General features: G+C 33.9%; 2 protein-coding genes across 2 annotated transcripts; one reads left to right on the forward strand and one right to left on the reverse strand.

The window, feature by feature from the left end:
• The first annotated feature begins 22,759 nt into the window (after positions 1 to 22,759).
• On the forward strand, positions 22,760 to 32,405 carry LOC132048875 (kinesin-like protein KIN-12B). Its single transcript, XM_059439577.1, has 16 exons — positions 22,760 to 23,113; positions 24,737 to 24,874; positions 25,065 to 25,148; positions 25,254 to 25,379; positions 25,469 to 25,528; positions 25,613 to 25,666; positions 25,758 to 25,850; positions 26,490 to 26,585; positions 26,865 to 27,010; positions 27,841 to 27,990; positions 28,112 to 28,241; positions 28,347 to 29,618; positions 29,693 to 29,791; positions 29,876 to 30,028; positions 30,110 to 30,910; positions 31,852 to 32,405. Exons 1-16 carry the CDS (start codon positions 22,841 to 22,843, stop codon positions 32,161 to 32,163), a joined length of 3,987 nt encoding a protein of 1,328 aa, XP_059295560.1. The 5' UTR covers positions 22,760 to 22,840; the 3' UTR covers positions 32,164 to 32,405.
• A 7,574-nt stretch (positions 32,406 to 39,979) lies between these two features.
• On the reverse strand, positions 39,980 to 43,611 carry LOC132048934 (transcription factor bHLH62-like). The gene is made up of 8 exons (XM_059439639.1): positions 42,614 to 43,611; positions 42,319 to 42,501; positions 41,812 to 41,877; positions 41,654 to 41,722; positions 41,473 to 41,544; positions 41,022 to 41,234; positions 40,738 to 40,816; positions 39,980 to 40,426 (listed from the first exon to the last, which is right to left on the reverse strand). Exons 1-8 carry the CDS (start codon positions 43,325 to 43,327, stop codon positions 40,389 to 40,391), a joined length of 1,434 nt encoding a protein of 477 aa, XP_059295622.1. The 5' UTR covers positions 43,328 to 43,611; the 3' UTR covers positions 39,980 to 40,388.
• Between the last annotated feature and the right edge of the window lie 17,337 nt (positions 43,612 to 60,948).

The following is a 60,948-nucleotide window of genomic DNA, read 5'->3' on the forward strand; positions in this document are numbered from 1 at the left end:
AACAAATACTACTAGTGTATATAAATAGTTATTCAAAACATGACCATCACACATGGGTAAGGTTATAAAAGGGTGAATAAAATGGATCTTCAAGAGTACGTTCCATCATCAAAGGGTTATTAGCAGCATCAAAAGCGTTATCGTGAATGGAGAAATCATACTGATGATCGATAGCGTAGTGGTTTTGAATATTCACTGTTTTTAAAACGTAACATATTATGATTCACCACAAAGAATAAAAAAAAAAAAAATTGTACCTTGCATTCTTTCTTTAATTGGATTCATAAGGAAGGATCCTATAGGCATATATGCTTAAAAATTGGTTCTATATGAACGAATGTTTACATTATAAGTGGATTCAAAAGCCTAACTTGAGTGAAATTTCACAAGGATCTTGAAGATCAAAAGAAGTTTTGGGATCAGTTGGCATGAGAAACGAGGCTTTTGTGAAAGTGACGGCTCCTTTTACAAAGTTGTCGGCCACACGGATTTCCTCGAAGAGGTAAAAGCTTTTTGAAAAATTAGACGTTTTTTTTCAAAAAGTTTGTAAACCATAATAAAGTATTTCAAATTAGCAATTATTAAAAAAAAAAAATCCGGAATTTCTAAAGTAGAAATTGGGGTTTATCCATGAAAAGTGGGTTTGTGGATTCCGTTGAGTTAAAGTATGATTTAATTAATGGGTTACGTTAGTACTTGGTAGTGATTTAAGGTACTATGGTCGCAAGAGGTTATAGGGTGATCGGATGGTGTCCTACGAACTTGGCTCTGCGGAGTATTCAGTGGTATGCTTCCTGCATTGTGATTTGGAGGTGTAAGTAAGACTTAGAATTAGCAAGGTCGATTATGAGTGGATCGGTTGTTGGGATCGCTTAAGGTTGCTCCGCTAAAGCAAGGAGTCCTTCCTGGCAAGAGTATGTTGTGGTTTCGGGTTGGTCTTCATGTATTTCTAAGAAGTCGTGGTACGAAGAAAATTTAAGAATGGTGAAAGAAGGGTTAGTGAAATCAGAATACTTTACCGGTTCGAGTGGGCAAGGTTTGTGTCTTAGTCTAAGGTTGGTGTGGTTCTAAGGAAAATTGTGGGGCCTATCGATAACGTTCATAGGTTTGGTTATATAGGATTAAACATTTTGACAAAAGCAGTGCTTATATTCGGAAACCGAGGATGGGGGAAAATTTGAATTTGGAAATATGAAAATTAGGTCTTTTATCTAAGTTAGAGGGAGTTCCGGCTAGTAAGGAGAGAGAGCAGTGTTTATGGCGCATTCCGTAGAGGTTTCCCGCATTGTCCTATTAAAGATTCTTTAGTTACCGTCAGCGTTCATTCTCTCTTGTCGCTCGAGGACGAGCGATTGTTTAATTGGTATCTGATGTAACGACCCATTTGGTCGTTTAGCACTTTTAGGCCTAATATCCCTAAAACACCATTTTCATGGTCTAATTTTTTGGTGTCTATAGCTTGCGATAACGGGTGATTCGATTATTTAATTGACGAGTAAATTTTAGAATATATATGTATTTAATGTGTGTGAATAGTTTATTCATAGAAATAATATTTGCACACATATAAGATATAAATGGGTAAATATGGTATTTGATGACGGTGGTTTGAATAATATTTGATATATGTATAAATAGGCTATGGTTTAGATTATTTTGGACAATGATTTATGTTGGAGAGTAATATGAAATGACCAATAATTAATTAGATGAGATAGGGATTAAATATTGGACAATTAGTTAGTGGATAATTATTAATGTGGGAATAATTAGTGGAAATGAGAAAAAAAAAAAAAAAGAGTTTTGGAATGACAGAGATAGATAATTCATTCACAAATTGACATAAAGGTTTTGACAAGCAATTGAGGTGGCATTTTTGGTTCATTATGTTTTGAGTAGGGATTAAATAATGGTTTGTTAGTGGGAAACATGTAGTAATTAATAGTGTTAGTGGAATGTTAGTGGAAAACAATTAGTTAATTGCAAAAGGTAGTGGAATAAGGGTTTTATTATGGACATATATATATTGGTGATAATTATGATCAAGTCTTTTGCTAATTAAATAAGGATTAGGTGGGCCTTACAACACACTATGTAATGGCAATCCATGGGATTTCATTTATGAGTAAAATGTCTTCTTCACAAAGTAGGAACAATATATTATGGATAAATACCACATCCACGTTTATTTGGGAAACACGGTGGGATACAATTTTCATGGAATTTTGGTTCTTTTAAATGGAAAAGGGTGGCAATATTCAAAACTTTCATGTGGAAACTAAATAAGTAATGAAGTGTACAACAAATGATTACTACTTTGGAATTTTATATTCCTCAAAATTTAAGTGTACAATATAAATTCGTTGTTAGAGCAACAACTAAGCAATTCACAATTGGACATGGATATACATGGAGGGTTCCTCTTAAAACATTTATAAGTCATAATAATATATATTATACCGGAAGAAAGAGGGTCATGCACGTTCTATATATGTATAGGATACTATATACATATTTCACCACATCCTAAATCAAGGAGAATTTCATTACAAAGCCGAGGGCGACAACGTTATTTGTATGTTGAAAGAAAACTTGTTCCATTATTTCTTCATAGAAACGTAAGGCTATAGGTAAGGAATACACGCATATTTCCGTTCTCAACTTGTTAACAATAGCACTAACGTGTGGAAGATAAAATCTTCTCAAGGAAGCAAGAATATTTTACATTGGTTATACCCACGTTTTTATCCGAATGATAGCAAATTGGAGACTTCTTTGTAGTAAAATAAGGAGGAAGATAAGGAGCTCTTGGCAAATAAGACTTTGTCCGTTCGGAAGCACTTCGAAGGAAAAAGCTTTGGCGTGAAAGTTCGTGACACCTGTTCGGCATTGAGGTAGGTTACGGTTTACTTTATGTCTAGACTCCGGTTAGCGAAACGTATGTAAATAGTAGTGATTGACGGGGAAAGCATGATAGGCCTTCGGGCATGGTGTGGAGGTAAATTCCATCTAGGTTGGTATTATTTATATGGGCTTGTCGCCATTATTGTGATATCATGTTATGTGGGCTCGTCGCCATTATTACGATATTGTTATGTGAGCCGTCATTGTTTTGTGATTTCATGTATTTGATATAATTCTCTCTCTCTTGTTATCCCTTTGGTCATATGGAAGAGGAAGGTTATTACCGAGAATTGAATATTGAATTGCAATTCCTAGTATGAATCTATGGAACCTATGATTGCGGTGATTATTGAGGTTGATTCCATGCGAGGCATGCATCCCATATTCTATGTGCTATGTGATGTAATTATCACCTAGTTGTATCTTTATCACATACTAGCTCCCTCACCTTATGAAAGGGAAGGGTAATATTGATGATTGAGCCGTGGGCAATAATATGACTTGTACTTGTTTATTGCATATTGGTGATATAGTTGAGACCGATATCATGCATGACATGCTTTCATATTACTCTTATGTTGTTATAATGGTGAGGAGAGTGATTGAGAGACTCGAGGTTTTTGCCGGAGATTGAGAGTGACGGAGAGAGACTCCGAGGTTTTCGCCGGAGATTGAGAGTGACGAGAGAGACTCGAGGTTTCGCCGGGAGATTGAGAGTGACGAGAGACTCGAGACTCCGAGGTGAGAGTGATTGATAGCCTCCGAGGTTTCGCCGGAGAGCACGAGTGGTACATGGACTTCGCGGGTCCCCCATGGGTCATGACTATGAGGCATTGCCATAGCATGTGTGTACGGGAGTGGAGTGTGAGAGGTGACTACCGCATTGCATAACATTTACATAGCACGACATTGCATTGCATAGCACTCCATTTGAATGGTCATTCATGTCATTGCATGGCACATTCTCCGATTGATTCTTGATTTGTGAATTACCGAGTTGTTGTTTGTGAGTATTTATTTTAAAGGCCGGATGGAATCGAGGTTTATAGAATTCTCCCTAGGCTTATAATCCGAGATATTGAGATCCCTTGTGACTATCGTTAATGCAAGACTTTCTCATGTGCTAGATGTGACCGTGTTTGATTACTTATCCGCTTACTTGTTAGTTGCTTCTTGTTTATATGCGTGAACTAACCATTGTCGGCCTATGATACCTACGAGCCTTGTGTTGTGCTCATACTACTCTTTGCTACGCTTCCGGAGTGTAGAGTTATTTTCGTGTGATGTTCGGAGTCTCACGACCGTTTCGAGGCATTCGTCAAAGACGTTTGGGTGAGCTATTGCAACCCGAGTCTCTCCTTAGATTTCGTTGTTCTCTATCCTTAAACGAAGTCGTATCCGGTTTGAGTCCGTTATCTATTCAAATTGTAAACTTCTTAGAAGCTCTTGTATGAGTCTAGACCAGATTTTGGAAATTTCTTATAATAAAAGTATTTATTCCGCATGTTATATCAAATTAAGGTAGTTATCTGAAGGGTTCGCCCACCAGGGAGGGTTAGTGTGGGTGCCCGCATGATCCATGATTTGGGTCGTGACATTCTAATAATATAAATTATTCTTTTGTCCATGATTTTATAATTTTGTGGTTTAGTTAATTTTGGACTATCCCGAGTTTTTTTTCCCTTTTCAATGAATTATCTAAAATAAAATTTTAATTGATTTTAAAATCTTTAATATTAGGACTTCTAGTCATTAATAACTTGACTATTTTTAGATAATAGTAGATAGAAACAATACTTGTAAGGAGTCCTATTAAAATAAAAAATATAGGCCTCCCTGCCATCCACACCAATTTGATAATAGTAGATAGAAACAATACTTGTAAGAAGTCCTATTAAAATAAAAAATATAGGCCTCCCTGCCATCTACACCAATTTTCTAAGAAACGAAGTCATATGCACGTAGGTTAAGGACTTGTCACGACCCAAATCATGGATCATGCGGGCACCCACACTAACCCTCCCTGGTGGGCGAACCCCCGAATAACTACCTTAATTTGATACAACATGCGGAATAAATACTTTTAGTATAAGAAATTCCCAAAATCTGGTCTAGACTCATACAAGAGCTTCTAAGAAGTTTACAATTTGAATAGTAACGGACTCAAATCGGATACGACTTCGTTTAAGGATAGAGAACAACGAAATATAAGGAGAGACTCGGGTTTGCAATAGCTCACCCAAACGTCTTTGACGAATGCCTCGAAACGGTCGTGAGACTCCGAACATCACCCGAAAATAACTCTACACTCCGGAAGGAGTGTAGCAAAAGAGTAGTATGAGCACAACACAAGGCTCGTAGGTATCATAGGCCGACAATGGTTAGTTCACGCATATAAACAAGAAGCAACTAACAAGTAAGCAAGATAAGTAATCAAACACAACCACACATCTAGCACATGAGAAAGTCTTGCATTAACGATAGTCACAAGGGATCTCAATATCTCGGATTATAAGCCTAGGGAGAATTCTATAAACCTCGATTCCATCCAAACCTTTAAAATAAATACTCACAAACAACAACTCGTAATTCACAAATCAAGAATCAATCGAGAGAATGTGCCATGCAATGACATGAATGACCATTCAAATGGAGTGCTATGCAATGCAATGTCGTGCTATGTAAATGTTATGCAATGCAAAGTAGTCACCTCTCACACTCCACTCCCGTACACACATGCTATGGCAATGCCTCATAGTCATGACCCATGGGGGACCCGCGAAGTCCATGTACCACTCGTGCTCTCCGGCAGAAACCTCGGAGGCTATCAATCACTCTCAATCTCCGGCAGAAACCTCGGAGTCTCTCTGTCACTCTCAATCTCCGGCAGAAACCTCGGAGTCTCTCTGTCACTCTCAATCTCCGGCAGAAACCTCGGAGTCTCTCTGTCACTCTCAATCTCCGGCAAAAACCTCGGAGTCTCTCAATCACTCTCCTCACCATTATAACAACATAAGAGTAATATGAAAGCATGTCATGCATGATATCAGTCTCAACTATATCACCAATATGCAATAAACAAGTACAAGTCATATTATTGCCCACGGCTCAATCATCAATATTACCCTTCCCTTTCATAAGGCGAGGAGCTAGTATGTGATAAAGATACAACTAGGTGATAATTACATCACATAGCACATAGAATATGGGATGCATGCCTCGCATGGAATCAACCTCAATAATCACCGCAATCATAGGTTCCATAGATTCATACTAGGAATTGCAATTCAATATTCAATTCTCAGTAATAACCTTCCTCTTCCATATGACCAGTGGGATAACAAGAGAGAGAGAATTATATCAAATACATGAAATCACAATACAATGACAAGCTCACATAACAATATCGCAATAATGGTGACGAGCCCACATAACAATATCACAATAATGGCGACAAGCCCACGTAACACAATAATGGCGACAAGCCCACGTAAACTCGACAATACCAACCTAGATGGAATTTACCTCCACACCATGCCCGAAGGCCTATCATGCTTTCCCCGTCAATCACTACTATTTACATACGTTTCGCTAACCGGAGTCTAGACATAAAGTAAACCGTAACCTACCTCAATGCCGAGCGGGTGCCACGAACAATCAAACTAATGCCTTCCCTTTGCGTAGAGCCTCTGAACGATCAAAATCTATAAAATATGCGATCTGTTACGTTAGAATACGAATCTAAGGACACCCATACTGCTATATTTATATTCGAAGCCCAAAAGCGCACCCCAAAAGTGGCCTTGGGCCCACAAGGGCAAGATTGGAATTTTATTTGAAAACTAATTTCGCCCATTATCTAAGGATCATATAATTCGGGCGGCATTTCCTCTAAATAATTCACCCCATGCGAACTCCAAATTAATTCCAAATCCCAACAACAACATCAACAACCTTATGTACATCTAATACTACAATACCACCTATAACACTGCAATCAATAGTCTGTTATATGCGTCTAATACTACAATACCAATTGCCTTATTTTTATTTTCATCGCCACCATGTGTTTGTGTATATTTCTATTTATAACTCGTGTGTTATATAACTCAACTATAATATTAACATAATTTTATCCTCCACTACTATTATGCTGCATTCAGATTCTTATTGTAGTCTATCATACTTCCATTTATCCCAATGTCTATTTCTTTTGTATGTATCTCTTTTTGTCATCATTGTTAGTAATATCATTTTAATGTTATATCATGTACAGCATATTGTAATTTGTCTCCCTAACATTTACTACTTAACCTTTCTTCTTTCATATTTTCGTCAATTCCCACAATTTAGCAATGACCTAGATGAATTTGAATATATTTAGGAGAGGAGGATTCTTACCTTATGTGCCAAGAAATATTCTTCTTCCACCTTACGTCACTTCGAAGAAAGCCCGAACTCAACAACATGACAAAACAAACGACGAGATCGAAGCGGTGTGCGAAACCCGTCACACAATTATATAAATTTGCTGCTTACTTAATCTTTTAAGTACTGAGCCTAATGTTTATAGAGTAGTACGTTGCTGCTCACTTCTTTTTCATTTGCTGCTCAAGAGAAAGAAAATTGAAATAAAGTCACTGCCTATTTTCTTGTGTGGCCGAGGTTGGAATGTTTGGAAAAGGAAGTTGCAGCATATTTCCTTCTCAAATCTTTGTTTCAGCCAAAGTGAGATATATGTGTGTATTTTCTATTAATGGGTAGTGGGGACCGTACATGTGAAACATAATTAGTTTCCCCCAAGGTTCCACACAAGACTAATAATGATCCTAGTCAAAAGTTGTCTCATTTTTATTTAAATGGTGCTACTCTTTTGTTGTGGACAGCCCTTTGTGCTCTCTCACGTGTCCACTATGGAATGGCACTAAGTCATAAAAATAAAAACTAATTTTGTGTCATGGTGCTCCCCAAATGTTCCCCACTTATTTAATGGTGTTGGTGCCATTAACTCTTATACTTCCTCACTTCTCAATTTTAATTTTCTACTTTACATAGCATGTGCATTAGATGAACTAATATTTAAGTGTGTGTAATGAGTTTCCACATGTAATAGCATGCATTTCTTATAATACTTTTGCCAATATTAAAAAATTAGACCACTAGCATGCTTTGCCAATATTAAAATATAATCATAGTCATCTTTTACTTTGTGAAGTTATACTTACTAAATGTTCATGGACTAACATAGTGTGTTGTAAGGCCCACCATACACATTTATAATTATAAAATGGGGAAATGATATGATATAATATAACTCTACCTTTTTTATTTCTTTAAATGTGGGCTCCAAGTAATACTCTCCCAATCACTAATCTCCTTTCTAGGATGCCAATCCTTTAGATCTACAAACCCTTAGTCATTGTTTTGCACCACTTCATCGTGGCAATGCAACAAAAATCCACAATTGATTAATTAAATGATTAATCTCCCATAAAAGTATATTCCAAAGTTCAACAAAATTAGTGGGTGGATGATGTCCACTATGACATTTATCCGTAATCCACTAATTATTTTTTTTTTTTTTTTTTTTTTAGTCTCCCACTAAAATTCAATATTTAACCCCTACTCACATAATTTAATTATGGGCTTGTCCTATTACTCCCCAACTAAAATCATTGTCCAAAATAATCTTTTTAATCCACCATTTTGTTTTATTTAAAAATTATCCACTCCGTCAAATACCATATTTACCCACTTACACCTTATATGTGTGCAAATAATATTTCTATGAATAAACTATTCACACACATTAAATACATATATTCTAAAATTTACTCGTCAATTAAATAACCGAATCACCCGTTATCGCAAGCTATAGACACCAAAGATTAGACCACGAAAAGGGTGTTTTAGGGATATTAGGCCATACACTAAATGACTATTAATATTATAAAAAAAAATTAATAATAACTTGATGAAAATGGTAAATGAAAATTTTACTCTTTGTAACTTAAATCTATAGAATTTTTATTTGTTCATTCAACGTTCATCAAAATTATAGGTAAGCTAAGTGATGAGTTTATGGACAGCGTTTCATAGACGGCAAAAGACTTTGTGACAAATTGTTTGCTTTATAATGATTCTGGTAGATTGACTGTGGATGAACTAATTAATCATCCGTTTATTCAGAATGTAACTTGACCCTAAATTAAAGGAGATTATGCCAAAAATAAAGCATTGAATATGGAAACATATTTCGAACCAAATATTGAGATCTGCTCTCCCAGTTGGTATCTTCTTCCTCGAACTTTAAACAAGGAAAACAATATTATTCAAATCTAATTTGAAGTCCGAGTTTTTAGTCAAATACGAAAAGATTTAATAACTAAATTTTAGTTGATTTTAAAGTTCTAAATATTATTAAATGAAAATTTTGTTTATCGTAGAGTCTTTAAAGGCAAAAAGTTCAATCAACATTCTAAGAACCTTCATGCTTTTAAAATAATTTGGATCATCTCTCAAAAATATTTCATTGCTGTACCACTTTTTTTATTTTGAAATCAATTACTATAATATACTCAAGCTTAAAAAGTATCCAACAAGAGCTAAAGCTGGGATTTCAACACTACAGCATTCAAAGCATAAAGAAGAGTCCGGAGCCAAAATGGCTTCTTTTTACAGCCATTACACCAAAATGGCATGCCTTTTTTTTTTTAAACCCAAATGGGTATTTCGTGCAATGTTGCACGAAATGCAACAAATTTTGTTTTTTTTTTTTTGGGGAAGGAAAATATTAAAGGAAAATGGTTATTTTAAGTTATTTTAAGTTTTTAACCGTTAAAAACTTAAAATAACCATTTTCCTTTAATATTTTCCTTCCCCAACGTCTCTCTCTCTATTCTCTTCCTATTTATACACCACAACCCCTTCTCCTCCACCATATATTAGAAATTTCAAGAATTCCTCCATTAAATTTCTTCTCTTTGCCATCAATTTTCTTCCTTTCCATTAATCTTTGAACCAATGATTTATAATACTAGACTTGTTTGAAATCTTTAAATTTTGCCCTTCGGCTAACACCCATAGGTTCCGGTTCGAACCCACGTGCAAATCAAAATTTTAAAAAAAAATTCGCAAGGCGTAGTTTAAATTTCGTTATGCCGGACCAAAGATACTTTTGTTAAGGAATTACCAAAGTTATGCCTGACCGCATACTTATGCCTTGTGGGCGTACTTGGCATAAGTATCGGTCCGCATAACTTTGATAATTCCTTCACAAAGTTATGCCGGTCCAAGATACAAGTTTGCCCATTAAAAGTATGCCCCCATCGCATAAATTTGTTAACGAATTATCAAACTTATGCCGACGGGGGCATACTTATGCCTTATGGCGTACTTTGCCTTGAAGCATATATATGTATTTGTCATTCCAAACTAATTATGGGTTGCATTGTATAGCAAAGATGTTAATTGTTAAACACCACAGAGGCACGACCAACTGCTCCACCAACTGCTCCACTAACTGCCAATAGGAAATACACAAAGCCACCAGTCCCTCCAAGGCCTAAAGCAACTACAAAGGTAACTGTAATATGCATTACTTTGGTTACCATTAATTAGTCAAATATTAACTTATTATCTGTTAGGTTAATGCTTCCCAGCAGTCATCAACTGGAAGTACAAGAAAAAGTAGTGTTCATGACACTCAAGATGCATCTACAAGCATGGGAGGGGGCAGGACTAAGTACAAGAGGCCAAGGGTTGTTGGACAGGGTGTATTTGTGTCTGAGTCTGGATACAAATGTGTTAATGTAAGTGTTTCTCAATCATCTAAGTCATTGTTATTATTTTTAGCCACTTTATGACACTAACCAATTTAAATTGCAAGCAAGGAATGCCTAGCAGTTGGTGTCCACATCTAAGGCAATGAATTCAAACTCTTGGTCACAGTGATATTGGATACAAACCCAAGCAAAGGATTGAAGTGGAAAGGAACAAAAGCAGTTACACAAAGACAACTCCAAGTGCAAAGTGCTAATCATAGAATCCAAACAAGATCAAAGGCTCTTGGAGTTCAAACAAGATCAAGAAAAGGAAAAGGAAAATCTCCAATGAAGTAGTCTGCGTTATTTCTATGTTTAAGCTAGCTATTTTGGTGAAACTTGGATATGTAAGCAAACAATGTAGCTTGGTAGTTTTTGTTGACAATTAGTGCTACATCGTCCAGCTTATTTTGCATATGGTACCGGTTATCGGTTTATTGTCCATATTTTGCATGAAGTTGTGTGTTTTGTTCGTGTTTGCATTGAATGTTAGTTGGTGTTTTGTTCAGGTTTGCATTGAATAGTTGGTGTTTTGTTCAGGTTTGCATTGAATAGTTGGTGTTTTGTTCAGGTTTGCATTCAAATGGTCAATGCTTATTGTCTAGATTTGCATTGAAATGGTAGTTGCTATTTTCTCATTCCGCATTTTCCATTGAATGTTTGTTAGTGTTAACATGTTGAATAGGCTAACCATTACTAACTGTGATGGTATAACGTATTGCTTCACAAAGTCATCATAATCATATTCAATATGCTAACCAAAATTAGATTACATTGTGAATCATCTAAATAGAACTTCACTTCAACCTAATTAGTACTACAACCATTGTTAATCATCTAAGTACAACTTCACTTCAACCTAATTAGTACTACTACCGTAACCAAGAAAAAAACATAAAATTACATAGGACACTAATACATAGACAAATCTTCAATGTTTTTGACCACTCCAACTCTTTGGGATATAACTTAATTACCACAAACTCATCGTCATGGACGCAAAGTTTTATGCCGGATCCGTAGACTTTTAGTTGTGTTTAACTAAAAGTCCGCCGGAGTGCGTACTTTTAGTTATGTTTAGTTATGCCGGGTCCGGCATAACTTTGATAATTCCTTCACAAAGTTATGCCGGTCCAAGATACAAGTTTGCCCATTAAAAGTATGCCCATCGGCATAAATTTGTTAACGAATTATCAAACTTATGCCGATGGGGGCATACTTATGCCTTATGGGCGACTTTGCCTTGAAGCATATATATGTATTTGTCATTCCAAACTAATTATGGGTTGCATTGTATAGCAAGATGTTAATTGTTAAACACCACAGAGGCACGAACCCATTGTCATTAACGTGAGATACTAACTACTATTCGCTTAATTCGAACAATTTATTGTTAGGTTTTGAAGTATATATACGAGGATCCACACGAATCTATAATATTGATTTGTTAATTTCTTTGGGATATAACTTAATTACCACAAACTCACCGTCATGGACGCAAAGTTTTATGGTTACTTTAAATTTAATAGCTCGCATTCGAAAAATCTAGTACTCTATATTCCGTTAAGTTGGACATATCGCTGGGTTGCTTGTCTCAAGTCGAATTCATACTTATGTTAATTGTTGTTAATTTGTAAACCGAGATTAAGCATGTGAGTTGGAACAATATCTCGCATAAGAAGATTAAAATGCAAGCTCGATCCGAGGCATACTTTCTTAGAAATGCAAGTCGAATATGCCGGAGGGGGCAGACTTTTAGTTATATTTAGTTATGCCGGATCCGGCAGACTTTTAGTTGTGTTTAACTAAAAGTCTGCCGGAGGGGGCAGACTTTTAGTTATGTTTAGTTATGCCGGGTCCGGCATAACTTTGAAATGAAACGTGCTTTCACCACAAGGATAGTTGTATTTCTGTTCTTTCAGCTGTTTATGGCATTGCTAAAGAAGACAGTTAATGTTGCACGAAATGCGTTTTTAATATAAAAACGAAATTAAAAAAAAAAAAAAGAAATTTGTTGCATTTTTTTTTTTTTTTTAATTTCGTTTTTTATATTAAAAACGAAATTAAAAAAAAAAAACAAAATTTGTTGCATTTCGTGCAACATTGCACGAAATACCCATTTGGGTTTAAAAAAAAAAAGGCATGCCATTTTGGTGTAATGGCTGCAAAAAGAAGCCATTTTGGCTCCGGACTCGCATAAAGAAGAAGAAAAGAAAATTAAAGGTGTGAAGTGGTCTGGACAAACCTGAACCTAAGTAGGTTCTTTTATAGATGTCTTCTTCTAACCTAAGTAGGTTTTTAATTGGAGTTAAAAAAATAATTTTTAATTAATTTTAAAATTCCACATATTAGGAAATTAGTAAATGACTATTTTGTCTATTGCAGAGAATTTTAATAAAGGGCAAAAAGTTCAATCAATATTTTTAAGGCCCTTCACAGTTTTAATATATATATATATATATATACATGTAATTTTAGAAAAGGAGCTCAGAATCGTTGTGATTAGCACTGCATGTCGTCCACATTAGTATCCGTTATTGCTATTACAGACAATATGTAATATCCTTACTAAAATAAGATGGCCTTAGCCCTTAGTCAGATAGATTATTATAATAAATAAGGGGCAATCCAATGATCTTTGTAGTCCTTAGTTGCATCTCAACTATTTAGTTGAGCATCTTGCTAATCAAAAGAAGAGCTCTTCCAAATTTGCCCTTGTACTTGCTATTTATTGCATGATATACCAATGCATGTTTCTAATAATTCATGATCTTTTTGGTAATTACATGGCTCCTTAGTTCAACTTTTTTCAAGTGAAGTATGTACCATGACTTTTTTTGTGTCATATATTTATCCGTATTTTGTTCTTTTATTACTTAGGTTGTCACTTTCAATTTGATAAATATAAAAAAAATTAAGACTCTTTAAAATGGTTAAAAAGTTTTGAATGATGATGATGTCATATAAAAGAAATAACTATCCATAAAGACAAAAAAATATATAATACTAATAACTTTGAAGACCTCATTTGGTATTGAGACAGAAGTCTTTAAATGATATATACTTTATAAATTCTAAGATTATAATTAAAATTCTCTTGATCTTATCTTTTATTTTGAAAATATAAATTTAGGTATGATATTTTAACATAATTTTCCATTGTAGGAAAAGAAATCAATACCTTTACAAAAATAAAAGCGAGAACAAATAATTTTTTTAGGTACGTTGTTGTATTGAGATATGATTTAATTATTTAAATTTAGTTGATCCTAACTTTCTTGAGACTGATAGTGGATTTATAATATTATTATTGACGTAAATTTTACAAATTAATATTTCACTTAGAGTGCAAGAAAAAAAGAAGAAGGGGAAAATGTTATTTTCTCACATGCATTTTTTGAAAGAAAAAAGAAAGTTTAAATTAATAAAAGTAACTACTTTTCATATTTTAGATATATATGATTTAATTAGAATTAGAATATACTAACATCAGCATAAGTGTCAATTTCTTAAATTTTAAATTTTGTCTTATTTATAAGTTAGTTAAATAATTCCTCAACAAAAGAATAAATGTAGAATGTATAGTTTGATATTTTTTTCTGGAACCAAATAGTTCATAAAACATGATATATTATGGTAATGTAAACCACAAGTCCTTCTAGCAATTTTTTTTTTTAGATTTTGCACGGAAGTATATTACGGTATCAAAATATTTCAAGAATTATTATATTAAGATCTCTGAAAATAAAAGAAAAAAAGTTTACATTTTATTAATTTGCTTAAAATTTTTTACCTAAATAAAGTCAATCCATAAGCGGAATGTTTTATATGTACATTAGGGGCCTACCTAATAACAATATCGACATGTCCGTAAAGAAGAACCCTAAATTTGGACATTAGTTTACTCCAATTAAGTCCCCAATCCTTTTTTTCAGGTAATCAACACTTTATTATTGAACCTCAGGAAAAAAGCCAATAAGAAAACCGGTACGGACTCAGCGTCATTCTTAAATTTCGCCATTTTAACTCTCTTCTTCTTTCTTTGCTCTTTCTTCTTTCTTTCTTTGCTCTCTCCTTCTTTCTTTAGCAATGTCTCCAGTTGAAAGACAATTATGGTTTTATTTTTCTGTGATTTTTCTTGTGGCGACTATGTCCTTCTTACTTGTAGAGACCTTTCTCCATCGGAACATCTTTGCCGTCATTGCTATGTTAGTTGCTGGAAATGCATTCGGTTGTTTGAATGATTACCTTATGCGTCCTAGGGTTCGGGGTGAAAATATGCCAGCTTCGATCACCCCAGAGAGAGTAACCTCCTGTTTGGATAGTCGTTTCCCGTGGTTCATTAATGTATGGTTTTCTATGAAACCATGTTTGTTTTCATTATTCTTAAAATTATGTGGTATGGTGTTGTAAACCCGTGGTTCATCCCATGGTTATATAACCATGAAAAGTTCTAATTTTTGTAACCACAAATTTAGTAATTTTTCCGTGGTTACGTATTTCATTTCTCCATTATACCCCATCCTCCACCATCCACCCCACCCCCATCCCCACTCCCACCTTACCACTCGCCTTCACCCTACCCCTGCCCCACCCTTCACCCAACCCTACCCCGCCACTCACTCCCACCCCCGCCCTACCACCCTACTCCTTTGCTACACACCCTCACCATCCCAACCACCACCCACTACCCCTCACCCCCGCCCAACCCCACCCCACAACAACTCACCCCCACCTTAGCACTCACTAACCCCACCCTCATCCCATAACCACCCACCTCACACCACCTACCCCTCCACCACCCCCACTCACTACCCCTCACCACCACCCAACCCCACCCACTACCCCTCACCACCACCCACCCCCACCCTCATAACCACTCACCCCCACCCTACCACCCACTACCCCCCACCCTCATCCCACAACCAACCACCTCACATCACTCACCCCTCCACAACCTCTACGCATTATGTACTTATTTTTAAAGTTCCTATTTTATTCTTTACCTGAGTTTTATTAATATGTATAAACTAATTTCTAATTAAAAGTTAAGGGTATTTTAGTAAACTTAAAAGTTATTATACAGTACCATACAGTCAAACCAAACAATACAAATGTTATTAAACCACAACAAATGATACAGTCTATCCAAACACTGTGTTCGTTAATACAGTACAATACAATACAACACCATACTGTATCATACCATACTGTACATTAATGAACCACGAAAAACAACCATCCAAATAGAGGGTAAGTTGGTACCAGCCTATTGGGCTATTGACGATTTGGTTTGTGATTTTTCTGATGCACTTCCGCGTATCGGTTGGTTACCCTCTTTATTTTGTGTTTTTATTTGAATCTCCCAATGTCTTTTGTATCACGATGCTTCTTAGGCCTCTGCCTACTGATTTAGGCTTATTATATGCTTTATGTGGACTTTCCGTGGGCGTGTCCGTGAGATAGTACGATTTTGGCTTCCCCACATGGGCGTCTCTCGCAGTATGTGTTTCACTCGTCATATGGAGGGCCTGTCTATAGTCGAAGTCTGATGTTGCTGTCGCTATTGCGAGGGAGTAGGCGATTGCTTTTGCTAGGAGCAGGCGATCCACGAGGCTGTCGAGGATGCTGTCGCTAGGGCTGGGAAGGAGATGGCTCTAGGTTTAGCTATTGCTGGTAAGAGGGAGGTGACTCATCCTAGTGATGATGCTGTTGCCAGAGAGGATCCCGATGCTACTCATTCAGGTAAACTTGAAATTACGTGTTTTGGGCTTGTGTAAATTTTGGATTAACTGCTAAAGAAATTATGTCGTCATTACGTCGTACGTAAACTAACATAAGCCCTAAGAGGCTATGTAAGCCCTATAAGGTTAAAGAAGATTTTAAACAAGTGTTAAGCACGTACCTCATGTTTCGGGGTTGAACAAGTTAAAGAGAATACATTTTGTCGAAAACCGAAAAAATCGGGCAAAAGTACGGACCGTTTTCTTAGAGTATACCACTGTACCTCTTATCCAGAAAGGTGATTTTGGCCATGGCTTGATATGATCCAAATGTACAGACCACACATGTGATGTATGGACCGTACATGTTATCTTTTAAATGTGATTAAAAGGGTCAATATATTATCTTCTTGCTTGTGCTTAAGGTTATTTTGGTGTTGGTTGATGTAAATGGTTGAAGAAAACATAAACTAGCTTGTAGAGATGCTGTTTGGGATTGTTGAGTTTCATGGGCTGTTTTTTTTGTTATTTTTGTATGATATAAGGTTGGAAAACTTGATGAATGTACTTGTTATCTTGTTATAGATGTTGTTGAGTTAAAGTAAGAAATTCATGATATGGGTTATATGGGATTCCAATCCGAGCTTGCCGGTCGTCGTGAGATATTGATGATTTGTTATTTATATATGGGACCTTGTTGATGTTGTACTTGTGGTGTTGCTATGTTGTTGTTGATGTATGGAATTGGAGATAGTCCAAGTTATGGGGGAGATCTTTGCCCAAATTTATATGGATAAGTTACTAACGTAGAGATTCGATCAAGTCTCTTCACGACATTAACCGTAAACCTTGTTGTATAATGTAGATTAAGTTGTATTGTGGGCTGCTTCAAAAGGATTGTGGAAACAATGAGATCGATGTATGTTAAGGCTAATCCTCCTTCTTTTGGCATGATCTAAAGTGAAACGAAATGTAAACGAAACGCTATTCCATAATGAATCTACTCTTAGTAGCTAGGGATGTCTATGTTGTTCACTTCCTTATACTATTGTTCAAGCTTGTCTAAATGTATGATCCTTAAGTCCTGTTGAGGCACATAATGATGGTAACGATGCCTATAATATTAATCGGAGGTGTAACGGCCTTACGTCACTCCGATAGGCTCTGAATGATCTTTATCATACTTATGCATTTATATATACATGATACTATAAAGATAATGCCTACAGAGGCCTGATAGTGTTATATATATATATAGTACGACGGCGTTATATACGCCACTGATCAGTTGGACATGATGATGATGCCCACAGATGGCCGTTGGCGTTATATACTCATATATATGTATGATGGCGTTATATATGCATATATACTGTACTTATGCATATCATCGCCCTCAGAGGCATTTCAGATGTTCAGGTTGATCTTCTTATCCCATGTTATCTTCATGTCTTATTTATGTTGTTTTCTGCCTTACATACTCGGTACTTTATTCGTACTGACATCCTTTTGCCTGAGGCCTCTTGTTTCATGCCCGCAGGTTCCGATGGACAGGGTGACGGTCCAGATCAGTAGGTTGCCCCACTCAGCGTTGGTATTGGAGCGCTCTACTTGTCCTGGAGTTGCTAGTTTCTTTTGGTATGATTTTTGTGGACATATAGGTATGGCGGGGCCCTGTCCCCACCTTATGATGATCATGTACGTACTTAGAGGCTTGTTGAAATTTGTCATATATACATATGTTGTATCGTCTCGCCGGCCTATGTTTTGTCGTACATAAGTTCATGACGGCCTTGTTGTCCCGTACTATCATGTCCAGTTATATACATGTGTATATCCTTTTGGCTTGACCGATTTCAGTCTATCTTTCATGATTTCGTGAGTTATTGTATGACGGTCCTATCGGCACCTATAGCTATTGTTATGGTTCATGTTGGTGCTCAGCAAGTAAGGTCTGCTTGCTGTTTTCAATTGGTCTATCTCTTGATTTTCACTCTTCCCTTCATTAGGTATCAATATTTATGCTTTTTATTTTCAATCATAAGCTCTTTTTATTGATTTTGTTTGGTCCTAATTTATGGGATTCTTTGTATTGTTGAAAATAACAAGTGTCTAATTCATATGCCTTTTATTTGATTCTATTCTATTGGTCTTTAAAATATCTCATCTTTAGTTTTTGCTGATTCTATTGAATCCTTAATTCTTGGGTTATAGTTTAATATTCTTTTTGATTCTTATGAGTCTTCAATTACTGGCTTGTACTTCACTTCTGAAAAAGATTGATTTTTCAGTTAATTATGAGTTCCATTTGTTGCATTTACTTGCCATGTTTCTGTTGATTCATTTCAAATATAATATACATATGTTGATTAGACTCTGTGCTTTTTATATTTATTTTTATAGCCTAAAGATTTTGTTTCAACCCTTTGTTTGTTGGCAGTCATTGAAGCTTGTCTAGGATTTCCCCTCCCCCCCCTTGTCCAGAACTTGCCACTACTCATACTTGACATAAAGACGATAAGTTTCATATTTGTAGAAGACTAGAACTTGGATATACTTTATCTAAACTAACCCAGTTGGTCTAATCCAGAAGAAGAACTTCATTGTTGAAAGAAGGCAAATGGCCAAAGATTTTAATTTGTCATGTTATGTGGGTGCTCGACGACAAGGAGTCATGGGTTATCACCATGTAGCAACACATAAAATTCAAGTATCATAATATGGTGTACGGTGCTCAGAGGCGGAGCCAGGATTTGAGGTCTGGGAGGTTCGGAATTTTAAGACAGGACAACGACCTCAAGCTAACGTATAACAGCCAAGGGCATCTCAATAAAATTAATGTCTAAAGCTAAATTTTAATCCGAGACCTTAAATATATACTACATAAAAAAAATAAAAAAAATAAAAAAAATAAAAAAAAATCTAGTCTTGCATTTTTTATTTTTATTTTTATTTTATAATTGTTGCATTTACTTCACATAGTAACATTATCATTAATGTTTATAATAGTGAGGATTAATTCAAGTTAATAAGATGTTAGTCATATGTTTTAAATACATTATCTTAGATGTTGTTGTAAAAACTTTATTTAATAATATGAAGATTTTGAGTAATTTAGTTCAAAGTTCTAAAATATTTCTCTTAAAAAGTAGATAGTTTGTTCCCTTCTTTTATTATATAAATTTTTTACTTCTTTTTACAATCTTCAATATTGTCTAAGAAAAAATAAAATCATAAAATTCAACCATAAAAATTTTGGGGCCACAAAAGTTTGGGGGGCTAAAGCAAAGGTTTTACTAGCTTCACCCTTGAGTCACCCCTGATAACAACCATCAAACTAACGAACAAGTTTCAGTATTTAATATATTTTAAAAATCTAATTTTGGGTTTGGCTTTGTGAAAGAAAACGATGAAAAAGAATGGTAGCAACAAGTATCAGGAGAATTCGATTTGCTTTTTGCTTATTGATTTGTCAATTTTATAATTTATTTTTAAAATATAAAGTGTTAAAAGAAATTTTGTATAATATTCTGTATGATAGCAAAAAGGGAAAAAGTTACCCCCAAAGGAAAAGAACTGCACAAGTTCAATTTATACGTTCTTCTAGTTTTAAAAAGTGAATTAAAAGAGAATCTTGCTTATTATAACAAAAAAAAAAAAAAAACCTGCATTGGTGGGGTTTCTAACCCACAGTTTCTAACCCACGATCTCTGGAAAGAGAGAGCTTCTCTAACCTCTGCATTACCACTGAACCATCCGCTTATTTGTGTGTGTGGGTTCGTAAGTAAACAATAGCTACCTTTACTGTTTTTATATAGTAAAAATACAGGGTCTGCGCAAAAGCTCTTTGGGTTCGCCCGAACCCCCCTTTAATATTGTAGCTCCGCCCCTGACGGTGCCTTTGGCTCCGGCCAAAATGAAAGAGAAAAACTTTTGAACTTTTTCTAGACTTGGTCATGGCAAAACAGCTGGTGCCTTTAATGTGTTCATCGTGAAATCAATAAGAGGTTTGGTACCTCAAGTAGGATGCTACAATAAGAAGCACATTTCTTTTACCTCTACTTGAAACCACCATTTGTTCATACTACTGTTGGCTACCAAATTGAAATGACAAACAATCTTCAAAAATTCAGAGCAACAAAATACTTCAATATTCGCAACCTTCTTTCAACAGAACTAGTATAACAACAACAATTAAAGAGTTAGGATTATGCCAATCATTCATTACATGCAGCGAAGATACAAGTATATAGGCAGTCTTTAACTAGATGATAGATCAAAAGAATAGCAAGGCAGGTGACCATCAGCCTGAATGTTACTGTTTCGTCTGAATGTTATTTGTTTCTCATTGTGATTTAAGCTTCCCATCAGCTCCTCCCATGTCTCTTCTATAATACTCCCTCCGTTCCATTTTAAGTGTCTTGCTTTCCTTTTTGGTTTGTCTCAAAAAGAGTGTCTCTTTCTATATTTAGTAAGTTTTCCAATTCCAAGGCAAGTTTAAGATCACAAGATTTAAATGACCCCAGACATCTTTAATTTAAGACCACAAGATTCAAAAGTCTCCCCTTATTTCTTAGCCTCCGTGCCGAGTCAAATTAAGACACTTAAATTGGGATGGAGGGAGTAACTAGATAAGAATTGCTGGTGCAAAGCACGGGCCCAACATGAAGGACATTTATATATTGGCATCATGATTGAATATCAATTAGTTAGTGTTAATAGAGTCAAATGTATTTGCCCGAGCTTGAGTACTTATAATACCAAATAGATCATAAAAGTTGATGCGAAGTTCAGCATGGTTCATTTCAATTATCTGAAATCCGAAATCACCAATCATTCATAGCCTAAAAAAGTGGGAAAAAGGAAGCAGAAATATTCATAATAGCTAAAGCAAAAAGGAGAACACTATATTTTGGTTGAAATATAGGATAAGTGCGCTGATAGGCCTGTAGCATTTCGCGCCCCCACCTTTTCGAACCCCCGTGCGTAAGCGGGAGAGCTTATGTGCACCGGATCGCTTCTTCTATATTTTGGCTGAAACACAAAATCGCTATATAATGCAGATTTCAAGTTTTATTATATGCACTTGTTCCTCTCAATAATTCAAAAGAGAACCACAATATTACCTTATATATACGTCTAAAACACTTCCTATTTCATGTTTGTGTTTAATTTTCTATCCCGACAAAATCAAAGTTAGAACTCCTAATCGCTATTAAACTTGTGAACGTATATCATAAAACTATTGCCCCTCTTCACGCTCACAAAACAAAGAACTATTGATCACATGCAACGGCCTCACGTGAGTTAGTAAAATTGGGTAATTAAGCCCCACAGGAGACATGTCCTTCCACAAAAAGTTAATATACAGTTCTCAAGTCCACAGAACTTGGGAATGAGTATTATAGTCATTATAATGATAAAATATCACTTAAGAAAAGTTCAATCATTTGGGTCTCGACACAAGTTTCAGTTTTATCAAAAAAAAAAAAAAAAAAAAAAAAAAAAAAAAAAAAAAAACATGAAATTTTCAAAATTCGCCAATAACTGAGCTATGCACAAATGGTAGACACCAAGTAGTTGTGTTCCTGCAAATTTTATTGCTTAGAGTCCAGATTCCTTAAGCTTCTTGGCTGGATCAACTTGCATTTCTTTCTTCAGAAAGCTAGTGGATCAATCTTTCTCTCACAATATAACCACGCTGCATAAAAATTACTGTACAAACTAATTCCAAAGTGAATCTGGAACCTTCTCATAGCAAAACTAATTTCCAGGGTCAATTACACTTTGCCACTCTTCTCATTTTGTGTGCATGGCTTCAGTGGATGCTGATCCAGCGCTTACAAGAGAGAATTCAGTTGAGGAGATAGCAACAATAATATATCACTGCAGGATTGAAAGTTGATTATAGGCCAACCAAACAATCCCAATCATATCAAATGATTTAGGCCCAGCCTCCCCATAACCATTTCTTTTGATCCTTCTACACCTCGCTCTCTCCCTGAGAATGACAGAGTGAGAAATTTATAGCTGAAAATGCAGAATTAAGTGTGAAAATCAAGGAAATAGAACCAAATGTTAAGATTGTATTGTTACTCCATTTTATTTTTTAAATCGTAATATAGTTCTAAAAGTAGTTCAAATGCGACATACTTCTTCCATAAAGGGACTAAAAACACACATTCCTATTAGTTGAAGGTTAAATGTATTGAGTCATACATCACAAGTGCCAAAATCAGAAATTACTAATAATTAAGGGACCAAATTGCTTTTATCCCCTTTTGACCCCTATTTCAATTCAAATCTCATCATTTCCCCCAACGGCTATTTTCTCTTCTTCCTCAACACTAACCCTAAATCCCCCCCTTTTCTTTTTTGTCTGTACAAACAATGAAGCACAACGTACAACAACAAAGAAGCACAACAATCTTAAGAGAGAATAATCAAAACGAAGCAATGTGGAGTCCAAACCCTAGCTCTACGAAGCAAAAATGGGTAACTCCACCGCCTTCTTACCGGAAGAACAAATCGTCGTCTAAAGAGAATAATGCTCCTCCGTTACCGCCACGTCATCCGAATTCAAATCCTTTGAAAAGGAAGCTCAGTGTTGAATCTGTAGGTTCCGAGAATGCTGCGGTTGTTGCTGCTGACTCTGGAGTTAAAGTAATTTATCTGATTTTGAATTTTTTGAAATAGTGATATCTGTATAATTGATGTGATATGTCAGTTGAAATATGAAATGTAGTCGGATTTATAGAATTTGTTGAAGTTCTGTAAAGTTTATCTGATTTTTCAGTTGAATTTGAATTTGTTGAAGAAATTACTACTTTTTGGAATTTGAATTTGTTTAAATAGTGATTGATCTGATTATCAGTTGAAATTTCTACTTTTTTTTTAATGTGAAATTGTTGAAGAAAAATCTAATTCGGTTGAATATCGGTAAAATTGATCTGATTTTCAGTTGAAAGATGAATTGCAGTTGAAATTTCTACTTTTTTTTTTAATGTGAAATTGTTGAAGAAAAATCTAATTCGGTTGAATTTCGGTAAAATTGATCTGATTTTCAGTTGAAAGATGAATTGCAGTTGGATTAATTCCGGTCATCTAGTTTACAAAATTATGTACACAGTGTATAGGTAGTGAATTATACTAAATATACATATACTATACATACCTATACACTATCTATACAGTCGAAGTGTATAGGTAGTGTATACTTTGGCCATGTTTGGTAAACTTGTAATTTCCGTGAAATTGATCTGATTTTCAGTTGAAAGATGAATTGCAGTTGGATTTATCCTTGAAATTTCTACTTTTTTGTGTTTGAACTGGGAAAATTACAGCAAAGTGCCATTTGGTAATCTAGTTTACAAAATATGTACACAGTGTATAGGTAATATATATATATATATATATATATATATATATATATATATATATATATATATATATATAATGCACATAACTATACACTACCTATACACTATACACTATCTATACAGCCAAAGTGTATAGGTAGTGTATACTTCAGCCATGTTTGGTAAACTAGATGGCCGAAGTGTATATTTAGTAAGTTTCCCATTTGTATTTGTTGAAGAAAAATCTAAATCTACTGAACAGTAATTTCCGTGAAATTGATCTGACTTTCAGTTGAAAGATGAATTGCAGTTGGATTTATCATTGAAATTTCTACTTTTTGAATTTGAATTTGTTGAAGAAAAATGTAACTTTACTGAACTGTTTTAATTTTGGTACAAGTGATCTGATTTTCAGTTGAAATATGAACTGCAGTTGGATTTATCCCTGAAAATTCTGGTGGCGGGGGGTGGGGTGGGGGTAGGGAGGAGCGTGGGGGTAGGTGGGGTAGGTGTGGTGTAAGGGTGGGGTAGGCAGGTAGGGGGCGGGTTGTGCAGGGTTGGGGATGCGTTTGTGCGTTTTTATTGCTCTGGAAAATGTTTTCTTTCAAATTTTTAAGGAAAACATTTTCCAAGATATTTAATGCAACCAAACAAAGGAAAATAGGAAAATCTTTTCCGGAAAACACGTTCCATCATACCAGGCATACCCTAAATCTGGTTTTCCAAATGACGGCGGAAGCCTAAGTCATTTGACCTGTAAGATCAGTTTACTGGTAGTTGTTTTCATTGATAGAAACACACGTCTTCCAGTATCATGTTTTTGCTTGTCGCTCACTACAATTCATGTTCTTCAGTATCTGGTTTCTAATGTTTTCTGTTTGTGTGAAGTAGTATAATTTGTGAGCTTATGATCCTGCAATGATTTTAGGTTATAGTGAGGATGAGGCCACCTACCAAGGATGAGGTAGAGGGCGAAATTGTTGCCCAGAAGGTTTCTAATGATTCTTTGTCAATATCCGGACACAGTTTTACATTTGACTCTATCGCTGATGTTCAATCTACACAGGTAAAAGGAATGTTTTACTTGTAAGAGAGATCGATATAATTAAGTACTGCATAAAAATTGAAAAGAAATGTGCTTGATTCTTCCTTGTTTTTTTAGATGTTTGCAATTGATATATTTGAATGCGATAGGTGTGCCTAGAAGCAAGATATCAATTAATGTTGATTGATTCTGCTTTGTTTTGCTCTTTCAGCTAGATATATTTCAGCTTGTGGGAGCTCCTCTTGTTGAAAATTGCCTCGCTGGTTTTAACAGCTCAGTATTTGCTTATGGGCAGGTAAATTAAGCCTTATGTTTTGCAGTATGCTAAATAGAAACTGCATTGTAAATTATTTTGCTGACATGATGTCCCCTTAATGTTCACATGACTTGGAATAATCAGACTGGTAGCGGAAAGACATATACACTATGGGGACCAGCCAACGCCTTGTTGGAAGAAAACTTGAGAAGTGATCAACAAGGCTTAACACCACGCGTTTTTCAACGACTTTTTGAAAGAATTGGGGAGGTGATATTCTGTTGTCTCTCTTATTATATGATGTTTTTTCTCCACTTGTATAAAAATTGACGGTTGTAGTCAATTCATTTTCTTTTCAGGAACAAATCAAGCATTCTGACAAACAACTCGTGTATCAGTGTCGATGCTCCTTTCTTGAGGTTAGGCAACTTGATTGATTACTTTGCATTGTGAAAAAGGTCTTACGTAACTCTGCTACGTTGTTTAATACTCATAATTTGCAGATATACAACGAACAAATCACTGATTTGCTGGATCCTAGTCAACGAAACCTCCAGGTAGAAGGAAACTAACATATAGCCGTATTGCGTTCATTGTCTACTTTATGAGAAATCTATATTAATAATTTTAAATTGGCTCACTTTTCAGATCAGGGAGGATGTGAGAACTGGTGTCTATGTTGAAAATTTGACCGAGGAATGTGTTTCTACCATGAAGGATGTGACAAAGCTTTTGGTGAAGGTTCAGACTGCAGTCTTTTTTTTACATTGTGTTCAACAGAAGAATAATGTGTTCTCACCTCTTTAACTTGAGATAATATGTGGTACTTGATCAAATGAGACTGCATTTTTTATTCTCTGTCCTCACGTCCTTGTCATTTTGAAATGTCCATGTATTTGAAAGAAACTTGATCTTATCTTCTGTTTGAACTTTAGGGCAAAGACTAGGACTTTTCTTTCTTCACTCTTTCTCACTATTGTGATTTCCTGAACGAGGAAGGGCAAAAGCCTTAGTTTCCCAGACTAATGTCCCTGCCTTTGTGTTGATCCTTGCTGCAGTTGTTGTTGCCTTTTTCTTTTTCCTGTTTCTTTTTCAATGTTGTGCTTCACATGAAGAAGGAGAGGATCACATATTTTAATTTTTCGTCTTCTCTCTTATTTGAAGATCCTGTCCAGTACCAATAGTGAAGAAAACCACTAGATTTCAACCTGTGTATTTGTTAAGTAGAGTCAGTGGTTCAGCAAGTGATATCTGTGATCAGTGTCAAATTCTGTCATCTGTATTTTTCTTCTATTCTTTTAATTTATTTTGGAATTGCTTATGAAAATGGCCTGACTTACTTAGAAAAGCTGATAGAACTTGCTCAATGAATATTTACAGGGCTTGTCAAACAGGAGAATTGGCGCCACTAGTATAAATGCTGAGAGTTCACGTTCTCACAGTGTATTTACTTGTGTTGTTGAATCACATTGCAAGGTAATAACTTCTCATGTCCTTATGACTATCATCTGATCTATAACTATTCTATAGACCTTTTACAATCCTTTGTTACAACAATCTGATCTCTATTTGAAATACTAATTAACAAGTCATGCATGGTTTGTTCTTTGTCATTTTTTTGTTTTATAAAGCAGTTTTACATATTCCGGTGGCTATAAGGGTGCATGGAAAGACTTGCTTACCTTCCCAGTTGTTTGATGTATTTGAGATTTGAAAATGTTTGCTGTTGATCTTATATAAAATTTTAATATTCAGAGGATGGCCGATGGCTTAAGTTGCCTAAAGACGAGTAGGATAAATCTCGTAGATCTTGCTGGATCAGAAAGGCAAAAGCTAACTGGTGCAGCTGGAGAACGCCTGAAGGAAGCTGGGAACATCAATCGCTCCCTGTCACAGCTGGGGTATGTTCTTAAGTTGGAAAAATTCTCTGTGGTTTAGCTATCAAAAAGCTAACTACTTCATCTACTCATAAACATGCATTTCATATTTCTCATTAGCTAATTGGATGAAGAAGAGGGGAACTTTGTCCATTTTAAGATGAACTTCATTCAGTAATCTTGGCCTTGGCACCATCGGAAAATTTCCTAAGTTTTTGGTTAAAAAAGTCCCAACACTATCTAATTTATCCATCTAGGGATCCTTTTGGCTTTCTGGAAATTTTTTTGCCTTCCTGGTACGATTATGAACATTTTCGTGACCTGCTATATAGTACCGACTACCAATTGAATGTGTCTGATCTACCTTAATGTATCAATGAATGTGGGTGGGATCCTCTAGAGAGAGTGCATGACAAATTCATTTCCTTGACATTAATGTCAGAGGGTTGCCAGTAAATGTCATAAATCTTCTATAACTATGTGTTAAATCTCAAATTGTGTGTGTGCCTGTCTGGTTATTACTGTTTTTTCCTCCTATAACTAGAAGTCATTTATAAAGACTGACATTAGGGTTGATCATTTTGTGTACTAAAGGAACATATCTGCTCCTTTCTATCTCCTGCAAAGTTATACTGCATAGCATGAGACCACCGTTTCTTTTTCTCTGAAGAAATAGAAATATAGTTGAAGCTCAGGCTTCCTTTTTCTGTAAGGGTTTTGCAGAATTACCGTTCTTGCCATCCGTAGGGTGTCAAATTTGTAACTTCTCAGCTTTTTCTCTTTTCTTTTTGTTTCAAATTATATTTTTCACCTCTGCTTCTGATTACACTATTTTTCTTTTTTGAGATTTGCAGGAACTTGATAAACATTCTAGCAGAAGTTTCCCAAACAGGAAAGCATCGGCACATTCCCTATAGAGATTCCAAGTTGACATTTTTGTTACAGGAATCTCTTGGTGGGAATGCAAAACTTGCAATGATATGTGCCATTTCTCCAGCACAGAGGTTGAGTCAGAACCATACTTCCCTCAATTGTATTTCTTTCTCGTAAAGTTTGCATTTCAATTTCTTTTGCTTTATGTAATTGTTGATAATTTAGAGTCGTTTACTCTTCTTGATACTGCAGTTGTAAGAGCGAGACTCTTAGTACCCTGAGATTTGCCCAGCGCGCAAAGGCAATCAAGAATAAGGCAGTAGTCAATGAGGAAATGCAAGATGATGTAAATGTCTTAAGGGAAGTTATACGACAGTTAAAGGTAAGCACTAAAATCCTTTTCTTGTTAATATCTGTCTTAACGATTGGCATATTCCTTTGTTTATGAGTCTTGTTGGGAATGAATGCCTTCTTTTCCTTTTTACAGGATGAGCTGATAAGAGTGAAGGCCAATGGCTCTCAAGCAGATCAAAATGGAAATTATTCATCAGGGTGGAATGCGCGTAGAAGCTTAAACCTTTTGAAATTCAGCCTAAACCGTCCAATGACATTACCTCCTCTAGACGAGGATGGTGACACAGAAATGGAAATTGTTGAGGAGGCTGAACTATTAGGTCTCCTGCCAGAAGGAAGTAAAGAGGTTGGAATCTTGCGAAAAACTCTTTCCAAGAGTTCCTTGGTTGGTCCTTCTGAAGGACGTAACGAGGAAAAGCACAACACATGCAACGGAGAGGAAGGTTCTGAGGATGTGGACGTTAACATGGAGGAAGAGGTACCTGAACAAGTCGTCCAACCTGAAAACAAAATTATTCATGGTGCTGGGCTGCAGAATTTCGAAAATTGTTCAATGGCTGAAGAATCAAATCATCAAAGTTGTGAAGAAGAAAATGTTGAGGCTGGTTTGAGGAAATCCATGTTGAAGAAGCTTGATAGTGATTCTTCTCGAGAGCCCATTGAAATTGAGTGTCTTCCATCGTTGGCCATTAATTTGTTCAATCAAGGAGTAAAAGCGAAACTGGTAGAAGAAACAGCCTCAGAGCAATGTGAAGGCTACAATGAAAGAACTCCTGAAAACTCTTCTAAGTGTTTGGAAGGCGATGCAGCCTGTACAGACATTAGTGTAGTTACAAATGATATATCTCCTATTTTGAAATCTCCCACTCCAAGTGTTTCACCAAGAGTTAATAGCAGTAGAAAAAGTCTTAAGACATCATCAATGCTGAGTGCTTCTCAGAAGGATCTTAGAGAGAGTAAGCTGGATGCACCACATTTGTCCTTTGCTAAGCCTTCGAACAGTATTTGCTTGGACTCTCAACCTAAGCAGAGAAGTAAAAGTTGTTTCACATCGACTGAACATTTAGCTGCTAGTCTACATAGGGGACTAGAAATTATAAGTAACCACCAGAGTACGTCTTTCAGGCGATCATCATTCAGATTTTCTTGCAAACCTGCTGACATTAGAGCAATTATTCCAGTTGTTAAAGTAGATGTAGGGGTCCAAACTATTATTACAGATGATCAGTCATTTGAAGGAGGGTCGACCTTTTTGTGTAGTAAATGTAAGACAAGGAATTCCCAGCCAGAGCTTAAAGACGGCAATGATGGCTCAAACATGCAATTGGTTCTTGTCGATGAATCACAGTTGGTACCTGCTGAAGGATCACAGTCCTGCGAAAAGCTCAAGATTCAAGTACCCAAAGTAAGTTTGTAGATTTTATGAATGGTTTGCTTTTTTCTCTGTCGTGTACTTATTTCTGTGCAATATTTTTACAGGCAGTAGAAAAGGTATTGGCAGGAGCAATACGGAGGGAGATGGCACTGGAAGAAATATGTGCCAAGCAAACTTCTGAGATCATGCAACTCAACCGCTTGGTAGGTTTTGGTTGGTCAGTTGAGCCACTTACGACGTTCATTTATTTCCTTCATCTCTTTGACATGTATTGCAACCAATGGCAGATTCAACAATACAAACATGAGCGAGAATGCAATGCCATTATTGGCCAAACACGCGAGGATAAGATTGTTCGTCTTGAGAGCTTAATGGATGGAATCCTACCAACAGAGGAGTTCATGGAGGATGAATTGTTATCACTCACTCATGAGCATAAGGTATGTGCCTGACTTGAACTTTGTCTATTGATATGTACAATTTCTCCTTCTTGCTATACATGTCTAATTCATGCTTTCCAGGTTCTGAAGGAGAAATATGAGAATCATCCAGAAATCTTAAGTGCGAAAATTGAATTAAGAAGAACTCAAGATGAGCTGGAACGGTATAGAAACTTCTTTGACTTAGGTGAGAGGGATGTTTTGCTGGAGGAGATTCAGGATTTGAGAAGCCAACTCCAGTTCTATGTAGATTCTTCACCGAAGTCATCCAAGAAAGGAAGTTCTCCTCTGCAATTAGCTTATCCATGTGAGTCAAGTGAGCGTTCGCCTTTATCCACTATTCCAGAGTCAACTGAGGAGAGTGCTGAACAGAGACTTGAAAAGGAGAGGAGTCAATGGGCTGAAACAGAGAGTAAATGGATTTCTCTTGTAGAAGAATTGAGGTTAGACTTAGAAGCTAGCCGCGGCATGGCTCAAAAGCATAAACAAGAACTAGATTTGAAGAAGAAGTGCTCGGAAGAGCTGAAAGAAGCAATGCAGATGGCAATGCAGGGACATGCACGCATGCTTGAACAGTATGCTGAACTTGAAGAAAAGCATATGCAATTGCTGATACGGCATAGGAAGATCCAAGATGGTATGGAGGATGTCAAAAACGCAGCTGCAAAGGCAGGAGTGAGAGGTGCTGAATCTAAATTTATCAATGCTCTTGCTGCAGAAATTTCAGCCCTAAAAGTAGAAAGGGAAAAGGAGAGGCGCTATTTTAGGGATGAAAATAAGGGGCTTCAGGCCCAACTGAGGGATACTGCTGAAGCTGTACAAGCTGCTGGTGAATTGCTTGTGCGGCTTAAAGATGCAGAAGAAGCTATCGCAGCCGCTGAGGTGAGTTTTTGCAATCAATTGTTTCCTAGTTACGCTTTATTCTATCAGTATGTATTTTCTCGTCACTGCAGCATTAGAACTGGCTTTCCCGGTTGTTTGTAGTCAACTACTCATTATGATGCTACTCCTTTCATCATTATATAGTTCCTATACATCTCTATCTCCACCTATGGTCCCATCTTTTTCTTTTACTTCTAATTCTAATTCTACATATAGGGTCTCGCATTTTGAATGCTTTTGTGTAATATCCCAGTAATTTCAAGTCTTGTCGTGTGGGTTAACACATCTTTTATAACAATATTTACTAAGTACTGTGAGAAGGACGAGTATTTGAACTAACCTCATTGAAACGAGGGTTAGATACAGAGATGTCCCTGCTTTTGTCTCACAACAAGGAAACTGTTTTTATTGTCTTCCGCTTTCTTCTCGAAACAAGGAAACATTTCTTATTATCTTACCAGAACAGATGACACTCTTCCTCTTTCTTTAGGAGTGTGACATTCTGCTAGTGCTGGCTCACCTCAAACAAGTATTTTCAATATAGATATTATTTTCTATTTTTTTGATCTCCATACGAGCTCTGTTTTACCGTGTTTTATTATCTTTCGTGCTTTTCTTGAAATTATTATGGCTATGTCGGATAAGCATTTGGATCTGTTTTATGTTTGATTACTTGCTCCTCCAGAAGAAAGTCTCTGCTAATTGACTGTGTGAATTATGCAGTGCACTGGATGTGGAAATTGGCTATGTTAGCTTGAGCTATTAGTGTTAAACAGTTGATCGTGTTGTGGATGTGTACACTAGATCAAAAATATTTTGAACCTTTTCATGATATATAATGAGAAATTATAGCAGATTTGGTTGCCCTGAAGCACGTTTTTCTTCTTTCGGATATGTAATTTTTTTACCAAAGTTCTCTAATAAGTTCTAATGTTATGCAGAAACGAGCGATTGGGGCAGAGCAAGAAGCTAACATGGCTTACAAACAGATTGATAAACTGAAGAAAAAACATGAAAAGGAGATAAACAATTTGAATCAGTTACTCAAAGAATCCCGCCTGCCTAATCAAAGATCAGAAGTCATTTATGATCATTCCGAGACAACAGCATATGATGCAGGGGAGATGAATAATGGAGGTGATCAGCAGTGCAGAGAAGAAATCGAGTCATTTTACAATAGAGAAGAGGAGGACTTGTCAAAGTTAGTAGAGCCCTCTTCTTGGTTCTTTGGCCATGATCGATGCAATATATAGACTAGGATATTTGTGATGTAAAGGTGGTGGTGTTTGTTGTATGTACCAATAATAGTTTGTTACATAGTTTTGGAAAGATGTAGCTTTTCTCTTCAAATTTCAATGATAGGAATTGTCTCACCAATTGTGAAAGGAACAACTTATTATTCTATCAAGCTCTTTGTATCCAATTCCTATAATTGATCGATAGCATGACAAGAATGATTGGTTTTATCCTTACTCTCTATTCAACTTCTCGTGTTTACCCTCTCTTGGTCTTCCCTTTTAATCTCAGATTCAGGATTTTGGTCCAGTGTTTGTCAATGAAGCAGTATGTGCAGATATTTTAGGAACTACTTTTGAAAGACAAGTTTCCGCTTGTTATAGTAACTTAGTGGCAGACTCTACCGAACAAACACGAAGTGTAATTACTCCAACTAGCATGTATACTTTTTTATCTTATCTAGTTAGCATACTAGTGATTCAATTCATTCTCTATCAAGGATTATGCTATTTTATCAAGCATTTACCTTCATTTTATCCTAGGGAAGGCCATATTTCTACACAAACATTGAAAATCATATGCTGATGTAGGGGTGTGGAAGGTATCAACTATTTTCTTTTTTCAAAAATTTGGGATGTGCATTATTTGGATAGGGTGGGACCTAGAAATGGAGACAATAGGAACTGTAGAAAGATCCCAAGAATGAACATGGATGTTCACTAGTAGCTTAGATCATTTATTTGCTTGGTTTTGGTGTCAATAGGATAGGGGGCAATCTTCAAGTGGCTCAGACTAGTATGCCATTGCATTTTCTTGTATAATATTTGAAAGCCAAGAACAGACAGTCCATTAGTACTTTGGAAAAAATTGGCAGCTTTGTTGATATTGTAGTCTATCATATCAAGGAGACCATTAAACAAATAGCTTGTGGGATTGTCTTCTCTGACATGTAACTCTTGCTACTTGTGGACCATTTTTCTCTCTTCTTTGCACTGACACTTCTTTTTCACTCAAATACAAAAGATAGGAAAGATACCATGTAGGCTCATTCCCTAGCCATATATTAGCCATGGAATTGTTGTGGATCCCATATTTGATTTCATAAAAAGGATGTTAAGACTAGCTCGTGTACATCTCGAATATATCAGTGAGTATATGCTATGTTTCGCATGCATTGCAATCGAGAAACTTCACCCAACAAGGCAGATAGGATGAAATTACCTAACAAAACCGCTTCTCAAAGTATCCTCCAAAATCTAAAATTTTCAAATGCCAACATGCCTCAGCTTTTGTACTTAAATACAGTAATCGTATGTCTACACAAGTGTGGCCAATTAACGTATATTGATTTAATTGTCGATATATTTCTTTTACCCTATTTGTGTGATTAAGAAACACCACTTATCTTATCTGAGGGTATATGCATGTTATCCTAAACCATAATGAGATTATAGACTAAAACAATCTAAGATTATGATATGTGCGTGTTGTGTGTGTGTGAATATATATGTATGTATATAACCAATTTTTCTCCTTTATTATAGGAAGGGACAGACACCAACTTCAAAGAAAATCAATGGGGCAAATGGTGATGAAAATGACATGTAGATGAAACCTAGCTACCATTTTAATCAGGAAAGGGAAATGGAACAGTAACATGGAGCAAGTTTTGGTTCTCTTTGTGGTCCATTATAGATATCCTGTTTGTTAACTACGATATCTCAATTGGCCCATGGAGAGAACCAACTCTTTGCAAAAAGAAAATATAAATTATACAAAAGAAAGTGACTCTTTTTCTGTGGCTACAATAGTTTTCTTATTTCCAGTTTACCAAAATGGAAAAATAAATACTGTCTACTTTTTGCATCATGTATCCGAATGAAGTCAAATTAGATGTAGATATAAATGGTTAGAGTGTAGTGCGTGATGTATGAATCAAGCCTACATCATGGGTTCGAGCCTTGTCATAGACAAAAGCGGGTAAATTTACAAATAGCCACTTTTCGGCCTTTGTAATTGAAAAATAATCATTGTAGATAGTAGCTATCTTTCAATTACATGGCCGAAAGGTGGCGTTATTTCTATGACAAAATTTGTATTTAAGTATATACTACATTTTTTTTGCCTGGATTGCCCTTCTTTTGGGGTGATCTTTAATTTTTGTCCCTCAAATTGCTGGTCTCTAATTTTTTTCCTTTGCTTAAAAAAGGTGGCCGAAAATACCTGAGGTTCTGGGTTCAAAGCCCCGCTCAGTCCAAAAAAAAAAAAAAAAATCACAAGGCAAGGCTTTTGCCAAAAGTCTACCTTATGCGGCAGACTTTGCCTTCATGCATAACTAAAAGTTTACCTTACAAGGCAAAGTCTGCCGTCTTCAGCATAGGTTATATGTAACTTCACCCGAATAGGCATAAGTTCATAGAAACCTATGCCTTGCGAAATTATTATTATTTTTTACTCTGCAGGGTTTCGAACCGTAACCTCAGGATATTTTCGGCCACCTTTTTAAGCGAAGAGCAAAAATTAAACACCAGCGAATTGAGGGGCAAAAATTAAAGACCAGTCCGTATGAAGGGCAAGCGTGCAAATTGCCCTAGTGGATAAGGGTAAAGGGGCTGGTCCATTATCCACCTAGTTTCGAACTGTGTCAATGGCCCTCGAGGTATCTCAATTATACAAAAAGGAAAAAAGATGTAGGTATGAGAATATATATTCAGATTCCCCTATCTTATTTGATCATTGATTATAACATTATTTACGAATCGAATCCAATAATGATACTGTTAAAGTAGTGCTAATGTCTTGTTAGAGTAAAATGTGCTTTAAAAAATAGTACAATGTGCTTTAATAAAATAATCTTAAGCAACATTACTTTGACAATAAGCAAATCACTTTGCTATAATCCAAATCTATGAACTTGATATAGACATTAAGTAGAAATCTTGAGATATTCTTGAAAGATCACAATAGATTTGATGAAATGAGGATGTGAAAGATATAGTTGGTGAAAGCAAAATGATGAAGTTGGTTACTCAATCTTCACAATCACAGCCTGCTTTTTTATTTTTATTTTTAATTTATCATATACCAAAAAGATATCAGAGAAAATTTGCTGCTTAAGTTGAAAGAAAGAGACATAAAGTGAATGGAAGGTATGATATATACAGCATGATAGGGAAGATTCTATTGACAGCCTGGTAATTGGACCCCTCTTCCAACCACACAACAAGGACTTGATAATCCAAACCACATAACAAGGACTTGATAATCAAAAGTATAGTACATATATTTTATTTTTTCCACCTGATGTTCTGTATCTGTATTGGGAGTGGCATCAGTGGAGGACAAGATGCGGGAAGCGCGGCTGAGATGGTTTGGGCATGTGAGGAGGAGAGACACATATGCCCCAGTGCGAAGGTGTGAAAGGTTGGCTATGGACAGTTTCAGAAGAGGTAGAGGTAGGCAGAAGAAGTATTGGGGAGAGGTGCTTAGACAGGACATGGCGCAGTTCCATTTTTAGGGACATGACCTTAGATAGGAGGCTACGGAGGACTCAGATTAGGGTAGAAGGCTAGTATCCCGTCGTACTAGTAGTCGCGGTTTTGATCTTCATTTTCTTGTCCTTTGATTCGCGCAACTATATGTTAGTCCGTGTACCACGATTATCGTATTTATCTGGGTAGCCACTGTTTCTATTTTCTCATACTGCTTTATCATGGCTTTTTCGCTTTCGTTAGTTTCATTTTCGTATTCTTTCGAACCTGTTCCTCGCTTATCCGACCTTTTCTCATCATGTTTTCTCTTGAGTCGAGGTCTTCCGAAATGTACCTCTCTATCTTTCGAAATGGAGGTAAGGTCTGCGACATTTTACCCTCCCGTACCCCACATACCGTGGGATTTCTTTAGTATGTTGTTGTTGTTCTGTATCTGTATTGGGCCCGTTTACATCCAGATTTACGCCGCGAAATTTCATATGAAGTGTAAAACACTCCCTAATAAAGACAGACTCCATACTCTGAGCTCGAACCCGAGTCATCTGGTTAAAGATAAAGGGATATATATATATATATATATATATGCCACTCCATCACAATCCTTGTTGATGTAGTGCATACATTTCAAGTTATTTAATAGGCGAACTAGTTATGCAGGAATTAAAATACGTAAATTATTATGAGATAAATAATAATAAAATAAAAATTATTATACGGTGAATAATATAACAAAACTTGTTACTACTTTGACGGTACTTTCGTTCTTCACTTGCTCTTATCCAGATATTATTAATATAGTCATTGTCATTTTACATTTCATCCTACATAAAATGATTCATAGATTCTTTCATGAGTTATGCCGATTATTGTGATTTCAATAAAGCAGGTTTTGTGTTGAAAACCAAACTTTTTATTAGTGTGACGAAATTGGATATCAAATGTTGTATAAGTTAAATGCAAAGTTTGCATTAATAATACATACCCAGTGACATTTCACAAAATGATTAAAACAAAAAATCCGACAAGATTAAAACTGGCTAGGCATCTATATCGCCAACAGTTATTAGATTCAAAGTTATAATACTATGGTTAGAATTGTGACCTCTTGATTGTTGAAATACTTCTGTGAGGGGAAAACTATTATTATATATATATATTAGTTTCAAAACAAAAATTATTTGCTTCCATCGACCTAATTATCACTTGATTTTGTCACTCTTCAATTTTATGTCGAAGTCTATTCATTTCGAAATCAAACTTGAATATCACATAGCTTTCTAATTAGATCTGATCACGACTGAGAGAGATTTAATTAGGTAATGTCATATAGTCTCGTTTTCTCGCAATAGATGAAATTTTTCATAATTCTTACTTTGGTTTTGGTATTTTTATTTGCATACCGTTTTGAATTGTTAGTCCTTATCTAACGCATTTTTTTTTTTATTTCATTTGCATCTTTTGTTTTGAATTACTAGTCCTTATCTAACCCTTTTTTTTTTTTCTACGCTTTTCGGCCTTTAGTCTTTTCGGAAGAACCTCCTTACCTTAGTAAGGCCCAGACACTTTAACCTCTCCAAACGTCACATAGTGGAATTTCACTAGGTACGTTGTTGTTGTTGTAACTTGCCCGATTAACGTACAAATATTATAGCATAATGTACGACATTTGTAGCATGAGACTAGTATGCAAATGTCTCATCTTAATTTCCCCACAAACCCTACCACCCTTATCTCGGAAAACAATTGGTTGATCAATAATCTCCAATTATAACTAAGAACATATTTAATCAATCTCCCTCAAAACTATCCACTTCATTGTGGACCCTAATTTTTCGTTATGTCCGGAGTTAATTATGGAAATGCTATGATTAAAAATCTATTCATGCAGTCAAAATCCATCATTCTTTTTCATTTTCTTAGATTTTTTTTTCTTGTTCATGATTTTAACAGGTTTGGTATGTTCAATGTGATTTAACAAATAACTGAAATCTTTTTTTCACCAACCAAGTTGACTTTATTGTGGACTAGTAATAAAGGAAGATTCATGTATCTTCTTTTCCGGAAGTATCTTTTGAGTTTTTTAAAAATAGGAAGGAAATAAAAGAAGAAAAGAAATGAAGACAAAATAATAATAGCAGGAAAATGAAGAAAGTAAATTGCAAAGGGTTCTTTTTCCATGTTGTGCAAACAAAATTAAATATATATGGGAAATCATTTTTTTTTTCTTTTAACTAGATTTATGTACAAATAGGTTCTTATTTTTAAAATGTCAAATATTTTGGAACAGATGCATGATGCTAAAACGACTAAATTTATGAAAAATATTAAAGATTGTATATAAACAAAATAATATTTAAAAACAGCCTCCAAAAACAAGTTATGGCTGAAGATTTTTTTTTTTTTTTTTTGTTGGTGTTTATAAAATGTAAGTGAATTTGCTGACAGCTTCTCTTGGAGAAAAAAGTATACCTTTGTTAAAGCATCTCTAAACATCTGAATTCCACTACTTCTTTTCCATCTTTTTTACTTTTTCTACTTGTCCATTTCTCCCTGTCTTTTTTGTTTCCCGGTATGACATCCATATTATGGTCCCGATTAATTCAATTTGAGGTGTATAAAGTTCGGAGGTGGCGGTAGAAGTTCAGATATGAATTCGACCATATTCAATATTTTTTGTTCAAACACTATATTTGTGTAACGAAATTCATTAAATGTGTATGTACAAATATTAAATTTAGAATTTAGTTATTAGCACTTAAAGTCGTCAAATTCAGAACTCATAAAGCTGAAATGCACCTTTGGTAAGACCCGAGGGAAGCATTCCTATAAGAACTTTTTCTATACTTAAGGCTCGAGAACATTGACGGATCTAGAGAATATGTATTAAAAGAATATATGAAATATACTGTATGAACTCATAAATTTTAAATCCCGAATTTGCCTATGAACTTAAACCCGAAATCTTTAATTAAAGATGAAAAGATCATATACATCTGACTACAACCCTCTGTATCTCTTTATTTTCTTTAATTAATTGTCTTATTTTTTCCATTGTTTGTTTCTTTAAAGCAGACGGGATTTTCAGGAAAAGTCATCTGATTCCTTAGCCAAGTCAGAACTTCACCACTGCCAACCTAGTTTTACAATGCTTTTCTTCTTTTTTTGAAAAACTAATGTTTTTGTTTTCATTTAACTAAATCAAGAATAGAAGTGATAACTTTTGAAGAAGGGGAATAAAGATGGCATAAAATTGGAGGGAGTGATTTGCCATTATTAAGTGATTAAGTACTCAAATTTTTTTTTACAATTATTATCCATTACCCTCTTTAAAATATTTAGTAGTAGTGGTAGTAGTAAAAATCATACTAGTGTTAATGTCAACTTATTAGTACAAGAAAAAGAGTAAAATTTAAGGACATTAATAAGTAGAGGCTTTGGAATCCAGCTCAATTGCACTAACAAGACATCATTCTTAATCAAAACAACTGGACTTAAACAGACACTATTTGTCCTTGTCCCCACTAACAGCTGTTTTCTAATAAGAATCCAATTTTTCCACAACTTCCGCTATTTAAGGTTTTTAATCATTTTTAAATTTATTTTTAACCCCAATTTTCCCTCCCCAAAAATATCTCCCCTTTTTGATTATGACACCTCTTTTATAATAACCAAAAAGGATAACAAGTTAGTAGCACAACTACTTCTGAGTTTACAATTTTAGCCCTTAAGATATAAAGCCTCCCATCAATAATATGCACAAAAAATAATAGAGATAATATAAGGAAAAAATATAAACATATCGATTGATTTTTCTAATTTAACTTTTCATGTGTACGTTTTTTTTAGAATTAGTTGCTCTAATATTGGGTTGAACTATGGTGTCAAATCAAAAAGCAATCTATACACATACATACGTACGTTTAGAGACATAAAAATGCATCTAGACGTTTAAGTTCATGTATGGAATTGAATAAAATACTTATTTGCACCTATTATTTACACTAACCCGAGTTATGTTATTCACAGTTCATAGTTAGGTGAATTATCATGTATTAATTTATTGACTAAGTGTAAACATTGACTGCATGTAAGAATTTACCTGAGGAAATAATTATTATTTGCAAATTACACTATATGATCGTTGCAGTTGGTTAAATTTTTTATACATAAAGTTAAACAGAAAATTTTATGAAAAACAAAGAATAGAGACGTGCAAGTTGCTTTTTTGGTTAAGTAGAGACACTTTCCGCAATTGGTGCAGAATTTAGGCGTAAAAGACAATTTTCAAGAACTGCCAAATAATATAAAGAGGAAATTAAATAAAATATAACAAATTTGTCTCCAATGAATTAGTGATAAAAATTAGAATGGTAAGAAAGTGTGTGAAAAAAAGTACATATCCATCTATCATCACCTTCCCAACACACTTTCTTACCAAATGCTACTACAAAATATTTTACAAAGTGCAAATCTTGGTAGAGTTTGCTAATTGCCTCTCCAATTTTTGTAAAATTCCATAAAGGAAAGACAAAAGATAGTAATAATAATAACAATAATCAGAATCAGCCAAATCAATAACTAAATAGATCAAGAATTTGGAAGAGAAAAAGACATCTTTCTTTTTCTTCTACTTCTTGAATCGAAATTTGCTCTGAATAGGTCTGAATCACGAATTTTCTCTCTATGTACAGAAGCCTCTCTCATTTGGGGGCCTCAAATGAATACATCAATTTTTTAGTGGGCTTTTTTGGTCATAGTTCAACTTTCATTTGAGAATTAGGAATGTTACCTGCATTAAACAAGGAAAAATTAGCATTTTGTCTCTCTAAAACTCTTTGTATAGACATTTCATAAGTATGCTTTTTTAAGCGAGTTTAACTTTTATATACTGAAAGTATAAAATAACATTTATATAATCAAGTCACCTAAAGAGATAACCAGAGGTAACCATCCACAAATAGGAAGATTAGTAACTTGCAATATAAGACAGGTTACATGCTAAAATAGGTAAAAATACATTGTTTTTATACTGTCATGATGTATATAATTTAAATCCTTTCCCAAATAACCAACTTTATGCAAAGGGACAAGTTTACTAACCAGGAAAACTCTGGTGTTGATTCTGGCCAAATCCCATTTGAACAACACTGTTGAGATCATCCTCAAAAAATGGTGGAACCTAAAAAACAAACCACATTTGTTAAGCAAATTATTAGAGAATGTAAAGCTTCATTTAGAATCTTACAATTCTTAATTACTTTATATTCTCCTTGGATCCTCTAAAAACGTCGCTACAGTCGTGTCGGATCCTCCGAAAATACATAACATTTGGAGGGTCTGACAACATTTTTGGAGGATCCGAGCGACACAAATAAATTTATTACCTGAGGGGTAGGTTCAACGAAACCATCCAGAGGAGGCAATTGCACGCTTGAATTTCTGACCAAATTATGATTCAATGAGTTAATTGGGAAAGGAATCTCTGTTCCTTTATGAAAGTTTTGGCCTGGCTGAGATTGAAATCCATAAGGAAATGCTTGTGTTGAAGTTTCTGTTGGATACATGTTATGTGCCAATGATCCCCTAGATTGAAACATCTGAAAAAATTGGCAAAAAAAAAAAAAAAAGTTCATAAATTAAAAATTCTCTCTTTTTTCTTATTTACTAATAAAGTAGTACTTAAGAGGTAGGTTTACTCGGACTCTTCAAAAATGTTGTCGGGTGCGTGTTAGATTCTCCAAAAGAAATAACATCTTTTTAGAGGATTCGACACGGGTGCGATAACATTTTTGGAGAATCCGAGCAACATAATGGTTGAGAGTTTAGTTGACTTACATCCTTGGAAAGAAGAGCTTCCATGTTAAAGTCCATTCTTGGATTCACAGTAGCTAATTTCATTGAAAGGAACTACAAATGACATTAAACAAGTATAGGAATTAAGTAAAATCTTGCTTAAATTTTACTATTCTAATTTGAATTTTCATAAGACTAGTGAAAAAAAACAAAGAAATATTACCTCAACTTGGCGTTGAAGTGATTGTACATAGTTAATAATCTCATCAAGCATCACAGCTTTTCCAGTCACCTATAGTACAAATTTATATTTCCCATATCAAAATTCTGAATTTGCTAGCAGATCAAGAAAAAAAAATCCAAAAATAAAAATAAAAATACCTTATTGCAGCCTGGTACAAGATCTTGTAAAAGCTTCATTCTTTCACTGATTTTCTCCCTTCTCACCTGTCAAATTGAAAATAAGGATTTGTTAGTGAAAAAAAGAAAATCATGAAATTGGAGGAATTTGAATATATGTTGCTTGATTCTTCCAAAAATGTTATCGCGCCCGTATCGAACCCTCAAAAACCGTGTAATTTTTTAAGGATCTGACACGGAAACGCAACATTTTTTGAGGAATTTGAATATATGTTGCCTGATTCCTCGAAAAATGTTGCCATGCCCTTACCAAATCCTCAAAAAACGCGTAACTTTTTAAGGATCCAACACGCAAAAGGCGACATTTTTGGAGGAATTTGAATATATGCTGCTCGATTCTTAGAAAAATGTTGTCAAGCCCTATCAAATCCTCAAAAAACGCGTAATTTTTGGAGGATCCGACATACAAAATGCGACATTTTTATAGGATCCGAGCAACACAGAAGTGGAATTGGAATTGTTACATACTCTTTCAGCTAGACTATGTGCATCTGTGGCCTGTCCCCTTCTAGCTCTCACATGAATATAGTCCTTTGGTGGCTCTGCAAGCTTTTGGTTATCTTTATTTTCTTCTGTAGCAGCTTTTTCCTCTTCTTTTGCTATATTATCATCTTCCTCAGACTTGCTTCTTTTGGCAGTGGATTCTTTCTCCTGCAAAAAGTACATAAAATGAAGGGGAAAAAAATTAGTACTACAAATTTCCCAATTATGGTTTAGTTAGTTAGAATTCCAAGAAACAGAACAAAAAAAAAATGTACATTACATTAGCATTCTTAGCTGATTTTCCCTTGGAAATTGATTTCCTTTTTCTTGAATTTGTATCATTTTGACCAATTAAGCCAATTTCTCCACCTGGGATTTGCTCAGAAACTGATGAATTTTCCCTTGAATCTCCCAATTGAGCTAAATTATTCACATCTTTGAATTCTTGAATCTTGAAGGATTGGTTGCCTGACACTCTTGAAAGTTGTTCACTTTCCAAATTTGTTGCTAATTGTCTGTTTTGATGCAACAATAATTCAGATTCATTGAAACTCTTGAAAGTTTTGTTAGCAAAACAAGAAAATCTTGCTGCCCTTTCAACAAATCCAGGATCAGAATTGAATTGTGTTGGTGGCAAATTCCCTCTCATAAAAAGATTTAATTTTGGTGGAGAATTCAAAGGGGTACTATAACAAGAATTGTTAGTACTATTATTATTGGTCATGTTATGAGAATTTGGTGACATTTCTCTTGAATTACAAATGCTACCTAGTCTACCAATCAATTCCCTTAACACAAAATTGTCACCACCACCACTACTACTATTATTATTATGAACTGTAACAGGAGATGACACCATTGAACTTAATGCAGACTCAAATGGATCAGAGTTGTTATTATCCAAATTGGGATTAAAGAAGCAATTTTGAAGTTGTTCATAACTACTCCCCATTGTAGTGTTATCATCATTCATGAACAAATTTCTCTTCTCCATTGAAAAAAAAGAAAAGAAAAGAACCCCAAAAGGCTAAAATTCAAGAACCAATCAAGAAACAAAAGGGTAGGACTCTTCTTGGAAAAAAAAATGGACACTATTTGGAGTACAACTAAATTTAGAAGAAAAAAAGACTAGGTGATTGTGATAATGACTTAGCTATTTGAATTCACTTAAAATGAACTAGGAAAGTGTGAGAAAAACAGAGAGAATTGTAAGAGGAAATGAGGAAAGTGAGACAGAAAAATATAGGAGGAAAGTGAAGAGGAAGCAAAGAGGAAAGATAAAGAAAAATGGACATGTCTGTTTGACCTTTTGCTAAATAGCTGGTGGGGTGGCGTGGGGGTAGTGGGGTATGGGGGAACCCGGGGGGTGGTTGCCGGCCCTTAAACGTCAAACTAGCTGATGTTTCTTTTGTTATGGAAATTAATGAAAAAACTATAGATATATAGTATTCCAAAATGTCCAAATTTAACTATGTATTACTAGTATGTACCTCAATTTGTTAAGTACTATATTTGTTATACTTTTGGTTCATTCATACTTTTATTGTTAGCAATTTTTTGTAGTTGTCTTATTATAGATTAGCTTCAACATAAAGTAGGTGACTTTCACGTGTCTAAATTCTACTAGAAAAATGAAGTTAAGCTGAAGAACGTTATTTGGAAGTTGAAATTGTGTTTGGACATGCATTTCATTTGAAAAAGTATTAAAATTTTGTGATGGAACTGAAAAACTCAATTTCAAGTTGGAGTGGAAAAAAATCGACTATAATGTATAAACCAACAGTTAATCGAGAAATTAAATTGGAGTAAAGCAAATTTCTCCCGTTTTTCTCCCGTTCAAATTGGACTTAAATTTACCCTTTACTCATAGTTATAGTCTTAGAATTACTCTTATGTTAGAACTCTGTTAGCAGTGAAGTGCAAAATCAAGACTTTTTCCTAATAATGGTGGATAATATATCGACCAAAAATTTAATGGAAAATAAAGTTTCTTAATTTCGAATTGCACAAGGACAAATTCAAATTTTCTCCTTCCAAAAATAATAATGATTGCATTCATTTTCTTGTTCTTTTCAACTTATTTCATTCTTTGTTCTGTTTAGACGAAATAGATAGGAAAGCCTTTGCGTTTTTGGCATTTTTTCCATTTCCAGTTCCTTCTTCTTTTATTTTTATTTAAATATAAATAAAATATTCTTCTCTCTTTGTGTTCTGTCTTCACTATGTATTTATGGAATCCTTTTAATTTTGAACCACTCATAGAGATGTCACATTATTAATAGAGTTGATCTAAGGTTTCTTTATTGTGAGATAATGTATTTACGTATTCGTGAGAGTTATTTGCGCTAGCATGACGATACATTTGCAAAACTTTTTGTTGATACTTAAAAATAACAAAAAGATTGATTTTCTGTCAAATATTTTAATACTCAAACATGTAAAGCATTTTTGCTAATAAAAGATATGGAAGAATTTAAATTCAACACAAGGGTCACTTGTAACTCATAATTTCTATTTAATAATTTATATTCAAATTTGAGAAGTTATCTTTTCTCCCTTACCGATTTACAATTTTTTTTTTTTTTTAGGTTATCATTTAAATTTATCTTTATTTTAAAAGTTGTACAGATATTGACAATATTAGATTGTCGTCTAACGTCTACTAAATTTTAGACCACGGTCTAACATAATTTCATAAAAAAATTAGTTTGCTCAAAAGGGATGTTCAGACCGTGGTCTAAAAGGTGTATAAGTTGCAAGAGAAATAATAAAAGGGTCATTTGGTACATAGTTGTCCCAAAAAGATAACTAATAAAAATTTATGTATAGTTTAATCCTTTTCGAAAGAAAAAAAAACTTCTGCCAACAATTTTATTTTATAATCATTTGATTTCTTATGTAGTAACTTTTCTCTAATTTAATTAAAATTGGACAGTGGATTGGAAGTGATTAACTTTGGTTATATTGGTTACAACTCTGTTGCACTGGCATTGTTTTGTCATATGGTGGATAGAATCAATGATTAATGGCCAGTAAATAATGGTTAAAGAAAAGAATTATTTACCCCTTGATTTTTAATTAGAGAAATGTTTTAAAAAACTTAAAGGAGAGACAAAAAGATATAATTAAATGAGAGACAGAGAGAGTTGTTTGTGTTTAATTTTTAATAATTATGTGTAACGTGGAGAAAGTGCAAAGTACAAATAAATAGAGCACCTTTTCATTTATTTTACAGCATTTTGGTGGTTCTTCACTTCTCACTTTGTGGCCTTTATTTTCCTTAAAGAATTTTTATACATAAAAAGTCTTGGTTGGCCTACGTTTTTTATATATATTTTTTTTTGGTGAAAGAGTGATGAGGAAAACAGATCTAAAGAGTCTCTCTGGACCCACAATAAAAATATTTAAAAGGGGAAAATTATTTTTTTAAAATTATTTGTAAAGATTCATAGAACTTGGTAGTAGAATTGGGTTACTTCCTAGCAAAGTAATTAATAGCATACTACTAAAATTAGAGTATATAATAGATGAAGGTTAAAAAAAAAAAAAAAAAAAAAAGGATCTTATTTCGTCATGTTGATGAATCAAACGAGTACCATGTGCAGTGAATGTTGTACTCTTAGTTGATTTGCTAACCCAAACAATGACTGTTTTTTTTTTTTTTTACCCTTTTAGAATTGATGGAAAACTGAAGAATAAGTAATACAAGAATGACAGTTAACCGTCTCAATTTCTATTGCTAATTAGTCAGCTACGTTACAAAATAAAAGTATAACTCTTCATATTACTCCATTTCGACCCATTGCATTCTAATATACAATATTTAGGTTCTTTAAAAATCTTCACTATTTTTACTGATATACAATTCCTTGACAAGATTAAAAATTCTAACAACGACCTAATGTAAACATACCACCACAGTGAATACTTAATCTTAACTAGTTGATATCGGCTATAAAGAGTTTTTTACTTACATTATAGTCTTCTATTCGTAACATAACACCATATTACATTTTATCACCATTTTTCTATTCTTAAATTGATTTATAACCTGCTCTTGAAGGAAAAGAAGCTTTTAGCTCATGGGTGAAAGTTTATAAAAATTAATAATTGAAAATATTTGTACCATGATTTATGCTTTCTGGCTGCACTTAATCTAATTATAGTGACAGAGAGTGGTTGATCCAACTATTATTCAAATCATAAAGTAAATAAAGTGAATAAAGGCATCTTCTAAAGCTTCTCTAGGAATACCTGACTACTATATTTTATTAGGATTAAGTGAAAGTAGCAAGTAAGTCAATTACACAAGATAAATTTAAATGTAATTAGTTGTATTTGGTTGAAATAAATGACTAAATTACTAAGGGGAAGAAGAGGACAATGGTGTAAAATAACAGGATAGAAGACAAAAAACATAGTTATTCCCTCTGTTCTTTTGCTTCTTTTATTTAAATTAATTATTGCCATGTTATGTACAAACTTATAGTAGTAAATTTTTTAATCTTTAATTTCAACTTGTACAGAGAGATGATTGAATGTTCGATTTATCTTTTTTTTTTTTTTTTGTACTTGTTTTCATCTTGGGAAATGAGAGAGATAAAAAAATGCCTCCTCCTTTCTAGTTTATTCACCATAATAAAATGAATAACAAAGGAGTTTCTATAATCGTGGGTTTAGATTAGAGATCAGTGTTAAACTCGGTACTTATTTGCTCTAATTATGAATGAATTAATAATAATATGATACAAATTGAGGTTGCTTGTATGACTGTGCGTATGCTATTTTGCTGACTATATTGTATTAATTGTTGGAAACAACGAGGGTGTCATCCAAATCCTTGAAGCATGGAAAAACGGATTGGGCTCCTCTCCATTTTCCTTCTCTCCATTTTCCCCAAGTTCTACCTTAGATTAGAGACACATGGCATGGGTTAGAATTAATGACTAAGATTTAATTGATTAAAACAAGACCCTAACCATAGTTTATATAATTAATAACCTATCCATAAATATATTAAAATACTTTCTCTCTCTTCCTATTTAATATTCCATCTTTTTTTCAATCATGATAACTCTTTAATGGTGATATTTGTCAGAATATAGACAACTCTTTCAGAAATATATAATTACCAATTGAATAATGGGGTCTATATTATGTGAATTAGTAAGCATCATAATTGAAAAAATGGAAAATATCACCAATTGAATAATGGATCTATTAGGGGAAAAAATTATGTCGCAAAAAATAATCTGGTAAATTAGAAAAAATATTTTACTGGGTAGGAAAAGTAAATAGGAAGAGAAAGAAAAATATTCTAATATATTTATGAATAAGTTATTAATAATGTAATCATGATTAGGGCCTTGTTTTAATCAATTAAATCTTAGCCATTAATTCTAATCCATGCCATGTGTCTCTAATCCAAGATAGAACTTGGGGAAAATAGAGAGAAGGGAAATGGAGAGGAGCCCAATCCATGGAAAAACACTCCATAGAGTAATGATTCAAGGTTAAGTAGAAATAAGACCGAGTAGATGTTGGTCAACATAAAAAGAGAGAAATTAGATGGAATTGCAGTGCCTAAAAGCGTAAAACTCAGATATTTAAACTTGTTGATTTACGGGAATGAAATATTAGATGAAAATATCACATATATAATATATAAAAATCAAAATCAGACGGTTGAAAGAAGTGCAACAGGGATGTTATGTGATAGAAGGATGTTTATCAAATTAAGGTGAAAGATAAACTCTATAGAGCGGTTATAAGACCTTCAATGCTATATGAGGGTAAATATTGAGTCGTTAAAGTTCAACACATCCACAAGATGAATGTTGCAGATATGCAAATACTTAGATAAATATGTGGTTATATAAGATTAGAAATGATTACGCTCGCGAGAAGGTCAAATAGAACGTAATTAAGACTTATTTTACGTAATTAAGACTTATTTTTCCTTTCTCCTATTCTTCTTAATAGTAGTAACTTTAGAGTAAAAAATTACTCGTACATGATATTTATACTATATCAATGCGGGTAAGTATTTTATATATCTAAAGTATGCACTACTTGGTAATATTCTTTTTCCTCTCTAGTGTTCTTGGAAAAAGGTCATTTAATTCTATTTTTGGAGTAGGTGGTTGAAGAAAGTTGTAGGCTTCGATGGGCTAGAAAACCTATAACGATCTTGTACTTATTATGAGTATATTTTTGTGTTTCATTAAATACTCAATTTCCCATAACGTCTAGCAGTGTGGAAGCTCGATTACCAAGTTGAAGAACAAATGTTTTTGGTTAGAGCGCAAGAGAAAAATATAAAAGAACTAGAGGTGGTTTGTCTTGATACATAGAGGCTTGTTATTTTAATATTTTGCTAGTAAATCAAAGAAATGAGTAAAATAATTCATAGTTATTCGTATACATATTTTTATTTTTAAATAATTTCATCCCTACCATATTGATACATGCATTTCATATTCTATCGCGCACAAAATAAAATATATGTTCCAGCATAATTTAATGTGGCTAATATTTAGTAACTTCAACCAAATATTATATTATCTTATGTGAAATTTTATGCTTAAATTATTCTTCATATATTTCTATCAAACATTATTTTATCTTATGCGAAATTTTTATGCTGGAGGAAATTCTTTCTTACACTCAAATCAAACGCCCCGTTAGTTATTAGAATCTTAATTTTGGTATAATTGATATCCTGCAAACACATTAACCTTTTAGCTAATCATGTCGGTTTGGTCTATCCCTTAGGAAATTTCACAAAATTGAATTAGACTTCTTGACTTAAAACGACGAGTAATAACAATAGTACTAACGTTAACTTTTTCTTTTTCAGCCTAAAAGACGAGTACTCACGTGATTTAGAGCCCGTTTGGATTGACCGGCTTTATTATTTTAAAATTTGTTTTACAGCTTATAAATTTGAAAAAAATAAGTTGGGGTAGCCTAACTTATTTTTTTTTTTTGGCTTTAAAAATTCGTTTTCACTTATGTTTTTTTAGATAAACTAAGTTAAATGGGTCCAATTATTTTTTTGTTTTTATTTTAAGACAAAATGAACTTTACTAAACCAAACACTCAAAAAAAAAAAAAATTTTGACTTATAAGCCAACATATAAGCCAATCCAAACGGGCTCTTAATAATTAAAATTTCTTTTAATTCATGGAAATTTATTACTGGAAAATGGAAACTCGTGCACGGTGTAACAAAAAAAAAATACTAAAGCATAAACTGTGAGTAGTAGCCCATAGAAATTGTAATTCTATTGGTGGATACAATAATTTATCTTTTTCTATCTTTTGTTTTTCTTCCTTTAAGGTAGTTCTACCAACTTCTGGATTGACCACGTGCTGTAAATTTTTGGTCTTCCAGTGGATATGAAATTTAGGGCAATTCCCATAACGAAGACCACGTCCTCTCAGTTACAGTTTCAGTAGAATCTGTAGTTGTCAGTACTACGTATTAAGTATTAACAATGAAAGGGGTAGATGCGTTCCCTCTAGGACATTCAATAAAATTAAAACGATATACCGAAGACTAGCACCATCTACACTAAAAGCAGGTGCAACTTTATGAATTGAACTAGTCTTAGGCGAAGAATCTCACACTGATGTTGTATATTCATTTTGGCCTACAAAATCCAGCTTCGTGACGGGAAGTTCCACCTTGGAGGCAAAACACTATCTTTCAAAGACGACTCTATTTCCAAGGCTCGACTATAAGACCCAGCTGGTTAAAAATATAGGAGGGATATATATACTTACACCGTATCACAAATTTTAGTGGCCGGTGAATTCGTCTTTGTCGGGCTAAGAATAAACGCACAAATTAAATAAACACTAACTTAAAAACATGATTTTTTGACGGAATTTGACGAAAATTGGCTCATCAGAGATATTTCCGAATTCCGATAGACTTCCTTTAAAAATCTCATATTTTCGATGACGATCCGATAAGAACGTTTGTGGAAATTCGAAAGCTAATTGGTGATTTTTCTTTTATTTTCAAAGAGGAAATTGTGAATGCATGCATGCATGGATTTGCATGGGAGTTGAAAGAAGTAGAAATAAAGATCACATAATTAATACTAACAGTCAAACAAAGATCTAACAAACACTGTACGTCCATCGTCACTTGCATAGGTTTGATTTGTTGTAAGGACACAAATCTGACTTTTTGCTGACCAAAACTAACTTTTCTTCTAACAAGCCACCGCCCCTTCTCTTTTCCAGCCAACACATCTCTCATCTTACACGTTAATCATTTTTCTTCATACCTATTTAATAAATGCAGGTGTGGACTATATATTAATTCAATTAAATGCATACATTCTGTACATATGAATATGTACGTAGCGATAGAGGAGACTGACTTTCTAGATAAGAGGTGTGTGAGTTGTTTACATGCAGAAATATATGAAGGGACGTATATATGGCTCACAAAGTCATTCTTGTTTAGGTAGTTTCTCAAAAGTGACAAACATGCATCTTTAAATTTTATGCGTAGATGGTATACATAAAGAACTTTATGCAGTATACGTAATTGTAAAATAATACAATAAAAATGGTAATTAACATGCTATTAGCGGTTAACTACAACGTATTGTAAAAAATCTTTAACTAGTGTCATTATGGAATCAAGAATTAATTTGAGTAAGGAGATCCCAGAATATATATATATATATATATATATATATATACATACCTTTTTTGCACAGTTTAATTTTTCAATGAAGAAAATTCAATTAAACCCCTTCACAGAAGTGCCACATCGCTGATTTGTGTATATAACTAACTCTAGGTTTAGGTAGAGGAGAGGGGTCAGAAGGGATGTACTCAAAATGTCATGCAACGGATTAGAAGCTCTAAATTTGAAACCTTTTAGCAATAATATATAAAGAGGTGATGGGAGCCTAACCCTACAGCCGAGTAGGTCCTATTTTCCCTAAAAGAGGAAAAAATGATTACATACTCCTCTTCAATTTAAGTGTTTTATTTTAATTTCTTTTTAGTTTGTTTTTCAAGGAAAACACCACTTTCCATATTTGGTAGTTTTCTAATTCCAAAATTATAAATGATCTGTTTAAGATCACAACATTCAGATAATATTTTGATATGTATTATGCGCATCGTTAGATTAAGATTATGAATTTAAGTTATGTACTTTATTGAGACACTTAAATTCAAAAGTATTTCATATTTTTCAAAATTTCATGCCTCATCAACTAAGATATGTAAATTAAAACTAAGGTAGTAATATCTAAGCCCTTTCAAAGTGCTTATGCTTCAATGTTGTTTTTCAGTGAGGAATCTTTGAGACGTGGACTCTGAATAAGAGTGACTTGAAGTATACGACTACATATATGTGCAATTATAAGTTTTTGTGGATTTTCCAAACTTTTTAGATATATTTTCTGCACATTACTAGGTACTAGTGTTATAGGTGACCTATATCTACAATATCACATTTTCATCTTGTCTGAGATCAAAATGATTAGCACCTAAACAATCAGTTTGATTCACGTTGTTATATATCCAGTCAATCAAAAATATTCATGCTATGTTCTTAGACTTCTCGTGATGATATGATGTTCTCCGTGATATATGTGTATTTAATAAAAAATAAAAATAAAACGATCAATCACTAAAATTGATACACTTTGTAATCAAAGACGAGTTCATCTCAAGCCTTAAAATCTGCGTACATTTCCAATATCTATAAATGCGTTAACTCTCCGTTTGGGAGTTTGCTTGTATAGCCGGTTCAAGTTCAGATAAAGGAAATAGGCAGCCAAGGAAATAAGTTTCGATAAGCTGGCGGCTAGCATAAAACAAGTTAATTTATAGAGTAATAAATTCTCAAAATAGATATCGTTGGGATGAATTAAAATGGAGAAACATGGTCATGTTTATATAGCCGATCCAACTTATTTGGGATTGAGGCGTAATTGTAATATCTCTATGTTGATAATTAGTTCGAGATAAGATACATATTTATGTGTGCCTTTGATCTAATTCTTCTCTTACTTAGAACCTTTTAAAATAATGTTTCGTCTTAAATGATGTGTTTTGTGCTTCTTAAGGGACGTGTAAAGAAAAAACATGACATGTAAAATGGATCAAAGGGAGTATTGATTCTTAAAGAATATTGTATAAAGTCGAAACTAGACAAGTAAAAATGAAGGGAGTAAGTAGTTTGCTTTGATTTATACCATTGTTATATTGATCTGTGACATTGCTATACGAGCTAATGTCAATATTAATTTATCTATTACTTAATTTAGTACATGCTAATTAACTTGACTTATAGGAAACTAGCTATGTACCTTCACAATCCTCTTCAGATTCCACTTGTGAGATTACCTTTGAGTAAGTTGTTATTGTTGCTAATTAACTTGACATAATGTGAGAATTAGTGTAAGTTTATTATTGTAGAAAAATTAGAAATTAAAAATATGAGCCCAAAAATAAAGCAAATACCATCTGTTTTTCTTTTTATTATTCATCTAAAAGTTATTAAAATGTGGGTTAAAGTGAGACATAGGATTTATAAGCGGAAGCGGTCTCATTTGTGGAATGCGTTTTATACTGAAAATCACCAAGACAGTTTTTACTGTTTTTCATAGCTAATATATGCCTCTATTTGATTGTTATTTCATAGCTAATTAGAACCTGTCTTCTTTGTTGATGGTGAATTGAACCCAAAAGAGCAATTTTTTTACATTGTTGCTCCCTCCGCCTCAAATTATTTGTCGTGGTTATTAAAAATAGTTGTCTCAAATTATTTGTCGTTTTATAAATTCAAGACATAATTAATTATTTGCCCCATTTTTACTCTTAATAAAAATTGTCATTAATGGAGATGACACATAATAGAGTAATTAAACTGTCAATAGACATAATAAGGGTTTAAAGTTAGTCAAATATCCCTCCTAATCAATATTTCGTAAGAAGCGTGTAAAATTAAAAAGCGACAGATAATTTGAGACGGATGGAGTAAATGATAACAATATTAACATTTTTCTGACTTCTGGGGTGAATCTTCTTTTTCCCCTCATTTTTACTGTCTGAGATGCATATGTTTAATATAAAAAAAATCATGAAAAAGAACCAAAATTATATTCATCACCCTTGGTAATTGTGATGGAGTCGTAAGTAATCCTCTGTCTTTAATTGGATGTCTAGGGTTCGACCCTTAAGTATAAAATTGGTTTGATACGAAGTGTTTTAGCCATAATGTGAGAATTTCCGATATCGGATGGGAAATAAAAAAGATATTATATATTCATCACGAAAAATATCTGCGTTGAATAGTTGTGTGTATATTTGCCTATACTTATTTTAAAATATTCTTTTAAAAAGTACGTACTTCTATTATTTTGGTTTCTTGACAATAAAAGTTGATCATACTACTTAGAATTACATTTCAAGCATAGCAAACAATTATTTCATTTCACACACAACACAATTTTGTTCTTTTAATTGACTAGCCATTAGTTGACTATCTATCTAGTCTAATAAACATTACCTACTCTTGTTCCATACAACTTGTATTAATTTCATTTCAGATTCAGACTTCGAAGCTCCTCTATGTCGGCAAAGACCAAAATTTATTAGCTTCCAACTCAAAAAAATTACAAAAAAAAAAAAAAAAGTTAAGAATAAAAAAACCCAAGGTAAATAAGATAATAATATTATAAAGGATAAAATGAAGGCTCAATAAATACTCGAACAACTCTTTGTTCCTAACGTGACATTCAATCATTAAACACATATATATAGTTTTGCAGCTTCCTTTGACCAAATAAATATGTTATGTATCCTTTGTCTAGGAACAAGTGTTGCTTTCTTATTGGTACTAGGCACCACAATCGAGGTAAAACTTTGTTTATTAAGCTTTAAAAATGGTTTAATTTACTGACACTGCAGGTTTTCTTAATTAGAAGAGACCGTTTCGTTTCCTTATTATACTAGTTGATGATTTTCTTTTTTTGTTTTCCACCGATGGCGAGTAACCGATTTGAGCCCGATTAATTTAAAGTCAGAAGTCTCACTTTCTAAGATTGATTGTACCTACTAAAAGCGATTCATTTTCATGACTCGAATCAAAGTCTCTACTAATTACTGCCCGACTACAACCTTTTATGATATTCAAAGTCTAGTACAAAGGCGACTTTATGGACTTGAATTGAGACCTCGGTTAATGAGGAGGGTTACTTATCACTTCCCCACCACCTTTAGTGATATTCAGTATCGATCTTTTTACTTTTAAATATAATTGAAGCAACACACCAGGTTTTACTCAATCTCATTTATGTTTCACTTACGCAAATCATTTCTAAAGTAACTATCAGTAATGAGTTTTTACTACAACATAAAATTTTGAATTTTCACAGTTAACTTTAAAACATGTGAATTCTATAACCAAGAAGATTATCTAGAAATTCCTCCTTGAACTTGGAAAAAAAACAAACTATTTTTTTGAAAAAAAAAAAAAAACTAAAATATAGGAGAAAGGGCAGGGTATAATTTCCAGTAAACATCGAAGAAGTCTCTTCCAATCAAAGCCTAGAAGGAATCATCTGTATATGTCAGGAAGGTTAATGATTAAGGGAAGATAAAACTATTTAAGTGATAATTAAATATTGATCGAACGACAGGGGTGTCAGAAATTATTCGATTTATTATTGCAAAAAGTTTATGTTAGAATAGCAATTTCAATATTTAATGACCGACTTCTTTTGTTTTAATACCAAGAGCGTGATTAATTAAATATATTCGATAACTTCTAACGCAGTAGACTTAATTGAACAGATTTCTTTGGGATTTGGGTAGTACTACAGTAAAAATAAGAAAAGATATTCTCAATGCGTATAAGGAAAATGATTGAGATGATTTAGTAATGTCATATGTCGATTTTCAAACACACCAATATATGTATGTAAATCATGATATGTGAATAAAAGGAAATGAGGTAGGCCTAAAATTAATCACATAAAAATCGTCTCAAAAGACATAAAATCTCTCAAAGACATATATATATATATATATATATATATATATATATATATATATGAGATATCAATTCGTTGAGATTAAGTTTTAGACATGCTATACTTACCATTGGTCCAATATTTACAAGATATCTTTTAGTCGTGTCAAAAATATTTATCTACCAATGGAAAATACAGAACAATTCTACTACTTTTTATTTTTATTTTATATATATGATATTGGATTGAAATGAGTTTAAGTATACGACGTTAGTTGAGAAGTTATATAGAGTACTAGATCCCAACTTGCATCGGATTTAGACGTGTTACCGTTCTTGTTGTTTTACATGGTATATCGATCAAACTCATAATTAAAGGAAGAAACAAAAAAACTCATAATTAAAGCAATAAAATCGAGTTTGAATTACCAGAATAAATTTTGCAACTCTCAACTATGTGACGACTGTCTCTCTATCCGCCTTCAGATAAATTTTACGACGGATTTGTGATGAATTTATTTGTCAAAAATACTAAATTGATCTTCATGTATAAAGTTTATCAAAGAGAAAAAAGAAAAAAAAAGTACGTAAGCATGGATGATATATTCGTGGAATTTCAAGCAAGTTGACATGAATACATGGAAGAATGTAAGTCTTTTAACATGCAATTCACCAGCTTTTACGTCTGAAAAACAATATTTAATCAAACCTAAAAAGTCATAGATGTATATCAGTCACCTCGTTAGCCAGAAAATTAACTTAATAGAGAAAAAACTAGATTAAAAAATGGATTAAAAGAACAAAGAGCGACAAACAAGGAGTGGGAGAGATATTTTCTTTTTAGTTTCCCATCCAATGTTCGATACATCTATTGGGGCCGCGACTATCATGTTTGCATAATATAAGGTCCATTAAACGGGAGAAACGTTTTCTACTAGGAATTTATTCCGTATTCGGAACTCGAACCCGAAAACTCTAATTAAGGGGGAGTAATTCTTTACATCCTACCACAATCGTTCAAGATACGTGTGGGAAAGTTAACTTGAGCCCTAGTGGATTATTTTGTGTTGGTTATGACTTATTAGTGGGATTCCTCTAGGTTCTCATTTTCTTCTAAGTTGACTTTTAAGCATTTTGACTAATTGATTTTATCCTTCCTCTCTTTTGCTATTGGTTTAGATGTCCCACAGATTTGCTTTTATTATTTTAAATTTCTTGTCGATTAAGGTACTTGTCACCTTTTTTTCATTCGTAAAAGCAGAGGAGCAAAATTTGAAACATTAAAACCTCAATACATGTCTTAAAAAGAAAGACAAAATTATTTTCCAACTTCTCTTAGTATATATATCAATAAAATACAAAGAAAATTTTGATACCTTTCCCTTCACCTTCCATAGTGTAAAAAATGGGCTTCTCAATGGGTTGGGCCTTTTCAAGTTTATTGGGCTTCTATGTGATTTTGGGCCTTATGATTATAAGTGTATTTGGTTTCACATTAGCAGCTTTACATGGTCTCAGTATGTAGCTGTTTGCAAAAATATTCATGAAGCTTGAATTTGAGCACCACATAATGAATAACTTTCACCTTATTACCCCTAAATTTGTAGTGAAGAACAACATACATGGACAATTAAATAGTATAACAAATCCACCTTTTTCCGTTAAAATGGGATGGTCTTTAATTTTTGTCGCCTTTTCGCAATCAAATTTATGTCTAATGGGGCATAATTTAAGGAGTATTATGATACAAAAAATATAAACTTATGCCTTATTAATATATATTTTTTTTGTTTTGTTACGAGGTACATAAATTAAAGACCAACACAAAATAAGATCAAAAGTGCAAATCCATTTCTCAGAGGAGAGCAAAGTCCATTGCCATTGAGAGCCCATTTAGTGGGCCGAAAGAGCAGCCCATCCATGTACAATCTGAAAAGTAAGGCGGTGCAAAATTGAAGTTTTTGCACGGACTGACCTTCATAACGTACTGGTCTTTAATTTTTTGTCCTCCATACTTGTTGTCTTTAATTTTTATTATTGCTGTTCATTTAATGAATATATCCAAACTTACTTTGCACGACATAAGTTTTTTAATGAATATATCCAAACTTACTTTGCACGACATAAGTTTTTTAATATTTATCTTCAGAAATAAAACTTTTACATCGCTCGACAACAAGTTCTGTAGGAATTATGTTATGCGCATAAGTTGCGTGGTATTTTTAGAAATTATTGTAGTGTTTGGAAACTGAAATTATGTTTTTTGGGCATATGTGTTTTATCCTTTTTTGTGTCTGTTTTTGTGGAGTTTGATGTGTTTTTGAACATTTTATGTTGAGTTTTGAAAGTTTTAATCCTATCCGGCATAATTTTGTAGAGTATTATAATAAGAAAATATAAATTTATACCGAGCAAAATCTAAACTTATGTTGCGTGAAAAGTGTTAAAAGGACAAAAATTAAAGAGCATCCCCGGGATTTTGTGCGAATGGGGCAATTTGCACGAATGGCTTTATTTGAAGGTAGTCTTTAATTATTGCACCTCAAATTGTTGGTCTTTAATATTGCCCTTCGCCTAAAAACCCATGGGTTTCGAGTTTGAAACCCCGCTCAGTTAAAAAAAAAATTAAAAAAAATTGCAAGCAAAATCTAGATTCGCAAGGTAGAGTGCGAATCCAAACTCTGTCTTGCGATTTTTTTTTTTTTTAACTTTTGATTGAGCAGGGGTTTGAATCCGGAACATCGGGGTATTTTTGGTCACTTTTTTAAGCGAAGGGCAAAATAATTCACACAAATATAATGAGTTTCATTTTAAGCAATATAATTTTTCTATGCTCACTCCCACCATAAAATGTTGAATCAGAGTACAAATAAAAGCAGTACTTACCATTACATTTTGTTTAGAATAGAAAAATAAATGTTATCTCCCATATGCAATTAAAAAGGAAGATGATCCACTTAATTACAAGCTGACTTTAGGTTATGTAGATATCATAAATGTGATTAGATTTCAAACGTGGCTATAACCGCCCAGATAGCAGTCGTCTCTAAAATCGCCCTTATCACCATCAACAATAAGCAAATCTTCACAGCCATAACAGTCTTCAACGCATCCCGACCATAGTGATTTATGGCGAAACTAACCACGAGACCACAGAATGAGTAAAACATACTCATATCTGTGGTCACCGGCCTCAATAGCATCACGACGGCAAAGCTGGCGATAGGAGCGCTCGGAAAAATGAAATAGAGAAATGGACCAGCTTATTAATCATTCCTTTGGTACGTCCAATTGAAAAAACACCACGATGCCAAAGAATGGACCCACTGAATTACATAGCTTTGTTGAATAACCACTTGACTCTCTATAAGATATAGAACCTAAACCAGTTAATTTTCTCTTTCATTCCCAGAAAAGCATCAAGAAGCAAAAGGATGTTGCAGCTGATATGAGCGATTGTGTAAAAACCAAACCAAGCAGTTTTTTCTCTATCATCCATGTTAGAACTATTTGAAAGGGAAGGTTTTCTTTGCTGAAATATTCATAGTTCAAGTGTCTAAATAACATATCCTGGCAACTTTTAGGTGCTACCTATGTATTAAGCCAATATATGTTTTGTCTGCCTATTTTATTTTTGTAATATTAAATTTACCCTATATATTTTGTCTCATTTATTTCCACATAGGTTTTAAATACTTTTTCATTCTGTAAAATGTATCGCATCAAAATATGTCTATATGTATTATTTCACAAAAGCTAATCTAACATCATAAATTTTGTCTAAATGTGGATTTGAAATTCCTACTGTCATTCTAGTTATAGCTATTAAACCTTTTTTTTAATGAAGAAAAAATACTCCTAAATGTGCATTCTCTAATCTTGAAAAAAGGACACTCCCCCGTCCCAAAATAGGATCAACATAACAAGTTTTACTTTTTTGAATGAATCAGTAATATACTTTGTAGGTAATTTTTCATCAAAGTAGCCTTTGAATTTATCTATTAACAAAATTAATGAGACTTTGAATTTCTTTTCAAATTTGTATCTCTTTACAAAATTCAATTATAACTTCAATTAGTGCAAAGTAAAAAAAATTACTCGACCCGACCCCCAGCCTGAAAACCCCTTAACCTAGTTAGAATACTAAGTCAGACTATCCATTTTCACCCCCTAATCCGCCCCCCTAACAGTGAGCTCACCCTAGCCCAACACAGAAATTGGCAGGAATCACTTTTAGGGAGCTGTGTTGGCCTAACCCAACCTCATTATCTCCCACATGCAACTACAAATGAAGATGATTCACTTAATTGTACTAGCTAGATTTCAAACCTGGCTATAACTGCTTAGATAACCGCTGTCTCTAAAATGGCTTTTATCACCATTACGATTAAGTAAATCAACACAGTCATAACAGTCTCCAATACATCCCGCCATAGTGTTTTATGATGAAACTAGCCACAAGACCACAAAATGGGTAAAACATAACCATATGTGTGGTCATCGGCCTCTTTAGCAGGGGTACTCAGTTTACTCATTCAATGGCTGCAGAGGTTCCATCTCGTGATCTAAATAATCCATCAACTTCTGGTAATCAAGAATTAGCCCCAGATATGGCGAACTGCGAGGCCTGTATTAACAGCCTTAAGCAGGGGAAAAGAAATTGTAGTGGATGTTATCTCTGACCTTACTTCCCACCACAGAATGCTAGTGTATTCGTTGAAACACGACAGGTTCGGCCTAGAAGGACCTGCTGCTTTTTAATTGTGAAAACCCAATTTTTTATAAGAAAACTAGAACATAATAACGACTATTTAATTGTGAAAACCCAGTTTTTTTTATAAGAAAATAAAAGGAAAAAACAAGAGTATTGAATTTTTGCAGGTTTCGACTTTAGGAATTCGTTTATAATTCCCCAAAGTTTAATACATCAGAAAGAAAAGAAAAAGAAAGTCGGGTGGGTTAGTTGAAGAGACCTTATCCCTCCACCATCATCTGATAATAAATAGAGTCGTTACTATATTTTCCTGAATTGTACACCACAAAAAAAAAAATCACCATAGTTTTTTTTTTTTTTCAATTTTTGACAGAGCAGGAGTTCGAATTTGAGGAGCAAAAATTAAACACCAGTGCCTTTGAGGGGCCAGAAAATTTCGTTAAAAATTTGCAATAAATCTGAGGAAAGACTGCACAAAAAATTCTACACAATTTTATTTCAAAAAATTACGTCTCCAATGAAATTGAAATAGAGAGATTAAAAACACTAATAGCGCTAAACCTTAAGTGTTTCCTTATCCCTTTTTAATCAAGAAAAAAAAAGTTTTTCTTTAGTGTCAAAGGATTCTGCCACAAGAATCCTTGATTTTTGCGGCATATTGTCTAACTTGACATTCGGCAATCATATATTGCAAATCCTTCCCACTTTTAATTATTATAATTAAAAGGATTTGTAAGAAAGAATGGGAGAGAGGTAAGAAAACTTAAATCTATTGCCGAATTTTACTTTAAGAGACCGAAGCAATGTTTCAAAACTTTTTTTGAAAATCGAAAAATATAGTAATTTTAGATTTAAATTCATCCAAAAGGTTAAACTACAATATTTT

This window comes from Lycium ferocissimum, chromosome 1, assembly GCF_029784015.1.
Source record: "Lycium ferocissimum isolate CSIRO_LF1 chromosome 1, AGI_CSIRO_Lferr_CH_V1, whole genome shotgun sequence".
In the NCBI taxonomy this organism is placed as follows: domain Eukaryota; kingdom Viridiplantae; phylum Streptophyta; class Magnoliopsida; order Solanales; family Solanaceae; genus Lycium; species Lycium ferocissimum.

Bases quoted from the DNA above. Each gene is read 5' to 3' on its own strand.
- LOC132048875 (XM_059439577.1), top strand. From the start codon at position 22,841: ATGAAGCACAACGTACAACAACAAAGAAGCACAACAATCTTAAGAGAG. The intron at 25,851-26,489 runs GTTCAGACTGCA...GAATATTTACAG, and splicing joins TGACAAAGCTTTTGGTGAAG to GGCTTGTCAAACAGGAGAAT. The intron at 29,619-29,692 runs GTAAGTTTGTAG...ATATTTTTACAG, and splicing joins TCAAGATTCAAGTACCCAAA to GCAGTAGAAAAGGTATTGGC.
- LOC132048934 (XM_059439639.1), bottom strand. From the start codon at position 43,327: ATGGAGAAGAGAAATTTGTTCATGAATGATGATAACACTACAATGGGG. The intron at 41,878-42,318 runs GTATGTAACAAT...TCAATTTGACAG, and splicing joins CACATAGTCTAGCTGAAAGA to GTGAGAAGGGAGAAAATCAG. The intron at 40,817-41,021 runs GTAATAAATTTA...TTTGTTTTTTAG, and splicing joins TCGTTGAACCTACCCCTCAG to GTTCCACCATTTTTTGAGGA.